This window comes from Pan troglodytes, chromosome 8 (genome assembly GCF_028858775.2).
Source record: "Pan troglodytes isolate AG18354 chromosome 8, NHGRI_mPanTro3-v2.0_pri, whole genome shotgun sequence".
NCBI classification, from domain to species: Eukaryota; Metazoa; Chordata; class Mammalia; order Primates; family Hominidae; genus Pan; species Pan troglodytes.
Genome location: NC_072406.2, coordinates 51,368,080 through 51,440,168, shown reverse-complemented (window position 1 = coordinate 51,440,168; position 72,089 = coordinate 51,368,080). Strand labels below are relative to the sequence as shown.

The following is a 72,089-nucleotide window of genomic DNA, read 5'->3' as shown; positions in this document are numbered from 1 at the left end:
CCGTTAAAAATTTTTTTTGACCCAGCACTTTGGGAGGCTGAAATGGGAAGATTGCTTGAACCCAGGAGTTTGAAGCTGCAGTAAGCTATGATCTACCATGCACTCCAGCCTGGGCAACAGAGTGAGACCCTGACTAAAAAAACAAATCTTTTTTCCTTTGGTTCTCATGATTTCACACTGATGAATCTGATTGTTTTCTCTGAGTCATTTTGCCTCTCTCATGTTATTAGGGTAACCTGATAATAGACATGTTATCTTAGTTATGTGGTATGTAACAGTGATCTTCTAAATGATGTGCATCCATCACTGATACTGAGAATGATCAGAAACTATTACAACTCTTATTTATTGATGTTTATTTTTAATCTACAGATAAATGATAATACATATTAATACTTAATATTCAGATTGCCAATAGTATATATTTGGTGGGTAAATATCTTTTGGATCTGCAAAATTTTCACTGATAGTTTGTATCAGGATCAAAGCAGTTTGAAGAATATTAATCTAAAAGATAAGACTTTGGCATCTCATTTCTCTAAAAGATAAGTCATGCATGTCCACATCTCAGGCAATTTTTTTCAGTTTTATAAGTTTTATTCTTGATAATAAAATTCTTTTAACAGAAAACTCTTGATTGCTATAGACCTCTGCTGTGTATTCAGTCGTCACTAGCCACATGTGGCTATTTAAGTTAATTCAAATTAAATAAAATTAAATATCAGTTCCTTATTTGCACTAGTCAGATTTTAAGGAGTAAGTAGCCACATGGGCAAGTGGCTACCATATTGGACAGTGTGGATACACAACAATTCCATCATCTCAGAAAGTGTTATTGGATAGTGTGGCTACAGACTTTTCTTGCTCAGCAATCTTAGTCTCCGCATGTTAGTCTCTTCATGCATTAGGTAGCATCTATAAAACATGCCAAAAGGAAATAGGCTATCTCTAAAAGTGTCCCAAACTTTTTGTCTTGTAAATTAGCTTATCAGCATACTTGGAGCCTCTTGCCTTAAAAAGGACTTGATATAAATGTGTATCAGGAGAAAGCCTATCTTATGAAGGAATTATTCCCTTTTTATTTGAATCCGTGTTTGCTTTATCTTGGGCTCCTGAAAACTGATACTTTGCATTTAACAGCAGCATATGCCCAGGATGAATGATAATACATCTCCTGATACAGAGCTTGAGGTTACAGAATATCTTAAATTGTTCCAGGAACTGTTGTTATCATTGAAGTCCAATAATCAGTAAGATTTCACCCTACCAGAATACACTTTTTTTTATTAACTGTCTGAACCTTTGCTGATTACATTGTCCGGAATGTGGAGTATCGCATTTGAGAAGAGGATTGGATCCTAGCCATAACATAAATATAAGGGTAATTACATCCATGCTGAGAAAGATTTAGGAATGATAGTAAGTTCATTTGAGTGAGTGGTTTGGGCCAAACTTGATAGAGAATAGTCCAGGAAGACATTTACTATAAACGGTAGATTAAATGTTCTTGCCTGGTTAATTACATTTGAACTCTGTGAATGACTGAATCACTCAAACTGCTTAATTGTATTATTAGATGCACATTTAAGTTATGTATTACATGTCTTTAGTGGTGATCAGAATTTTATCAGTTCCTCTGTCTTTCTTTATACCAAGTATGACTCATAAACCCAGTATTAATTTGCCAAGAGATTGGCATACTATTTGTATATATGCTTTTCTTTCAAATAATCTGGATTCCCAATGCCCACAATCATTGATCCTAAAGAAAATGTGGGAGTAGGTAGATAAACTCAAACATCCCTACCATCACCCCTGGTAGGAAATCACTGGTGTAATGTATGATATTAACATCTACACCAATTACTCTTATAGGTGGAACAATCCAAAGTTTTAATCAAAGAAGGTGGTGTTCAGTTGCTGCTTACAATAGTTGATACCCCAGGATTTGGAGATGCAGTGGATAATAGTAATTGGTAAAAAGGATTTGTCCTCACAACTTTCCAGTGTATTTGGGGTACTGGGGTGGTTAAACTTTCTCTTCTTAAGATTTTAAAACTCTTCTTAGCAAAGGTCACCAAACTTCAAGTAACATGACAGGTTTGTATACCAACTTTGCCACTTATTTGACAAAGTTTAACTTCAAAGTTAAAGAAGTTTAACTTCTTTGAACCCATTTACTTTTTGATAAAATGGAGATAATACCTATCATAAAATTGTTTTTAAGACATATTCCAAAATAACGTAGCTAGATAGAAGAATTCTCATTATTGTAAGAAATTTAAAACGGTTTGCTTTAATTTTATCCATTTGTATAAATTCTATCTCAATCCTAATTTAAACCTGATATTTAGACCTTCAGTTTTTCCATAAGTCCTAAGTGAAGAAAACAACTATGAAATTTTAGTCTGAAGTAATTATCTTAGTATTTTATAAATAACTTTAATTTTGTTTGAATTTACATTGTTTTTGAGGTATTTTTCTGTCAACTCTTAAAACTCCTAAGTTCATCATGAAGTTTTTATATTATTTAAGTAATCTCTCCTTTGAAATTTGAAACTGAATATAATTGTTTTCATATTATGAAGTGTGTTATTAATACACTTACTAGTGCCAATAGTATGCTAATAATTTAGCTGTGTTTCAACAATAAATATTTTCTTTCATTTGGAAAGTTTTGAAATAATAAAGATTTATTCAACACAATTTATATTTTTGAATCTTTATATAGAATAACTTGACATATCTTCCATTGGTTAATTCATTTTGCCTATTTGAAAATATTGATTATTGTCCTTTAACAGTCATCAGTTAATTCATATGTAGTATTGCAACTTAATTGTTTTGTTTATTTGCATTCTATAGCTGGCAGCCTGCTATCAATTATATTGATAGTAAATTTGAGGACTACCTAAATGCAGAATCGCGAGTGAACAGATGTCAGATGCCTGGTAACAGGGTGCAGTGTTGTTAATACTTCATTGCTCCTTCAGGACATGGGTCAGTAACCTGATACTTCTGATTCCTTTTTGTTGTTGTTGTTTACTGTTACCTTTATGTGCATATTTGAGTAATCTTTAAGTTTGTGAAGTACATACAACTATACCCATTATTAAGTACCAAATTTCATGTAGAAATGTCTTAGTTGAAAAGCCTTTTTAAGTCCTGTGTAAGCTAACAGTGATTTTACTCCTTAGTTCTTATTCGTAAGGATTTTCCCTGCTTCATGGAAATAAACAGTGTTGCCACCATGGTTTGAGGTCTCAATGTGGCAAATTTAGCTTTCATATTGAACTACCAAATAAAGAGAAGCAGCCAAACCAGTTAGACATATTCAAAATAAATCCAGAGATACTATTTATTATGTCTCATAAGAGATGGTTATCAAAAGCACTTGCATGCCAATGTTTTCTTGTGCCATTTCTTTCTGCAAGAAATCTGTTTGGCTTCTGTTTCACCTTAGCTGTCATAGACATGTCGTTTAAGTATCATGTTGTCAGTACTAACCTTTTGTTTATTAGGACATAAGACCTAAGAATCTAGACATTAATCTGATGTGATTGTTCTTTCTGTTTGTTATAGTCAGCCTGTACTCCCTTTTTTTGTTCTTTGTACTTCCCCTTTCATTTTGAGTACATATATGTGTCATTTGTAACTGCAGATTTTTCCAATTATTCTTCCTCAGTCTTTTCCTTTGGGTAAGTAACTCAGCATACATAATTCAGCCACCTGGTGATTGTAACTCCACCATCTCTCCACCAAAAGAACTGTAGTAGCATCAGGCTACATAGCATTAAGTTATCTAACACTCAAACGTTACAGTAGAGTAAACCAATTCCTTCAGGTATACCTTTCTCTTCCATTTTTGGCTTCTCGCTCTCTTTTTTTTGTTTGTTTTTATAGATGGGTCAATGCCCATTATCACTCTAGATGGATAAGGGAGCCTTAATTATATACTTATATTTTTGCACTGTCAGATTGGAGTGGGGTAAAAATGTTTCTTCTTTTATGTCTAATACTCTTGTTTTTTTTTTTTTTTTTTTTTTTTTTGCTGTGCCCTAAACCATTACATAACTGAAGACTCCCACCTTCAGGCAGGATTGGGTAGTACATGTTTGTAACTACCTGGCATTGCCTTTTGTTGAGGTAATTTCAGTTTTTAGTAGTAGTAGTAGTAGTAGTATACTTTAAGTTCTACGGTATATGTTCACAATGTGCAGGTTTGTTACATATGTATACATGTGCCATGTTTGTTTGCTGCACCCATTAACTGGTCATTTACATTAGGTATTTCTCCTAATACTATCCCTCCCCCATCCCCCACGCCACGACAGGCCCTAGTGTATGATATTTCCCGCCCTGTGTCCAAGTGTTCTCATTGTTCAATTCCCACCTATGAGTGAGAAACACCTATGCGGTGTTTGGGTTTCTGTCCTTGCGATAGTTTGCTCAGAATGATGGTTTCCAGCTTCATCCATGTCCCTGCAAAGGACATGAACTCATCCTTTTTTATGGCTGCATAATATTCCATGGTGTATATGTGCCACATTTTCTTAATCCAGTCCATCATTTTATGGTGTTCTCAGTTTACATATTTAAATCACTAAACTGACTCTTTGACTTAACAGGCTCAAAAAAAGTCATCTCAAAAATACAACACACTGTATAACCTTTCATAAGTATTTGTGTAGCTTTTTGAACTTATATTTTTAAATCATTCTCATTTAACTTGTCAGGGCCTTTTCCTGAAAGCCAGCAGAGTGAAATCTTAACCTGCAGTTAAGTCAATAAAATTTGTCAGCTTATAACCAATTTTATTATTTTAGATTTTCTGGACTCTCTCCAACTATAGTAATTCTCATGAAATCACATTCCTGCCATCCCCTTGGGGAAAATTTTATTTCTTAAAATTGCATGGGAAATGAGAGCTGTTTTAAAAGAAAAAAAGTTTTATATTCAAATGATATGTAGTGGCTTTGTGCCATTTCTTATTCATCACAAGGGGTAAGATGTTTATAATTGCTATATCTTATATATAAAAATGTACCTTTGAATAATTTCTCAGTTTAACTATTTTTAGGAATGGAGCAAAGTTTTGCCCATTGGTACATGATATTGTGGATTAAGTGAAAGAATACGAGGCTGGGCACGGTGGCTCACGCCTGTAATCCCAGCACTTTGAGAGGCTGAGGCAGGCGGATCACCTGAGGTCGAGAGTTCGAGACCAGCCTGACCAACATGGAGCAACCCCGTGTCTACTAAAAATACAAAATTAGCTGGCCGTGGTGGCGCATGCCTGTAATCCCAGCGACTAGGGAGGCTGAGTCAGGACAGTTGCTTGAACCTGGGAGATGGAGGTTGCGGTGAGCCGAGATCACACCATTGCACTCCAGCCTGGGCAACAAGAGTGAAACTCCATCTCAAAAAAAAAAAAGAATATGACACAGAATTTTATGTATAGAGTTCCAGGTACCCTGCTCACTACAGACTGAAATTCTATGCAGTCTAATAAATGAATCAGAGCCTTTCCATCTTGTCTGGGTAGTCCCTAGGTTCCCTTTTTAGAGGGTTTTGTTTTTAGAGTGATTATAAATTCGTCCAACAGTGCACTTTCAGTGCCTCCTACCTCCCTCTACCAAGTATGAACTGCATATATGATTTCGGCTATTATCGCTTCATGTGCGTTGTTCACTATTTTGTAACTGTTATTAAAGTAAAATACTGACTTGGAACATGAATTTTAAAATGGTGTTTTATCCTTCTAGTATTGATTCCCACTTTTAGAAAAATTGGTGTCATCCAGTGAGTTTTATACAGAAGGATTTTTTCCCTTAGAAATACATACATACATACATACAAAAAAAAATTTGTCATTTTCCCTGTAGTTGTTTATTATGCTGTAGAATTTGAGGCTAAATAGTCTTTTCTCTCTGCTGTGGGTTTATCTTCTAGAAATGATAAAGGATTTTCTATTGCTTAAAAACAAGATTTAAAAACTAAATTTGTTGACGAAAAGACTAGCCAATATAAATCTAAAGGGACAGAGGGAAAAAATTCAACCAGAATGTAATACACATGTGAACTAAATGTTTTCTGTTGCTGACGTTTTGTTATCTTTTGTTTCTCATGGTTATATGGTTATTATGCAGTTATTTTATATTTTGTTATATAGTTACTTTGCACTGAAGAAAGCAAAGTTCTTTTATCTGAGGAAGGCAAGTCCTTTTAAATTATCAGGCTGGGGAGGGCATGAAAACGAGACAGCAATCATGTTGTAACTCCCCACTTTAAGCTATGTATTCATCTCTTGAAACCGCTTACTATTGCCATAAACAGCTGTACATTAACCTAATAATGTCAAACTGGACACTATAACCCACATCCTATAGCTTAAAAACATACAGCCAATCATGTGTATATCTATGTAACAAACCTGCATGTTCTGCACATGTATCCCAGAATTTAAAGTAGATTTTTAAAAAAAGAAAATGACATTTAAAATACCACACCAAAAAAAAATAGCCAATCACTGATCAATGTTATTTCTGCAAACCAAAGAGAATTCCTGACAAACAACTTTGTATCAGCCTACTCTGTCACCCTTTTTGCCTTTAAAAGCCTGTTTGTAACAAAGGCTGAAGGGAGCTCATATCCAAGGTTAGTTAAGTCTTCTGGGCAGCTGCCCTCACTTTGGCTCAAGTAAACTCTTCAAATTATATTTTGTGCATCAGCCTCTTCCTTTTAGGTTGGTAGCATGTACTCTTTCCTCAAGAGGAACCATAATTTATCAGTTTCCTTAATAAGCCTACAAAATTGTGTATCTCCACACTCCCTCTGCTATAGTTTGAAGATGTTCCCTCCAAAATTCAGGTGTTAAAACTAAATGGCCAGCCGCGCTTGGTGGGTCATGACTGTAATCCCAGTACTTTAGGAGGCCAAGGCAGGCGGATCACCTAAGGTCAGGAGTTTGAGACCAGCCTGGCCAACATGGTGAAACCTCACCTCTAATAAAAATACAAAAATTAGCCGGGTGTGGTAGTGCAGGCCTGTAATCCCAGCTACTCGGGAGGCAGAGGTTGCAATGAGCCAAGATGGCACCACTGCACCCCAGCTTGGGCAACAGAGTGAGACTCTGTCTCAAAACAAAACTAAACATAACTAAATGGCCAATGTGATAGTATTGTTGGCCCCACTGTTGGTGGGGCCTTTAAGAGGTATTTAAACCATTGGGCTCCTCCCTTTTGAATTGTATTAAATGGCCTTATAAAGGGACTTCACAGACAGGACTGGTCCTCTTTTGCCCTTCCACCTTCTGCCATGAAATGGTACAGCAAGAAGGTCCTCACCAGATGCCAGCACATTGATCTTGTACATCCTAGCCTTCACAATTGTGAGAAATAAATTTCTGTTCTTTATAAATTATCCAGTCTCAAATAAGTTTCTGTTCTTTATAAACTACCCAGTCTCAGATACTCTGTTATAGCAACACAAAATGGATGAAAACACCTTCAAATCATCTTTCAAAGAAAGTTAAAAGGGAGGGAGCAAAAAACAACCAGGGGGTAGTGAAAAATTAATACCCTTGACTTTTTCTTGAGAAGGAAATCACTTAATACCTCTGCCCAAGTTTGGGTTAATTAGCCATATGGATGAGTGAAGAACTTAGAACACTTCAGCAAACTGCACATATTCTCCTAAGTATGATCCATACTCCATCATCTAACTGGGCAAATGACCAGAAAAAATAATGTAGAAAAAAACATTCAAAATGTTCTTATTTCTGATCTCCATTGGAGCTTATTAAAGGAACAGAAACATTAACCAAAGTAGTCTGAATTATATCAACCCTTCAAATGCCATTTTCAATGTCACTTTCAAGTGCTATTTTCTATTAGGAGACAGATACTATCTAAATTTCCATGAAAATTACAGGAAAAAAATGCTGCAATGAATTGTTCTTGTACAGATCTGAAATCCTTTACCCACTATTCTAAAGTCCAAACAGCTAAGAAAATTCAGTCTTTTCAAATTTTTGGCACACTCATTTGGCAGCTGAACTATAGCTGTACTGATGTGAGGCTATTTATCATCTTTACTTCTACTACTTAATGTGAATTCATGTATCTTTTCTGCTAACATATAGCTAGGTTTGATTGCAGGTTGTTATCCCAGGTCCCAGTAGAATTATTGCAAAACATACTGTATTGTATGCACCAACTTATCTTTCTAAACTCTAAGCAATTTTAAATTCTAAAGCACGGTTAGTACACATTTTGCATAAGTGATGGAAGTCCTGTATAAATATCTTTAGGTATATTAATGAGTTGTATCTTTAGGATAAATTTTAAAATGTAGAATTATTAAAGGTATGTGCATTTAAAATTTTGGTATTGTCAAATTGCTTTTCAAAGGAATTAACAATTTACATCACAAACAATATGAAATGAAAGTGCCTGTTCTTTCACACCCTGAACAAAACTTTTTGGTGTTTGATAATATGATAAGCAAAAAGGTGATAACTCATGTGCTTTTAATTTGATTTCATTTTACTACGGGTGAGAATAAATTTTACTATTGATTTGTGCACATTATTTAAATAGTAGGTTAATTATCCAATTGGCTTCTATGTTACAAATATTTTCCCAGCTTGTTATTTGAATTTTGATTTTTATTTGTGATAATTTATTGTACAGGAAATTTTAATTATTTTGTAACCATATTTATTCATCATTGATACATATGGAATTTATTTGGGTGTAAAGAATTGTATTAGTCTTCTATTGCTGCTGTAACAAATTGTCACAAATTTAGCAGCTTAAAACAATACACATTTATTATCTGAGTTCTGTAGGTCAGAAGCCTGGCATAGCCTGACTGATTTCTGTGCTCAGGGTCCCACTAGGCTAAATAAAAGCCAGGCAGGCTCTGGGTCAAATCAGCTTCCAAGTTCACTTAGACCCTTTGCAGAAACCAGTTCCTTGCTTGGTAGGTCCACAGTCCTACTTTCTTTCAGTTTATAAACTTTGCGGGGATGGAAGACAGAGGGAGGGATCCTCAGCTTTTAGAGGTCACCCACTATCCCGTCAGGTAGCCCTTTCTGCAGAAGGTAGTTTGCTCTTTCAGGGTCCACAGGAGAGCACTACTATAGCTGCAGATCTGACTTAACTTCTGCTCCTTCTCTACAGCTTTTAAGGCCTCATGTGGCCCACCTGAATAATCCAGGATAATCTCCCTATTTTAATAACAACTGCGCCACATAACAATGCAATCATGAGAGTAACTGGGCAAAGGTCATGGGGGATATTTTAAATTCTGCCTACTACAGCAATGATAGAAGGCTCCAACTTTTTTTTTCCCGGTTACTAGCCACTTGTCCCAAAATTATTTGGAATAAATCACTGATACTACCAATTTGTTTGGTTGTTTGACATTTAGATTTTTGGATAATTCAGAAATGTTCATGATTTGAGAGGAACTCAGTCCCTACCCTTCTCCCACTCCAACTCCTTTCAAGACAAGAGATCAGTATTTGACAACTCTAACTCTGAAAATAAGAATAGTCTTATTCCAGGGCCAGACCCAAAGGCTCAATGTGAAAGTTCCTGGACTCAGAGGTGTCACGTAAGAAAGAAAGTGAGTGGAAACTTGGGAGTGTGGCTGTCCCATGAAGAGCTCACCCTCTGGAAAACAGAAAAGGGTCCTAATCTCGCAGGTTTGACACTCATCATAATGTGGGAATGACAGCTAGAAAAAAACCGTGAACTCCAGGAAGGCTTGAAGGCATTGGAGCAAGGCCAGCAGCCTCTCCCTCCCACCATCACTTCCATGAGAACCACGTAAGAAAGACCTAGTTTCTTGTTATCTCTAGAGACCTGGCACCTTTCACTGAAGAATTTGCTTTCAAACTGCTGCAAACTTTGAACAATTGTCTGACCTACTAAAAGTAACAGAGAAAGACGGAACTCTAGATGACTGAAGAAATCATGTATTTAAGTTATTAAAATGTATTATGTATAGGACAGTTATCATGATACTATCATTTTGTTGATGTCTCTTTGTGTATTTTTGATACCAGCCAGGTTCACTCTACCTGCACAGTAAATAAATTACTGGGACAATGGGTTTTTGCAAAAGAAAAGATTAATTAGGCATCCCAGCAAGGAGGTAGACAACAGCTCTCAAATCTGCCTCCCCAAAGATAGGAAATATTTATGGATTAGAGAAGCAGGTGGTCTAAGGCATAGGGAAAGGTGATTGGCAGTGGGTTAAAATGAGGTAATCAGTGATATATGCCAGCATTATCAGGGTTCATGGCATTTCACAGGATATATGTCTCAGATCAGCATTAGCATGATCTGAGAATGGAGTTTTTGCCTCTGACATCAAAAGTTTCCCTCTCAGGTATCTGCACATGCCTAGTTGAAGGGTACGTGGTCTCAACTGGTTTCAACTGGACAGGAGCTGCCCTAAGTTCCTAAAAAACAACTGAAGTGACCACTACCATGTGACTTATGTTATCTGTAAAGTAGCCAGTGAAGGTTAAGTTACAGCATTCGGTGGTGCAGACTTCAGCTACCATGCCTTCAGCTTCAGGGAAAAACAAAAACAAAAGCAACAAGCAAACAACCCAAAGCAAGCAGGGCAGGATAAGTTTGGTGGATCTAATCAAATTAAGCCCTTGGTTTTACTTCCAATAACTCATACATTTTCTTCTTGATTTTTGTTGTGTTGATGTAGAAATTTTAGTTTCTGGACATGGAGAAGCATCACCTGGTCATGATAACCCTATTCCTGGACAACCATTCATCCATTCTCTCAATAAGAATCTGGCAGCTCTATCTGTGGTTGATTATTTGCTATTTTTTTTTCATCCACTTCTACCCTGAACTTTAAAATCTAGCTCTAATTCCTATCATGTGCTGGAACTAAGTCCTTGATGGCCAAGAATAAAATGATTTATTTTTAGCCCCTTATAACAGAGAACTTGTACTTCTCTGTAGATCTCTCTGGAATGAAGTTGCCTCCAGTTTCAAGCAGGGGGAAACTACTGCCTTAACTCAAACACTCTCCCTTCATTTCCTTTCCCTCCTATCATCCATATCTCTTTTCAAATCCCCATACCTCCGGCCTGGCTCATAACTAATGTGTGGGATAGGATTTTTTACATTGTTATAAATGATAAGTAATTAATTCTTACTCATATGGCATATATAATAAATCATTTTTTTCCTGGGTGCTTGTGAATATATTTCTTTAAAATGTAGAATATAAATGATAGTTATAAATAGAGATCACTTTGCAATCAAAGATATAGAGAATATAGAATCATTTTGACTGTTAAATACAGCAGGGTGGGATAGTTACTTCCTAGCCTAAGAAAGAAAATAAATCCATGCATAGCCTATATCTAAAGCATCATCTATGTCAACTACCCACATTTAAACCTATTTATGAGTCACTAACAAAAAATGTGTTTCTTGAACATCCAGAGTCTCTGAAATTTCTCTTTTCCACTATAAACTGCTATAAAACCTCCCATAATTCCCTTCTTTGAAACAGGAGTCAAATGAGACAGGAATAACCTCCAGCAATGGTGAGATGAGCTCTCTTTAACCCAGTGGATTACTATCCATTTTCAACCGTCCCTTATGTATATTGTCATAGTTATTAAAAATAATAAGCAAATGAGACTTGTTGGATAATGAAATTTGTTCACATTTTCAGGTGGCAGACAAGAAACATGGATTATTGCGTGGAGTTCCATTAGTAGGAATAAGACTCATTCTACATTCTTGTTGTTCTTAGTGTTTTTTGTTTTTCATGAGAAGGAATTGTATCAGCACAAGGCAATATTCTAACATGACAATGACAGCAGACAGAACCTCAATAAACTCTGACTTGGTACTGCAAACACCATTTCATGATACCTTAATTCAAATAAACCTTTGTTTAATCAATTGTTCATATATTTATTTATACAACAAGCAGTAATCGAGTGCCTACTATGTGCCTTGCATTAATAGTGGCGAAACAATTTTTTTAAAAGTCCCAATCATCTTGGAGCTTATACTTCGGTAGGTTGAAAGGCAATAGACAAGATACGTAAAATACATATGTTAAACAGTAATAAGCAGCAAAAAGGAAAAAAAAGGTAGATAAGAAAGATTAGAAGATATGAGGGGCATGATGAAATTTTAGACTGGGTGACCAGAAGACTTTGCTGAGAAGTGAAGCAAACAAAATGAGGGAGAAAAAGTTTGAGCTGACAACCACAATAACCACCATCTCCCATGCCCAAGAAAACAACTACAAGGGAGAAGAAAATACTAACCCAATGAAACAGAATTAAATATCCTTAAACAAGCATTTGGAGATATTAAAAAATACTATGGATCAAAAATTTTAAAAACAGAAATGGACAAAGAGCAGGAAGAAATAAAACAAAAACTGATTATACTCAGGAAAGAAACCGAAGAAAGTAAAATCATACAGAAATAAAGATGGAACTAAAAAGTGCGGAGAAGTCTTGCTTTTAATTATAGCAATGTACCCCACCTACAGACCATCCTTCCTGAAGAACAACTATTAACTGTGGAAAAAAGGCAAAAAAAAAAAAAAAAAAAAAAAAAAAACAATTACCTTAGAATTCCGAAGAAGAAACAACAGCAGGTACAGTGTGGAGGACAGCCCATGAGACATTCACCAAAGCAGGCCTTATCCTAGGCCATAAAACAAACCTCAACAAATTTAACGGTATAGAAATCAGACAGAATGTGATCTCTGACTGTAATAGAATAAAACTGGAAATCAAAACAAAAAAAGTCAGAAATCAATAACAAGTTTTTTAAAATCTCTAAAAATATGTACATTAAACAATATTTCTAAATAATCCATGAGTAAAAAGAAAGTATCAAAGGAAGTTAATAAAAGTATATACAACTTAATAAAAAAGAATGTGTCAAAAAATCTGGCATGCAGCTAGAATAGTGCTAAGAAGAAAATTTATAGTTCTAAATGCTTATGATAAGAGGAAAAATTTCAAGTTAATAATTTTTTTACAGCAAGAAAGTAGAGAAAGAAGAACAAAATAAATCCAAGCAAGCAGAAGGAAGGAAATAGAAAAGATCTGAGCCGAAATCAGTGAAATTGGTAATAGGAAAACAATTGGGAAAATTTACCAAACAAAAAGTTGGTTCTTAGGAAAATACCATTAAAATTGAGAAACTCCTAGCAAGACCGACAAAAACTAAAAAAGAGAAGACATTAACATCAAGAACGAAATACAGAACATCATTACAGATCTCGTAGCCATTAAAAAGAAAATACTACTACAAGCAACTTTTATGCTAATAAATTTGAAAACTTAGAAATAATTGACCAATTCCTTAAAAAGTACAAATGACAAAAACACAAGATAAAACAGAAAATCTGAACAGTTTTATCATCATTAACAATTACATGCATAATTTTAAAGATTCATAAAATAAATCTCCAGGCCCAGATGGTTTCACTGGTGAATTCTACCAAATATTTAAAGAAGAATTAACACCAATGTTATATAATATTCCAGAATATAGAAGGTGAGAGAACACTTCAACTCATTTTATGAGGTTGCTATTGCCAAATAACCAAACCAGTCAAAACCAAAAAAAAGTACAGGCCAATATCTTTCATGAACTTAGACACATAAATTCTCCATAAAATATTAGCAAAGCAAATCCAACAATATTAAAAAGAAATGATTTATTTTTGGTAAAGACAGCATCTCGTTATGTTGCCCAGGCTGGTCTCTAACTCCTGGCCTTAAGCTATCCTTCCACTTTGGCCAGTGCTGGGATTATAGGCATTAGCTAATCCACCCAGTGATTTTTGTCAATAATCTATTGTCTCCAATTGTTTTTGCAAGTTAGTTTCTTTGGTTCTCTGCAGTTTCACTATGTCTAGGTTTTTCTTTATCTGTGTCTATCTTGTGTGGAACTTGCCATTTTTCCTGAATCTGATGATCATGGCTTCCATCAATTCTAAAAAAAAAAAAAAAAAAAAACTCAGCCTTCATCTCCTCAAAGTTGCCTTTCCCATGTTCTCAATTCTTTCTAGAATGCCTAGAAGCATTTGAGATGTCTCACTCTATCATTCATATGTTAACTTCTATATCCTCAAAACCCAACAGTGCCTGGCATGTGGTCGGTGCTCATCTGTGGAACGAATGAATTATACTGAACCCATTGGAAATCAAAATAAATGTACCAGATCAAGGCAGAAAGCAGGCCTGAAATCCAACTTCCTAGCAGTTGAATCTTTAACTTACTACTCCAGTCAGATACAAAAACAGTGAAACCTAGGATTGTTTAATGAAAGGAACCAATTATACAGGTACATCATTTGGGAGTGTGGGAAGGGAGTGTTCCCTATTTTGAGGAAACTGGATAAAATGGCTCAGAAAATACGCACAGCACCAACCTAGTGACACATCATCAATGACGTGAAATCAAGATTGGTTCATGTTTAAAGCTTCCTTTTGGGTACTTAACGTAGAACAGAATTCAGTACCAATTTGCATTGACTGTGCACCTACTAGGATATTATCACAATTCTGCAAGGTAGGCACTGGCATCAATACTTTATGTAATTAAACTGAGGTACAAATTTGGAAGTAACTTGCCCAAAGTTATACAACTGGTCTCGAACTCCATACAGATAGTTAACTGGCTAAATCCAAATCTGATCCAAGGTCTTCCCAGCCCTAAAGCCCATACTCCTCCCACCATGCCCTCCCACTTGATCAGATGCTGCTTCCGGGTCAAACTTGGAAAATTAACCAACTCTACCAGATAGGAAGTGATCACTCAGTGCCTTACACCGTAGCATTTGAACCATGATACTCTGGCATATTCAATCTCCAGTAAAAATTATTACAATGTGCCCAAAAAAGCTCTTTATTCATTCACATATATTATTGCATTAAATCTTCACTCCATACCCATGAGTAGAAGCAGCAAAAAGATAACCACTCCACTTTACATATGAGGAACCTGAGATTCACAACAGATAATGTGCTTCTTCCAAATTTACAATGTGAGTGAATGGAAGAGTGAAAAACAGCTCTGATTTCAGGTCAACTTCACCCTTCTCTCCCAAAGACAGTGGACACAGTGGTGTGCAGCTCTCATTTTCACTTACAGAATGTTTATAGAAAACCTTTAACAACAAAATTAGAGAAACTAGAACCAAAAGCTTCATACTTTAAACTGTGAGGAAATTATATATCATTTTTTACTTTTGTCAAGTCATTCCAAATTTTACTGACTTTAGATTTCAGGCATTACATTGGTTATATTTAAAGTAAAAATATACAGCATTTTATCATTTTTCTTCATATCAAATGAGGCCTGGGGTGTGGTTCTTTGAAAATTTATAAAGTTTGCATGATTATCTGATACATGTAAACTAAATCCTCACTATAGTGTACCTTACACCAGCAGTTACCCAGTTAGAAAATTTTATTGAAACTTAATGTGAGTGAATAATTTCTTGCTGCAAGTTTACAATCATGAAAATGGATTGGTCACTAATAAATATGCAAATAGTGTTAAGGGTCAGGCCCAATATTAGCATGAACTCCCTCAGAATCAATAAAAGATATTTTTTAAACAAGAAATAATTCAAGTGACCCAAACATCTATCTATTTGGTTTTTGTTATTAACCACATGGGCACCCACATGAGGATTGTTAGGATTCTAACAATCTTAAGATTGTCAGAAGCAACATATGAAGGAAGAAATAAGGCAAAAGAGCTAAAAAAATTGCTCATAAAGCAACGAAGTTCCGACTGCCACTCAGATAGTGGGCAGTACTTCCTTTTGCTGGGGGGCAGGCCAAAGAAAGGAGCAGTGTGTGCCTGTGTCACAATTATTCAAGTCCACCTCTTGTCCCATGGAGCACAGCTTAGGCCCCAGTTGGCAGAATAATATAAACAGATACTCTGTTGGGTGACTCGAATAATTTTTATTTTTACATAAAATCTTTCAGAAAAGAACTCTAATAATTTTGATGTGATACCACTCTAGAGAATAACTAATTAATATTTTTACTTAATCAATTTTTTATTTTTGAGATGGAGTCTTGCTCTGTCACCCAGGCTGCAGTACAGTGCCGCGATCTCGGCCCACTGCAACCTCTGCTTCCTGAGTTCAAGTGATTCTCCTGTCTCAGCCTCCCAAGTAGCTGAGATTACAGGTGCACGCCACCACACCTGGCTAAGTTTTGTATTTTTAGTAGAGATGGGTTTTTGCCATGTTGGCCAGGCTGGTCTCAAACTCCTGACCTCATGATCCGCCCACCTCAGGCTCCCAAAGTGCTGGGATTACAGGTTTGAGCCACCGTGCCCAGCCCAATCTTTTTCTCATATGCATACACATACACAGTCTTGGAGATAATTCCAAAAGGAAGGAAAAGAGAGTCATAGTTCATAGTTTATTACAAATGCATATTATCCAACTCAGTAGAAATCCATGTACCCCAGAATGTACAGAAGGTATGCAATGTTCCAGAGTGTCATTGTCAGCTCTGGCTTTATATATATATTAAATATATATATATATGTTTTGAGACAGGGTCTCGCTGTCACCCAGGCTGGAGTGCAGTGGCACAATCTCAGCTCACTGCAACCTCCGCCTCCCAGCCTCAAGAGATCCCCCCACCTCATCCTCCTGAGTAGTTGGGACTACATGCGCATGCCACCACACCCAGCTATTATTTTTATTTCTTTTTGTAGAGACAAGGGCTCACTATGTTTCTCAGGCTGGTCTCGAACTCCTGGTCTCAAGTGATCCTTCTGCCTTGGCCTCCCAAAGTGCTGGAATTATAGGCATGAGCCACTGAGCCTGGCCTGATTATCTGTTTTTTGAATAGTGACCCTAATGTGCTTTTCCAGTTCCAGTAACTTTTGATAAAATTTTTCAGCAGTGTCTTCATCTAGGTCCATCTGGAAAAGAAGCAAACATAGAGATGTCTAGAAAGGAAAAATAAGATGAATAGTATTTGTATTAAAAAAAAGGCATTCAATATATGAAATAAAAAGAAAGGAGGCAGCAAGAAAGGGCCATGGTGGCAGACACGTGGAAGAAGCTGAGAGCCTGAAGACATACTAAATCTCAGTATGTCTTAACAGTCTTAAACAGCAAGACTGAAAGATCTGAGTTTTGCTATCTCCCCCAACTTTTATATGCCCAGTAACAGAAGACACCAACCAACTGTGTTATCAAAGGACAAAACAGAAAAATCAAGAGTTTTGTGAATTGTTAACGACTACTCACTTCCTAATATCAATCTGGCTTAGTAAAAGAGCCCTGGTTTTAGCTGGGCTCACTGCCCTCTGGATATAAGACGAAACTTCAGCCCACATTGAAACAATGGGTGCCAGAGCCATGAGACTATGTTCTGGCTAGTGAGATGTAAATAATACCTGGAGTCTCTTCAAGAGAAATAAAGCATCCCTTTTTTCTTCCCTTCTTCCATACCACTCTCGAGCCACAAGCCTGAGGGCCACGCCCTAAAGATGGCCAGGTGGTGACTGCAAGGAACTTGAGTACCTGACAATTTGTGGACTTACCATGGCAGCCTGAGACTGCCTCTCTCCTAAATGCTTTTACATGCAAGAAATTTAAGATTCTATCTAGTTTAATCTATAGTTATTTTACATTCTTGTGTTTCATGCAGAAAATCTCGACAGTATGTACAGGCAAACTTTCAGCCCTTTTAAAATAGTGATATCCTTTTATCAAGCCAACACAGAGCCTAAACTTCAAGAACAGCCTCTTTGTTCACAAAATTGAAAGGCTAAAAATTAAATAAACTTTTGAACATTTTGAAAATAACATTTTTAAGGGCAGCCAGAGAGAAAGGTCGGGTTACCCACAAAGGGAAGCCCATCAGACTTAACAGCGGATCTCTTGGCAGAAACTCTACAAGCCAGAAGACAGTGGGGGCCGATATTCAACATTCTTAAAGAAAAGAATTTTCAATCCAGATTTTCATATCCAGCCAAACTTAGCTTCATAAGTGAAGGAGAAATAAAATACTTTACAGACAAGCAAATGCTGAGAGATTTTGTCACCACCAGGCCTGCCCTACAAGAACTCCTGAAGGAAGCACTAAACATGGAAAGGAACAACCGGTACCAGCCACTGCAAAACCATGCCAAATTGTAAAGACCAGCGATGCTAGGAAGAAACTGCATCAACTAACAAACAAAATAACCAGCTAACATCATAATGACAGGATCAAATTCACACATAACAATATTAACCTTAAATGTAAATGGGCTAAATGATCCAATTAAAAGACACAGACTGGCAAATTGGATAAAGAGTCAAGACCCATCAGTGTGCTATATTCAGGAGACCCATTTCATGTGCAGAGACACACATAGGCTCAAAATAAAGGGATGGAGGGAGATCCACCAAGCAAATGGAAAACAAAAAAAGGCAGGGGTTGCAACACTAGTCTCTGATAAAACAGACTTTAAACCAACAAAGATCAAAGACACAAAGAAGGCCATTACATAATGGTAAAGGGATCAATTCAACAAGAAGAACTAACTATCCTAAATATATATGCACCCAGTACAGGAGCACCCAGATTCATAAAGCAAGTCCTTAGAGACCTACAAAGAGGCTTAGACTCCCATACAATAATAATGGGAGACTTTAACACCCCACTGTCAATATTAGACAGATCAACGAGACAGAAAGTTAACAAGGATATCCAGGAATTGAACTCAGCTCTGCACCAAGCAGACCTAATAGACATCTACAGAACTCTCCACCCCAAATCAACAGAATATACATTCTTCTCAGCACCACACAGCACTTATTCCAAAATTGACCACATAGTTGGAAGTAAAGCATTCCTCAGCAAATGTGGAAGAACAGAAATTATAACAAACTGTCTCTCAGACCACAGTGCAATCAAACTAGAACTCAGGATTAAGAAACTCACTCAAAACCACTCAACTACATGGAAACTGAACAACCTGCTCCTGAATGACTACTGGGTACATAACGAAATGAAGGCAGACATAAAGATGTTCTTTGAAACCAATGAGAACAAAGACACAACACACCAGAATCTCTGGGACACATTTAAAGCAGTGTGTAGAGCGAAATTTATAGCACTAAAAGCCCACAAGAGAAAGCAGGAAAGATCTAAAATTGACACTCTAACATCACAATTAAAAGAACTAGAGAAGCAAAAGCAAACACATTCAAAAGCTAGCAGAAGGCAAGAAATAACTAAGATCAGAGCAGAACTGAAGGAGATAGAGACACAAAAAAACCCTTCAAAAAATCAATGAATCCAGGAGCTGGTTTTTTGAAAAGATCAACAAAATTGATAGACTGCTAGCCAGACTAATAAAGAAGAAGAGAGAGAAGAATCAAATAGACGCAATAAAAAATGATAAAAGGGATATCACCACCGATCCCATCTGAGAATACTATAAACACCTCTATGCAAATAAACTAGAAAATCTAGAAGAAATGGATAAATTCCTGTACACTTACACCCTCCCAAGACTAAACCAGGAAGGGGTCAAATCCCTGAATAGACCAATAACAGGATCTGAAATTGAGGCAATAATTAATAGCCTACCAACCAAAAAAAGCCCAGGACCAGACGGATTCACAGCCGAATTCTACCAGAGGTACAAGGAGGAGCTGGTACCATTCCTTCTGAAACTATTCCAATCAATAGAAAAAGAGGGAATCCTCCCTAACTCATTTTATGAGACCAGCATCATCCTGATACCAAAGCCTGACACAGACACAACAAAAAAAGAGAATTTTAGACCAATATCCCTGACGAACACTGATGCAAAAATCCTCAATAAAATACTGGCAAACCGAATCCAGCAGCACATCAAAAAGCTTATCCACCATGATCAAGTGAGCTTCATCCCTGGGATGCAAGGCTGATTCAACATACGCAAATCAATAAACGTAATCCAGCATATAAACAGAACCAAAGACAAAAACCACAAGATTATCTCAATAGATGCAGAAAAGACCTTTGACAAAATTCAACAGCGCTTCGTGTTAAAAATTCTCAATAAATTACGTATTGATCGGACATATCTCAAAATAATAAGAGCTATTTATGACAAACTCACAGCCAATATCATATTGAATGGGCAAAAACTAGAAGCATTCCCTTTGAAAACTGGCACAAGACAGGGACACCCTCTCTCTCCACTTCTATTCAACATAGTGTTGGAAGTTCTGGCCAGGGCAATCAGGCAGGAGAAAGAAAGAAAGGGTATTCAATTAGGAAAAGGGGAGGTCAAATTGTCCCTGTTTGCAAATTACATGATTGTATATTTAGAAAACCCCATTGTCTCAGCCCAAAATCTCCTTAAGCTGATAAGCAACTTCAGCAAAGTCTCAGGATACAAAATCAATGTGCAAAAATCACAAGCATTCTTATACACCAATAGGAGACAAACAGAGAGCCAAATCATTAGTGAACTCCCATTCACAATTGCTTCAAAGAGAATAAAATATCTAGGAATTCAACTTACAAGAGATGTGAAGGACCTCGTCAAGGAGAACTACAAACCACTGCTCAATGAAATAAAAGAGGACACAAACAAATGGAAGAACATTCTATGCTCATGGATAGGAAGAATCAATATCATGAAAATGGCCATACTGGCCAAGGTAATGTATAGATTCAATGCCATCCCCATCAAGCTGCCAATGACTTTCTTCACAGAATTGGAAAAAACTACTTTCAAGTTCATATGGAGCCAAAAAAGGGCCCGCATTGCCAAGACATTCCTAAGCCAAAAGAACAAAGCTGGAGGCATCACGCTACCTGACTTCAAACTATACTACAAGGCTACAGTAACCAAAACAGCATGGTACTGGTACCAAAACAGAGATATAGACCAATGGAACAGAACACAGCCCTCAGAAATAATGCCACATATCTACAACCATCTGATCTTTGACAAACCTGACAAAAACAAGAAATGGGGAAAGGATTCCCTATTTCATAAATGGTGCTGGGAAAACTGGCTAGCCATATGTAGAAAGCTGAAACTCGATCCCTTCCTTACACCTTATACAAAAATTAATTTGAGATGGATTAAATACTTAAATGTTAGACCTAAAACCATAAAAACCCTAGAAGAAAACCTAGGCAATACCATTCAGGACACAGGCATGGGCAAGGACTTCATGTCTAAAACACCAAAAGCAATGGCAACAAAAGCCAAAATTGACAAATGGGATCTAATTAAACTAAAGAGCTTCTGCAAAGCAAAAGAAACTACCATCAGAGGAAGGCAATCTACAGAATGGGAGAAAATTTTCACAATCTACCCATCTGACAAAGGGCTAATATCCAGAATCTACAATGAACTCAAATTTACAAGAAAAAAACAAACAACCCCATCAACAAGTGGGCAAAGGATATGAACAGACACTTCTCAGAAGAAGACATTTATGCAAGCAAAAGACACAAGAAAAAATGCTCATCATCACTGGCCATCAGAGAAATGCAAATCAAAACCACAGTGAGATACCATCTCACACCAGTTAGAATGGTGATCATTAAAAAGTCAGGAAACAACAGGTGCTGGAGAGGATGTGGAGAAATAGGAACACTTTTACACTGTTGGTGGGACTGTAAACTAGTTCAACCATTGTGAAAGACAGTGTGGCGATTCCTCAAGGATCTAGAACTAGAAATACCATTTGACCCAGCCATCCCATTATTGGGTATATACCCAAAGGATTATAAATCATGCTGCTATAAAGACAGATGCACATGTATGTTTACTGCGGCACTATTCACAATAGCAAAGACTTGGAATCAACCCAAATGTCCATCAATGATAGACTGGATTAAGAAAATGTGGCACATATACCGCATAGAATACTATGCAGCCATAAAAAAGGATGAGTTCATATCCTTTGTAGGGACATGGATGAAGCTGGAAACCATCATTCTCAGCAAACTATCACAAGGACAAAAAACCAAACACCGCATGTTCTCACTCATAGGTGGGAACTGAACAATGAGAACACATGGACACAGGAAGGGGAACCTCACACACTGGGGCCTGTTGTGGGGTGGGTGTAATGGGGAGGGATAGCATTAGGAGATATACCTAATGTAAATTATGAGTTATTGGGTGCAGCACACCAACATGGCACATGTATACATATGTAACAAACCTGCACGTTGTGCACATGTACTCTAGAACTTGAAGTATAATAATAATTTAAAAAAAAAGAAAGAAAATAACATTTATCTTCAATCAAGTTAGAGTTTTTCCATAATGGAACTGGAAGAAGCATTACAGAACTCTTCTAGTTCAACCCCATCTTTTAACAGAAGAGAAAGCTGACTTCCCCAAATTAATCAAAGGTTAAAATACTTTCTTCAATGCATTTCCATAAAATGCTAATGAGTATGTCAGTTTGTAGAACTAAACATTTTCCCCTTGATAAACAAATCATTCCTTCTAAGTTAATAGATAGTAAGTTCAAATACACCCTGCTAGCCTAAAGTAAGCTATTAGTTTACAATAGAATTCCCCAAAGGGATGTTACAGGTTATGTAAAATTTGCTTTAAAAAAAATTCATGGTGAAGTACTGAAAACAGCAGGATAAAATATTTCACACACATTTCTTAACTGTTTCAACTTCTCACAGCCTTTACTTTGCTGATGTATGCTGTACAAGTCTCTGAAAGAGGGGAATGTAATATGAAGCATGGTTCAATTTTACTTGCTAGAGGAACTACTTCTTGCAAATCTTCTCAGGAAACTAGTATCCCACAGAACATATTTTGAAAAACCTGGAAGGTTCACTTTTAGTGAACAGATAGCACAGGAAGCCAAGTGCATGGCTCCCCTTTTAACTCATGCTACTAACAGAGGCCAAGATCAATGCCAGTTACTTGACTTACCTGCGATAACAGTCACCTCAATCTCATTTTATCTTATGCTAATGCTTCCTCACAACAGGCTGGACAGTGGAAAATCAGGGGCTGAAATAAACCTTACGCATGACAAAAGTACAACAAAGTAGTTCTCTTAGTTTAAAATAAATTTTCTTATTCCCCAGTATGTAACTCTATGTTTGATTTCATTTTAGATTATACCAAGTCTAAAAAACACAGTACTGACTTTTTTTTCTGCACATTATTCTGTTCCTCTTCAAAACACCATCTATTAAAGCTGACAATTGTCACAAGCAGAATTGAATACTCAAAGGGAAGTTAACTTCACACAGAAAAACACTTCATATTTCATTCAACCTGCAACGTATTTACTGAGCGTCTACCATGTGTAAGGCAGCCTGCTAGGAAATGGGGTACGACCCTCCTCCTCACAGAGCTTACATTCTGACAGGGGAACCCGAAGGTGAACAAGCATGATCTGCAACAGGTACGAGATGTCAAGAAAGCCTATTACAGAGGCACCCAGGGCCGGTCTACAGGGTCACTAAAGGCTATGGCATAAACTGATCTGAAGGATGAGCACAAATCAATCATCGAGAGGCTGAGAGCAGCTCAAGTCGGGGGAATAAGATGTGCGAGAAGCAGGAGAGAGCAGGATGAAATAAAATCAGGCCCGTGTGATGCTGGTGAACAGTGAGTACCCAGAGAAGCGAAGCTGGGGGGCTGAGGGGCTGGTCAGGAACACGGGCTTAATTCATCAACCCAACAGCAAACATCAGTGCAACAATGTAAGCACATTTACCTTCTGGGTCATAATGTAATTTCTTCCAAAGCCAGTAGTGGCACTCAGATATTTGATCAGAGGTTTGAGAGATTCAGGCTTTTGGTGGAAAAGCCATACCTGGAAAGGGAGGATGTGTCAATGATTTGTTTCTTCTGCCCAAGGTAAGTGAGGCTGGTGGAGAGTCACTATCTGCACTTTATAGAGCTCCCCAGACAAATTATAAACATCCTCTCAAATATCATCAGTGAATGGTTTGGCAAATACATTGAGAACCAATTAAAATATAGTTTAAAAGCACTTGCTTCTACAACCAATTTGTATTCCCACAATAAATGCATTTATTTCTGTAACACTTACCAAAACAAGAGCATCAAAGCCAATTCCATTTATGTTTTCCTTAGCTAATCTCAATTAAGATTTAAGAATCTACTAAGTACTACAATGCTAGGTCCTCAGGTTTCCAAAGTGAATAGCAAAAATCCTGAAGGAGTTCAATGGGATGAGGGAGACAAATGTAAAGAACTGACTCAGATACAATGGACTTTTTATGTATGACAATTCTGAACCGTTAGTAGAGGCTGCCTCTGGAGCTCTGGGTTGAAGAATATTCAGAGACATCACGTGTGTATAGCAGAAAGGAGTATTATAGCCCATTAGTAATGTCTGCCATTGATGAGGAAACACATGCAACCCATTTGCCATGTGTGATTTAACTCCACTGGCTTCCTAATAAAATAACAACTTGATCTTCTAAGAGAGGGAAGAAAATCTTTATAGAGGGGAATGGTGTTGAACCTTGTTGTCCTGGCTCTTGACCCACAAAATGCTCTTTCTCCACGGGAAATCACAGACTGATTGTGCAGTCACCGTCCTGCTCTGCCTGTCCCTCCAGCTTCCCATTGCTCTGTCTCTCCTCTAGCTGCTGGTGTATCTTGCCTCTAAAGAAGTGCTTTCCCTACAGTCATGGTGCCCAGTGCCATAGTAGATGTTAAACTTGCAAACTTCACTCCTAATGTTCTGTGCTTAGCCTTATAGTCCACTTTAGTTCCAAACGGGACCTCAATTATTCACAGAGCTTATTCTCTGATTATCTTTTCTGTTGAAATTATTTCTACTACGAGTGAACCTATAATTCACATCTGCTAAGTCATCATACAAGTTATAAAAACTTCAGTAACATACCAGAGCTTCTGTTCCATTATATGGTGTCAAAGTGAATGCATTTGCAAAAAAGCGAAGCTGCAGAAAAGAAAACAACAGTTATTTTTTGGTGGTTTAGAATAGAGTCATGAAAGAATTATTCATTTAAATATTTTTAAAAACTCTGCCTTTCTGATTATAGAACACTTTTTAAGTAACAAAAAATATAGAAGTCAAAAAAGAAACATCATTTAATCTCCATTATTCCAAATCAACTACTTTTAACATGAAGGCCTATTTACTTCTGATCTTTACTTTATGCCTGCCCTAAGGAAGAGACACTTCTTCCTGAGCCCTAAAGAGAGAATCATTCCTAAAAGTAGCATTTTTCAAGATGTGCCACAGAAACAATGGTCCTGCAAGACGTTCAAATCACAAAACAAAAATATGGTTGTATAGTTACATAGTACACAATTATCCCCTTCTTGGGAACTTTTGATGCACAGGATCAGTTTGAAAACTTAGAGAAGTCCAGTTTAACAATGTTCAACATGGGTTTTCTAAAATTATATGATTACAGAACTCTTGGGATCTGTGGTGCATGAGCAATGAAACATTCCTTTAAAGAGAAGTGGACACTCAAATGGTGGTGTGGCAGTAACATTTAGAAATATTAAGCAGAGGTTTCACATTAAGTAAGTTCAAAAACCTCAAGTTAAATGGCATTCAGGTTCAATTCCTTAAATCATTTCCCAACCTTTAAACATATCTTCTAGGTCCCAAAAAGAGATTTTTATGAGTTAAGAAAAGAAGTATTCATCACTTACTAGCAATATTGCCGGCATCAACAGCGTCCATATAAACGGAGGCAGAATTCCATATGTCAAATTGGTCAATGCTGTACCTGGACAGGCCACATTGGAATAGAGATCCTAGGAACAGAGAGGTGTAGCAATGAGACTTTAACTCAGTGTATATTGACTCAGTCCAGCTACATGCTAGTTAATAAAAGAGGTATGTACATGAGCCAGAAGTCAGGTAATAAAGAATTTATGTTCTGAGTTGTCTCTGAAGTTGGGTAAAACGTTTATGTCGAAGAATCATGTATTAAGAGAACCCACTGTGAGAGGCACCCAGGATGCAAAAATTAGTGGGACAAAGTCTCTATTCTCATGAACCTTGCAGTATAAAAAATAACCAATCTTAAAGTTGGGGGAGAAAAGCAGGGCCTGGTTATCTGAGTTTTCCCTATTATTGGCTTAACTGAAGATCAGCTTTTTAATCATAATGAGCATTTAAGATTAAAAGATGTACGGAGTACAGTCCTTGCCTTCAAGAAGTTTCTGGCCTAATAAATAGACAGCTAAACCTAAAGTATGTGTCTGTTTCCCTGCAAGTACATAAGACCCATACCTCTAGCTTGAGGTGGGTGCTCCCGGCATTAGGCTGCATGTGCTATCACAAAACTTTCTCCAACTGAAGATCTCTAAATCAGGTCCTTAGCCTAGAACTCATTTTAGAAAGTTCCACCCTACAAAGAGAGCCCCAATTAACACAGAGCTTAGGTTAATACAAAGGGTCCTATGTGATCTATAGCTAAGTCCTGGAGCCCTGGGATCATGCCTCTTATTGGGATTTGTTTTACTATTTTATTTAGTTTAATTTATACTATACATTTTACTTTATTTTGATATTGACTATTTTAACTCATTTTTATCATTTTTAAACTCATTTTTTCTTTTAAATAAAAAAATAGGAAGTTCCAGTTTAACAGACAGTTCAACGGACAGACAGCACCCTAAGCAACAGAACCTGGAGGCTTTTCATCCTTTATTTGGTACTGCAGAGGCTTGGCACTGCCTGACATGGATCAACCATCCCTGAGAATCCCCTTGATTTACCAACAATCCTCTAGAAAAAAGTCAAGAGCTAAGACTTATCCTCATGATAGTCCAAAAGTTTTTCCTAAGCAAACAATGTACTCTGCCGCTAAAACAGCTAAGGAAAACTTCTTATTCTAGGAGCTTCCTAGGATCACTTGGGGACTATTCTGTCCTAAACGAAGAAATCTTCAAACTAAAATCCAGCGTTTCCAACATATATAATTCTCTGATGTTGAGAGAAAAACAAAAAAGAAAGAAGAAGACAATCTTAACCAAGACTGTATCCTTCCATTTGTTTAATTATAGGGATTAATTGTGATGATCCTGAGTATTTCTATACAGCTTGAGTGGGGGAGCATGCATGGATAATTAAAGTCTATCAGGCAGTCTATATAGAACCTGACAACATTTCCAGTAACACAGGGCTTCAAAAGGAATCCTGTAATGTTATTCTTTCTCAGCTGCTTCTTTCCTCATAAAGGCCAAGAAGAAAAAGTCATTGGCTGAGAACCAATCTCAACAGATTTTACAAGCAATAGCTAAATCTCCCTCCTTCGTAAAAGATAAAATCCCAAAGCTTACTTGATAATTGAGACTTAAATAGAATCCCAGACCTTTTTATGAAAGGAAAAGCTAATCCCTCTAAAACGGAGTTCTCAGAGTATCAGGAAGCAGTTGTGACAAGTTTTTAAACATCTCAAGAAACTTCAGAAGGAGGTGCACAATTGGGCCAACATGCTGAGTCCAACCTGCAATATTAACAGCCAATACAAGAACATGTACATGCATGTGCAGACCACATGCACTGACACCTACACACATGCACACACCCAAAAAATACATTCACAAACACATGTGCACACACCCACAAAACCTGTACATGTACATATGAACCCGCTACACATGGGTAGGCACACAAATACATACCCACACTCATGTATATCCACATGTACATATTTGTACAGACACATGTACATACAAACTCACATTCTGAATACAAAACACTGCTGTGAGTGCTTCATACAGATCCCCCTCAGTCAATCTTCCCAATAAATCTGTGAGGCAGGCACTATTACTATCCCTATTTTTCAGATGAGGAAACTGAGGCATAGGGAGATTAAATAATATGCCTAGGGTTACAAAGAGTCAGGATTCAAATTCAGTTCTAGAAAGTATGCTCTTAGCTTCAACTTTATAAGAGGCATGATTCAGGCTGGATGCAAGCACTGTAATCCCAGCATTTTGGGAGGCTGAGGCAGGCAGATACCTGAGGTCAGGAGTTCGAGACCAGCTTGGCCAACATAGTAAAACCCTGTCTCTACTAAAAACACAAAAATTGGGTGTGGTGGCACATCCCTGTAATTCCAGCTACTCGAGAAGCTGAGGCACAAGAATCACTTGAATTCAGAAGATAGAGGTTGCAGTGAGCCAAGATTGTGCCACTGCACTCCAGCCTGGGCAACAGAATGAGACTCTGTCTCAAAAAAAAAGGGCGGCATCATTCTAAGAGCCAGAACACAGAATACCACCTGATAAAGGTAGCAATTCCGGAATAAGCCAGGTCTAGACCATCACATAAGAGTTATATTTCTATGTCTAATTCATGATCCAAGAAGCTCCGTTGAAGTAAAACATAATTCTTGATCATCTTCTTATTTCACTTTCCTCCTCAACCCTAAACCTAGCCCAGTGCCCTAAACATGATAGGTCTTTTGTAAATGTTAGTGAAATTAAACTTCTCCATATCCCCATACTCATACAACGCTGTTAATCAAAGCAAACAAAAGAAAATGTCCAAGGGGAAGACTGGAGATTTTCAGGTCAGAATTTAGACCTGGGCAACAGAGACATACAAAGAAGCAGTAAGCTGCAGACCATAGTGGCAACAAGGACTCAGTATGACCAACAAGGGTCGCCATCCCCTGAAAAACATCCCATAAACTGAGATCCTCATAGAGACAGAGCTCTGGAGTCTTACCTAAAACCACCACTATCCAGAAGGTTTTATAACTACTTGACTGTCCTATAAACGTCTGCTATGACAAACACTAGGAGGCAGCATGGTACAGTGGGAAAAGTCCAAGCTATAAAGTCAGACAGCCTCGGGCTCAATTCTGAGCTCTACCATTTACAAGTTGTGTGACCATCAGGTAAATGACTTAAGTTCTCCGAGATTTAGTGTCCTCATCTGAAAATGGTAATACTTAGACCCACCTCCATGTAATGAGGCAGGTATTTAATGACATACACAGACGAATACAGCACCTGAAACACAGCAAGTACCAAAACAGTAGCTATTATCACTTTTAGTAGTGTCACTCTGTTAACATAAGTTAGAATTCCTGAAGAACCACAGAATGATGAATGAACTACCTATAACTATAATGTCAGGAGCCAATTATCTCTGCCCTAACACTTTCATATACACCAAATATCAATCTAAACTACAAGAGTTAGTGGAAAGCCAGCTACCTTATTAGGAAATCAACAGCAGGTAATTAAGAGAACCCTCCTCTGCCATTTCCGTCACTGAGACAGGCCTTACCTGCTGGTTGAAGTTCCTGTTCAAAGCCACACTCAAAAGGTCAGTGGCATATTTGGAAGAGCTGTAGGGTTCCTTGCCTTTGCTGTGCTGGAAGTCCTCGAGGCTGAAATTAGATTTCCTTGCATTGCGAGATGATGTCCAGATGAGCTGAGATGGATTGTCACTGTGACAGAGGAGAGGCTCCAGTTCCCGAATCTGGGTGAAAGAAAAAAAAAAAAGTATTAAAATATACTGACAGAATACAGATAAAAATTTTGAAACCACTGTACTGTATGGTAAGAGATTAGGGTCAGAGACATCAGTATTAACTAGTTATCTAAAAGAGACATGAATTAGTTACACAGAAAAATATTTATAGATATGTATACATACATGAGTTAGTATGTACATATATATATCTTAGTCTATCAGCAGAGAGGATTTAGAAGACACTGATATCTGAGTAGCAATAAGCACCCAGATCTTGGTTTCTAATAACCATTCTCTGATAAAAGAAAACATATGTCTTTAGAAAAGTAGCTGATTCTAGGACTGAACAAGAAAAACACAAGATGAGTCTGAAGCATCTTGTAGTGCCAGATAGTAAGAAACTGCTCAAAATGAAAGCTAAAACAAAAAGAGAAAACCATAACAATGGGGGTGTGCCAAAGAGATACAGGAGCCAACTGAAAGTGTTCCCAGTGGCCAAAACTGAAAAAATTTGAGCAGGAAAATAAAATAGTATTTATAATTTCAAAGCAGCAAATACATAAACATGAGTCCATATGGATACAATGAATGATTGAATAAAGACATAAATAAAGGAGAACTGACAATCTCCCTTGTGGAAAAAATCCAAATAATTTCTGTAGATAACCCACTCTCTTAAGAAGGTAGAGCACTAGCCAGTATGCATTGGCTGCACATAGTAACTTTCTTTCTTTTTCTCTTTTTTTTTTTTGAGATTGAGTTTCACTCTTGTTGCCCAGGCTGGAGTGCAATGGCATGACCTCAGCTCACCGCAACCTCCGCCTCCCGGGTTCAAGCGATTCTTCTGCCTCAGCCTCCCAAGCAGCTGGGATTACAGGCATGCGTCACCACACCCGGCTAATTTTGTTTTTTGATAGAGATGGGGTTTCTCCATGTTGGTCAGGCTGATCTCAAACTCCCGACCTCAGGTAATCCGCCTGCCTTGGCCTCCCAAAGTGCTAGGATTACAGGCAGGAGCCACCGTGCCCGGCCCAACTTTCTTTCAAAAAGTAGAGTATGAAAAGGGAGAAAGAAAAAGTAACTTAACAATGGAGAAACCTGACAGACATGACCTCAAGCCAGGTGATCAAGGTTAATATCAACACTGAGAAGTCATACTGAAAGAATACACCCTTGATATGATGTCATGAGAATGTCACTTTACCTCTGTGGCCTTCCTCCCAAAAACCACATTCTTCAGTCTCACCATGAGAAAAACATCAGACAAATCCCGATTGAGAGAGTCTACATAACACCTAAGCAGTACTCCTCAAAACTGTCAAGGTCATCAAAAACAAGGAAAGTCTGAGAAGCTGTCACAACCAAGAAGAGCCTAAGGAGACATGACTGCTAAATGTAATGTAGTATCTTGAATGGGATCCTAGAACTGAAAAAAGACATTAGGCAAAAACAGAACCTGAATAAAGTGTGTACTTTAGTTAATAATAATGTAGCAGAATTGATTCATCTATTTCGACAAATGCATCATACCAATGCGAAATGTTAATAATAGGGGAAACTGGGTGTAGGGCATACAGAAAGTCTCTGTACCATCTTTGCAGTAATTCTGTAAATCAAAAACTATTAGTACATTTATTAAAGAAAAATCTACTAGGAAATCTTCCAGAAGTATTCCATGCTCACAATAAACAAGGCAAATGCAATCAAGAAAACTCAAACATGAGATTAAATCAGTTAACTGGCTGCTCAACTATAATAATGCCCTGTGCCCAGAGCTTTACAGAAACTATCACACCAAATATTAGCTTATTAAGCCCACAGCTTCTTTACCAGGATAAAATGGCCAAAGACATTGGTCTCAAACACCTCCTGAAGTCCATCAGCAGTGATCTTATCACCCTGGGTCAGCAGGCCTTCTGCTGTGGAGAACATATGAATCACTTTTCTGAAACAGCAGAAGATAATTGCATGACTTTTTAAAGCTTCTTTAACTAGAAATACTGAAAACACTTTCCAACCCATCCCCCCGACTCATAAACTACACCTCCCTTGATTCTGTAATGACAGGAATAAAAATACCTATTTCTCAGACTGGGTTATTGTATTAAATGAAATGCCAAAGACCCTCCTTCCCCCCACTAATTCACAGAAATACTTACATACTTATAGCTCACACTACCAATAGGAACCTGAGTCTCTCAAAAACCTGCTGCTAAAATTCTCTTCACCTCTTTCCCAATCAGGTTACAGGTAAACTGTTCTAAAGGAATAATAAGCTATGCCAAAGGGAAAAAAGTTTTCCTGTGCATGAAGTATGTTTAACTGTCAAAAAAAGAGTTAAACAGATTGTTTGTTTAACTGGGAATTCTTCAAACATATTAATATAGTGTTCTGCTGGGAGGTCAATTTAGTAGGTCAAGATCAATGTGGGGAGAGAGAGACAGAGAGAGTGTGTGAGTGTGTGTGTGTGTGTGTCTGTCTGTCTGTCTTTTAATGGAAAAGAAGTAAAGCAAAAGCATTGGTATAGTAAGCAGCACATAGTAAGAATGCCTATTTATGAATAAGTGTATTGGGTCACAAAGTAAGATTTATTCCTATAAATAAGAATTCTCCTGGTTGTGTTTCAACATTTTTGAAAGCCACTACACTAATGAGTAACAAGAATCTCCCAGGAAACATTAGTTGTCTGCATTTCCCCAACCTACTGGTCAGAGCACCTGACATACATCTGGGAAATAGTTCAAGGTAACTTTCCTGGAAATTGGAGTCTCTCTGAGAACTCTGCCTAATTTCAAAATGTTCTTGCTAATAGGCATATCCAGGCAGACCAAAAAATGACCTTCTAAACCATTTAGAATGTCCTGGAGACTTAGAATACCATAAAAAATGGGACTTTCGGCACTCCCCACAAAAGAGGATTGCTTTTCTTTCATGATAATGGTTGCAACATCTCCTTTTTCTGTCTTCAACCTTTTCAACAACCCCTTACCTTTCATCCCCCCAACTTAACACGCCATCAAAACTAGGCAGAAAAATGAACACATTCCTTCCAATCAGTTCATCCATAAAATGAAAATTACCTTGAAAAGAGGCCAAAGAGAAGTGCTTTGATATTTAGTTGTGGATTAGGCATGATCCCAGCATTTAGATATATACGGTCTAATCTCTGAAACCTGCAAGTAAACCACCAAACAAGATTGTGAGTTGCAAGTAAAAACATCAGGACAAGATTGTGTATTCTATCTCTAGAGTGACTAGATTCAAGGAGGCCTAAGAAAGACAAAAAATACTTTTTAAATTAATAAATTAGCCACAGCAAGCTCAGAAGAATTTATAGCACATTAGAGTTACAGCATTTCTTTCTCAACAGTTTTTCTTTAGCTACAGTAAACATTTGAGAATTCTTTCTTTGGTAGTGGCTTCAAACAGAATCTGTGGAGTCATCGTGGACTTTAAGTAAAACCTCTGATCAATAATTCCTTCCAGCTCTGTCCTCTCAATAAGGAATTGCAGCAACCCTCTAACTCTTAAACCCACTCTCCTCATCTTACAAAGTGTCTTGCTTTTAAAAAAAAAAAATCCACATCTCCTCTGGTTGACAAGTAAAATTTATATACTATTGATATTCACCTGACCTGATCTATTAATGCTGAAATCTGAATGCCAAAATATATAATAAAACAGAAGATCCATGTGGAAACCTTTCAGTGTTCATGGACAAGTCCTATGCATCCTAAAATGATGAAAGTTCGTAAGAATACAATGAGATTATAAAAGATGAATGGGGGTAAGGTAATCTTGTTGGGCTCCCCCCTGAATACTTGTCATGGAAGGGATATGAAATGCTGAGTTGAAAAAGCATTTTCAGTTTTAAACCTATGTAAGTCTTCATCTAAGACTCTTCATCTAAGACTTATATAGGTTTAAATGTACTCATTTTGAACTAGGTTCAAGGCAGGTAAAGCCTGCTCTCATGATACTCACAGACACCATAAATATTCAGAATATCTCCTAGAGTTCTATGTACCAAACTGTCTCTGAATAACCCAAGATATTAAGAGTCATAGCTTCTAAAGTTAGGACCCTGAAATACATACATGGTCTTCAGCACAGATCACATACAACCATTTCTTGATCATCCTATAAATAATTGACAAATGACTCAAATTATTAAATTGACCATTTAAAATACTGATATTATTACCATCAGTTCATCATGTAAGTGCCACAAAGATAGTGTGAGTTCATCCATTGTTGCTTGTTCTATTACCTTATTTGCCAACTTTTATCTACGAATATTAACATATTTGGCTAGGAACGGAGAGGAAATATTTAGTAAAGACATCAAATTAAGCTCTGGCTTCAGTAAAATGACATACCGCTCATCAATAAAATAATTGATACATTGCTCTAATATGGATAAAACAGCATCACTATTTCTTACTAGTTTTCATCTGCACTATCTAATAGAAGAGAATGCTACAGATGGAAAGACCAGGTGTCAGGGATGGTGCTACTTGAGCCATTAGAAGGGATTCTCGAGCTCTCTTTAGCTCTAGTTTATTTCAGACTTAGAACTGAAGAGATCCATTTGAGCCACTGGGTGCAGTTTCTTGACATAAGTAAGAATCTATCTGGACACTTTCATATATTCCAAACTTGTGAATATCACTACAACCATCATTTCCTAAACTTGAATAACACCAACCATCTCAAAAAAAAGGCTGTTTTGTGGACTAAATAAATACCTCAAAACTTCATTAAAACGCTGATGACAGGTACCTGGGACAACTCACTTATCACCTGAAGTGCTCCCTTCTGCCCCACAGCCTCACTGCCTTGAATCTGTGCTAAGTTGCTAAATATCTTACGAAATACTAAATTACTAAACTTGCGATAAAGTACCGAATATCTTGAACCTTTGAAGGCATTTGGGAATAGTCAGTACTATAAATGTTAAAACTTTGGGTCTCAAAAGTAAACTGCATCGGAATGGGATATTATTATTTTTTTTTCCTCTTAATTTTTTATTATACCTTAAGTTTTAGGGTACATGTGCACACTGTGCAGGTTAGTTACATATGTATACATGTGCCATGCTGGTGCGCTGCACCCACTAACTCATCATCTAGCATTAGGTATATCTCCCAATGCTATCCCTCCCCCCTCCCCCCTCCCCACCACAGTCCCCAGAGTGTGATATTCCCCTTCCTGTGTCCATGTGATCTCATTGTTCAATTCCCACCTATGAGTGAGAATATGCGGTGTTTGGTTTTTTGTTCTTGCGATAGTTTACTGAGAATGATGGTTTCCAGTTTCATCCATGTCCCTACAAAGGACATGAACTCATCATTTTTTATGGCTGTATAGTATTCCATGGTGTATATGTGCCACATTTTCTTAATCCAGTCTATCATTGTTGGACATTTGGGTTGGTTCCAAGTCTTTGCTATTGTGAATAATGCCGCAATAAACATACGTGTGCATGTGTCTTTATAGCAGCATGATTTATAGTCCTTTGGGTATATACCCAGTAATGGGATGGCTGGGTCAAATGGTATTTCTAGTTCTAGATCCCTGAGGAATCGCCACACTGACTTCCACAATGGTTGAACTAGTTTACAGTCGGAATGGGATATTATTAACTGGGAAATGAAGGTTCTTTTCTTCCAAATAAGAAAATATAACAAAATCTAAACAAAGCAGGTAAGAAGCCAGCTGGCTAAGAAAGTTTGGGAAAAGAATGCCTGTAAACATGATTTAAAACTCATAACTTCTCTCAACTTCATGGTTTTTATCTCCATAAGGACATTCAGTATACAGTTTCACAGCCCTGGAGATGCTTAAGTTATGGAGGAGTCGGGGATATGGAATATATCAAAATTTATGTGAAAACAGAACCTAGAAAATCTCCTCAGGTTTTTGTTTTTTTTTTGTTTTTTTTTTTTTTTTTCTTTAAGATGCGGTAGAAAACTCTAATAGCTCAGCAGTACTGGAGAGAGAAACCACATTTACAAAGGACTAAGGCCACACTGAGAAGAGCTGGAGTGAAGAAAACTAGCTTTCACTTTGTAACTTGTGCATCTGGAACAGGCAAATGCAAATGATTATCAATTCACATAAAATACGAAGTATTTTTATTCAGCAAACGTCTTCATCAAGAAGGCCTTCCTTGTTTCTACCCATTTCATTTTACTGTCCAAGGAAACAAGGTAGTTCTTTGTCTCTTAAGTGCCTCAATATTTGAAAATTAATTATTCCAGATAGCCCTAGGGCAGCATAGACTAGTGCAGGCTTCTTGGACTTTTTTCATCATAAACTCCTCTTACAATTTAAAAACAAATAAATAAATAAAAAGCCCTCTCTGCCCAAAAAATGCATTGTGCACCTACATGCAATTTTGTGTTCACTTTCAGGGGAGTTATACATCTGAGGACTCTATTCCTTCATATACCAACTATTGATCAAATGTCTATTACATGCCAATTACTGTGAAGGTGTGAACAAATCTTTACTGGCCTAGGGAAAAAAAATACTCCTTAGGAAGCAGGGAGAAGCCCTGGGGTCTTGGACCCACCCAACTAATATAAGATTGGATGACCTTCCCAGGCATATTACCCTTATTTCTGTGTCTCAGTTTCTTCACTTGTTAAATGTCACTCACTACTTGCCTTATCTACTTAATGAATTCATTATGTGAAGAAAGATGTAAAAAATGAATTCAAATGTCAAAGGAGTTACCTTAACGTAAGGCAGTGCAACTGATCACACATCAGGATGTACTTACAAATTAGTCTCCATGAAATAATTACGATCATGGTTGAGATTGAAAATGTGGTACTGGCCAAGTGCAATGGCTCACACCTGTAATCCCAGCACCAACTGATCGATCACATATCAGGATGTACTCATAACTTAGTCTCCATGAAATAATTATGATCATGATTGAGACTGAAAATGTGGTACTGGCTGGGTGCAATGGCTCACGCCTGTAATCCCAGCACCAACTGATCACACATCAGGATGTACTCATAAATTAGTCTCCATAAAATAATTATGATCATGATTGAGATTGAAAATGTGGTACTGGCCAGGCGCAATGGCTGACGCCTGTAATCCCAGCACTTTGGGAGGCCGAGGCGGGTGGATCACGAGGTCAGGGGTTCGAAACCAGCCTGACCAACATGGTAAAACCCCATCTCTACTAAAAATACAAAAATTAACCAGGCATGGTGGCGCATGTCTGTAATCCCAGCTACTCAGGAGGTGGAGGCAAGAGAATCACTTGAACCCAGGAGGCAGAGGTTGAAGTGAGCCGAGATCACGCCATTGCACTCCAGCCTGGGTAACAGAGCAAGACTCTATCTCTTTAAAAAAAAAAAAGAAAGAAAGAAAGAAAGAAAACATGGTACTGAGACACAATGGGTCACCCTATACAGACTTCCTCAACATAACTGCTTACACCGCACCTGTTTCTTTTTAGGTTTTTCTTTCCTCTCTTATTTTATTAAGTGTTATGCTGCACAATCACACGAGAAAAAAAAATCCATCAGCAAGAGATATACCTTTGCTTAAGTTCCCTGGAGGCCCGGAAGAACGACTGCAGGTTGCTGACATCCACCTGGACAATGGTGACCTCAGCAGTGGGGTGAGAGGCCAGCAGAGCAGCACAGACAGCTTCTGCCTTGCTCATATTCCTGCACGCCAAACACAGATGAAGCTCATCATCTTCCGCCAGCAGCCGCTTGCAGAGGGCCAGGCCAATGCCACTGGGAGGACAATTCAGACACAAGATGTGGGTTATCTGGGATGGCATCAGGTAGAGGCATTTCTCTCTGGTTCAGAAAACTCTGTCAACTTGACCTCCAATGAGAAGCCCAGATAGAAAGAAAAGACTCAACAATTATTTAAGAAGGGAGGAATCCTACACTCCAATAGTCACTTGCTTGAGACACAGCCTAGTTTGTGTTTTTCTCGTTTTGAAAAACTTCAGTGACAAAATAACTGGACTGAAAACAAGAATTGTTCTTTAGTTTTTCTACTACTGGGCTTTATCCTGCCAGTGGTTTTCATTTTGTACTTATTATGCCACTCATGAAAATGATTTAATATATCAACAGTAAGGGCTCAAAAGAGCATCTTATTAGCTGTTTCCTATGTGCATTTTGACTTTGCTCTCTAGGCTCCTCAGGGGCAAGGGCTCTACCACCTATTGGTATCATAAACACCATAAGGAGCACCAGAAATCTCTGATAAAGGAAGAGATGAATCTTTCAGGATGAGGCATCAGTAACATGGCAGGATGTACAAATCCCTCTCAACAACTATGATTAAATAATAGAAAAAGAAAGAACTCAACATGATTAAGTAGAAGGTAGGAATACACTAAATATTAGATGAGTACACCACTTGGAAACAAAGAACTTCAAAACCAGCATTGTAAAACCGCATAGGAGTGGTGACGGCAGTCAGACCAGCCTGGCTGATAGCAATGAAAAGCTGGGTAATAAGTTCTCTTTCAAGACTTAAGCTGATTCCAGGCAAATATGTTAATAGTTAAAACCCAAAAAGAGCCTGGAACCATCAGTAATCTATTAGCACCAACAACAAAGCATCAAAAATATTTATTTGTCCTCACATGAGAACAGTAGGCATTTAATATACAATTGCACATATCACAATGTATGTAAAAGGAACAGACAAAATCAATTCTGACTTACTCAGTACCTTCCACATAAGAAGCACCAATCAACGGTTAAGGTCACTTGAGAGGGTATGCTAAAAAGTTGCCAAATGCAGATACCTACCAAGCTGGCTTAGTTAATATGCATGTGGTTAAATAATTGAAAGTGGATCAATCTTAAATGTTTAACATGTCCTCTGTCTTAATCATTTTAAAATGTCAAATGCAACTAGTAGAAAAATGGTTTGATTGGCTTCATCCTCCACACATTTTTCACAGAAGTGCAAATGACAGGTAAAACAAGCAACAGAAGAGGCTGAGAGACTAAACGAGCAACCCTGGAATTATTATGAGCTGGTTATTCTGCACCCCAACCATGCCTTCATAGGAAAAGATTAATTTTCTCTGGGTTTCTGAAGAGTATGTTAGCTCTCTAGCACTGAGCTAAATGAAACGGGATTGTTTTCTCTCCACCGTCCTAATGTTCATAGGTGTTCAAATTTGTAGGCAAAAGGCTTGTACAGACAAAACACCTGGAGTATAAGACATGATCACGTGGTCAGGAGCAAAATATTGGGCACTGACGATAAATACGAACAGTAGGCAAAGATGGAAAAGGGGCGGAGCCCGCCTGAGTACCCCATTGCCTTGATAACCTCAGGATCATCACTGTGACACTCATCACTTACTGATGCTCTAGTTTTCCTTTTCACTGTCATGTTTAATACAAAGCACCAGTTACTGAGCACCTCAAGAGGCCGACATGCCCCACACCTGCGGCAGACTCCGGGGAACCTAGGCAAAGCCAGGGGCGGGCGCTTCCGGGGTCCGTTCGTGGAGGGTCGCAGACCCCTGCTCTCTCGGACCCCTGATCCGCTGCCGCCTCTGCCAACACAAAGGAGCCTCACCTGCTAGCCCCGGTGATCAAAACCACCTTTCGCATCTTCGCGCACTCACACTTCCAAGCAGTGAAGCAAACGCCGCCGCTGCTTTCGGAAGTCCTACGATTTCGGGCCGCCTCACCCGTCACCAATCAGAGTACGGCCACGCCCCGCCTCCCGTTGCGTCATCGAGTCTGAGCTGATCCCTCCAATCTCAGTCCGCCAACCGTTCCCTGCCCTCGGAGAGGGCGACGGGTGAGATAGGCCGAGGGGCGGAGCTGCGTGACGCAAAGCCCGGAGCCATTCCAGGCTCTTCTCGCTCCGCCTCGGCGCAGGTGTCTGTCACTGCTTCCTAGGGCTCAGCGGGCCCCTGATCTTTAATCCTGGTGGGGGCGTCACCTGGCCTAGCACTCAGGACAGGATCTGTGACACGCACTGGGTCTGTGCCCTGGCGCCTGAGATTGGCACTTCATTGCAGGAAGGCCTCACGGTATTTGCACCAGTGCCCATTCTAGAGAAAAGGTTTGGGTCTAGGAGCCAAAGTTGGGCGATTATTATCTAATTTTCCACTCCTTTTTGGATGTACAGATCCAGGCATTGTGCCACTTCACAGCCCAACTTTTGATCCCAGACCTCCTCCTCTAAAGAAACTTATTTGAGAAAATGAGCACTGATTTTATTAAGAACTTCATGTAGAATCAGACCTAAATTACCAGTATTCAAAACTTGGAATGTGGCGTGGAATCAGAATCTCAGAACTTCATTCGCCGAAGTACTGAGAATGTGCTGTAACCTTCTGTATCAGTGCATCTCAAACTGTGCTAAAGGACCTGTTTTTGTCTCCAAGCCATTCCAGATGGGTGCTTTTAGAAAATACAAAAAAAAAAAAGTGCTAGAAAAAGAAAAGCAAAAGGCATACAAAACACAAGCCCCGATATTTTATTATTAGATCCAAGACATATAAAAGTACTCTGCCAAAATGAGGCAGAATAGGGTTTGGAGGCAGGGTACTTAAGGCCACTTCGTGCTGACTTCCTAAAGCTCAATCAAGGAAAAACAGCAAGGGCTGGAAGTAGGGAATCTGAGACCAGTTGGTGCTGGCTTCCCAAAGCTGGATCAAAAGGAAAACACCTGGGTCTGGGGGCCGAGAGCCTAGGGCCAATTAACACCAACTTCCTAAAGCTAAACCAGAAGGAAAAACCCCATCTCCCCACTCCCCAGTAGCAAAGGATCAAAGGCTACTCTCCCTACAACCTTCTGTTCCCAGACCAAACTGAGGGTTGGGCTGCTATTTTTCAAGGCCCAATAACGAGATGCAGATGAGCTGGGGAGGAAGAGAGTTTTTATTTCTGTAACCGGTTGCAGGGAGAAGGCCTGGAAATTATCGCCAGACCAACTCAAAATTACAGTTTTTCAGAGCTTATATACCTTCTAAGTGAACAGTCTACATGTAAGTGTGCATTTATCTAAAGACATAAGTGATTAACTTCTTTTAATCTGTAACTAAGGTCTGAGTCCTGAAAACCTTCCTCTGGAGCCTCAGTAAATTTACTTAACCTAAATGGGTCCAGGTGCTGGGGTGATTACCCTTGTATTCTCTCCTGCTAAGTGGTGGAGGTTTGAGGAGTTCTCTTAGACCCCCCAATAAACTTGTTTGTGGAGGCCTGGGGAGTTTCTTCAGACCACAATAAAACTTGTTTAATCCTAAAGGGGTCCTGTTAAGAATTCTTTCTTTATTTTGTATGCTTTAAGAGGCCCAGGAAAGGCCTAGGCAAAATTCTTGATGGGCTTTTGTTACATCCCAGCCTTTGTATAAGGGCACTGGCTTTTAATATTTAACCACTTAGTCATTACTGAAACAGTTGTTAGTGAGACCTGGCCTGCCACACTTCCACCATGTCTCAGATGGAAAGGGAAAGTGCCTTGGATTGGCTGTGGGCCAAGCACTAAGCATGGGCCATGCCATCATCTGCATAGGGCACAAATTCACCTCAGCCTTTACTTAGCCATAAACCAAATCCTTCATCCAGATAAGGGGTAGCGCATAGGGACCTCAAAAGAACTATTTAAAACCCAGAAAACTTTGTAACTGGGCCCTTGAGCCACTTGCTCAGGCCCACTCCCACCCTGTGGAGTGCTTTCTCAGTTTAACAAATCCCTGCTTTTGCTTTCGCAGCTTCGCCTTTGTTGCTTTGTGCATTTTGTCCAAGTTTTCGTTCCAAATGGCCAAAAACCTGGACGACTCACACTCAAGGCCCTCCTTCCAGTGACAAAACTGCTATAAAGGTTTCTAATGCTTACTCTAGGTTTCTGTATTTGTAGTAGACTGGTAATGGGACCATCACTAGCCCCAGCTCATGCAGAATAAAACTGTGTATCATACATCAAACGCTACTGAACATACTTTATTTAATGGCCTCTTTCAGTGTTTTAATTATTTATGAACAGCAATGATCCATAAAACACTGAGATAATTTATATTGGCTTTTGATTCTAGAGGTTTTGATTAATGATACCAACTTACTTAGTAATCATTTATCCTATATCAAGAAAATTAGATTGAAAGAACAAATCTGGTTATTAGAACATTAGATTCCTAAATAAAACTTTTTTTTTTTTTTGACAGAGTCTTACTCTGTCAGCAGGCTGCAGTGCAGTGGCGCAATCTCGGCTCACTGTAACCTCCGCTTCCCGGGTTCAAGCAATTCTCCTGCCTCAGCCTCCCGAGTAGCTGGGACTAAAGGCACACACCACCACACTCAGCTAATTTTTGTGTGTGTATATATGTGTATATATATATATATATATATGTATTTTTTTTTAGTAGAGGTGGGGTTTCATCGTGTTGGCCAGGCTGGTCTTGAACTCCTGACCTCAAGTGATCTGCCTGCCTCAGCCTCCCAAAGTGTTGGGATTACAGGCGTGAGCCACCGCGCCCGGCCAATAAAATTTCTTTATCATGGGGGTCGAACTCAGCTCCTATGCTTATCCCACTTTCAACTGTTCTAAAGAGACCACAATTTAACAACATTTTCTGAAAGTCATGGAGTAAAATTAAGCCTAATTGTGAGAGTCTAGACCCAAAGACTCATTTTAAAATATCCTAGAGCTCAGAGGTGATGAGGAATAAGAAGAAGACCAGGTTGTGTGGCTGTCCCATAAAAAAAATCATTTCTATAAAGAAGGGAGAGGGCCTGGGCTATGGAGGCTCAGCATTACTGCAGTCTCAGGATGACCGCCAGCCTAAGACAGACTGAATTAAGTGAAGTCCAGACAGCTTCAGAGCAAGACCGTCTGTCTCTCCTTTCCCCAAGATTTTCATTCAAGCCAAGTGATGAAACTGCTCTCTTCTTCCTTTTTCTCCACTAAAGTTGCTGCTTTCAAGGTGTTATGACTTTTGAAAGATGGGCTGAACTGCTAGAGGTGCTCAGAGAGACTAGAATAGAGTTCACAATAGATGCCATTTAATTTTATATTTTACAAATATTTTATCACTCATAGGACACAGCTTGATAACCATCATAATATGTTTTTATTGATGAGTGAATGGATAGGTGTGTTTTTTTTAATCATCGTAAGTTTATGTTTTGCATGGGCTCATTCTGTTCTCCTGGAAATCAGAAGAACAATAGGGTACACAATGATCCCATCTATCCCTGCCAAACCTTGGCCCTGTGATTTATCTACCATGCCCCATGCTGAAAAATGTGCTCAGAAAACTCACATATTCTGAGAAATATTCTCAGAAAACTAAAAGTATAAACTTATTCTCAGAGACCAGGTAAGAAATGGGTTGTTTGGGGTCGTTTCATTCTAATCTCTAGTGTAATGACTGAGTCTAAATTCTGGTTTTCATAGTTTTTTTTTGGTTTGTGCATGTGCGGGTAGTCTGAGACAGACTATATTTGGATTTAAAAAGGATTTCTGTGTATCAAACAAGACAAGTCGGTAACCATAACGATAAGGGATCACCAGTTAATTCTAGAGTGGATTCCCCAGAACTGGACTAATTAATGTGAGGACGTAAAATCCCAGTGTCTCGTATGTTTGGATATATCAGAGACCAAGATGCTTTCTTCCCAATAAACAGTCAACTCATATGTTAGAGGTCTATTTAAATAATCCTTTGTTGGAAAGCCCCACAAACAGGTGTCCACACCACATACACCCCAGCTCTGGGCCCATGCCCCATCACTTCCCCAGGAATGATGTAAGACTATAAAGAGCAAAGGTTACAAAGCCCAGAACTGGCACTGTTTATACAGAAAGGGAGATCCATCAGTAGCATGACTCTTTAATCATTGTTATTTACAATTTATCATCTGACAGACTTACAGAGAATAAATAAAGAAAAGGAAATATACAATTGGTATCACATTTCTTTTTCTAATACAGAGAAATTTTACATATTCTATTTGGAACGTCTATGATAGTTTTAAGCAGAAATTAAATCCATTTGCCCTTTACCCCTTGACAAGACACATCATCTTCCAAAGCCTGCAGAAGGGGGCCCAGATGTTTCTTCATCACAGGAAGAGTGCACCACATCGCTGCAGAAACTCAGTCCTCAGAAAAAGTTACCAGGCAACAAGGTAGAAGAATAGGATATCATGAATAATAAAGGACATAAAATGGATAGGCTAGATTACAGACTCTTGGCGTGTTTGCAGGAAGCCAGCTTTCAATTGTGTCCAAGCCTGTTTTCAAGAAAACAGTTTTTCACTGAAAGTGATTACCTTATCCCATTGTGCTTCCCTTGAGTCTCTGCAAATTCTTCCTTGACATGTTCATTGTGATTGTGGATGAGCACAGGCTAGCTTGGGACTCAGATTATTTTCCTGCAAGGCACCTGACACTGTTGCATGTTGTTGACAAGGTGTCTGCAGGAGAAACTAGATAGCTTGTTTCAAATAGGCTGGGTATGAGGCCAGAGTCTGGTCTCTGCTTTTGATTCGGTGTCCTGTGGAGAACTACCTTTCATTGCTGTCTAAATGCCTCAAAAAATTAAGCAGCTCTATAGATCAATTTCTCCATCAAAAAGTATACAAACAGAGAATGCACTTCACCAGGAACAAGTCTGAGTAATTTTTTTCTCTTTCCTCATTTGAAAATAAACTCTCCATGTTACAGCAAAACAATTCTCCCTACATTCACTCTAGTTAACTGGATGAGAAGTTTTTGTTCTATCTTATGTTCATTCAAAAAAACAACATTCAGCAAATATTTATCAAGTGCTCACAATGACCTGGAAACTTAATAAGACACACATTGTTATAATCTTGACCCCTTAAATAGGGGACTTAAAAATGTCAATCATAAAACTCAAAACTGTAATCCACAAAACTGGAGTTTCAACTTCTCCCCAGGTTGCCGCTGTGTTTGCAATTAATTTGGTCTAATGTGGTTGTTATTCCATTTAATAACAGCTATTTAGGCAAATAAAACCTCTCTCACGCTGAAAATAGTATTTTATCAAACATTAGGGGTCTATATCATTGTATTCTATTCTCTCCACAAGCTATTTCCAGTGCCATAACTAAGTGCCAACTAACTCTTGACTGAAATACTGGTTTACTCTAAACTCCTTATTTTGTCCCCAGTGCTAATCCTACTCACGTAGAAGCAGCAGGAAGCATCTAGAATATCCTGCTACCTGGTTTTCTAGGCAACAAGCTATGAACAGGTCTTACTGTCTTTTGTGTTGCCTAATCTTTCTAAGTTTGTCTTGGATTGTTTCAGATGCCAAACAGCCAAACAAATCAGAAAGTTTAGAAGCAGTGTAGTCAGGGTATTGCTCATGACAAAGGAACACATTAATGTGTTAATAGTCTCTCTAAAACTGTAGAATTTTATCCAGATAGTATCTTTCCTGTTGTTTCCAAGCAAGGCCATATTACAAATCAGCAAGAATTAAAAGTATCCAGCAACTAAATGAATATGTGTGGAAAACTGGCGACATTGAAAAAAGGTCTGTAGTTTAGTTAATAGCATTATGCCAATGTTAATTTTCTGGTTCCGAAAATGGACTAAGTGAAATGTTGTAAATGGGGAAAACTGGATCTAGGGTAAGGCCACTCTACTATTTTTGTAACATCTTGTGAGCCTTAAGTTCTTTCAAAATAACAAGTTTTTTGGTTTTTTTTTTAAAGGATACAGCAACTCAACAATTCCCCACTGATCTTTGGCACCAAGTAATGTAGCTAATTGTAGCAGAAAACTCAAAATGCCAGAAATCAAATCACCATTAACCACTCCAGTCTCTTTCCTTCTCAATTCAGCTCTTGAAAACATTTACTAAGTGAAAAACACATTAATCTGTTTTTATAAAAATGTTACATTTCTATTTAGAAGGATTTCCCAGCAAAAATAAGGATCTGCATCTTCCTGGAGATGCAGAAACATTAGAGACCTACCATATGCACTGCCAGAGGACAGAAGTCTTACTAAAAAGGAAAGACTAGGATGGCAAATTCCAGGTCTATAAATTCGACTTACCATCAAAGACTTAGTAGCCATGTATTGCAATTTTCTTTTTTTCTTTTTTTTTTTTTTTTTTGAGTTTTGGGCAAAACATTCACTGTTCTGTTTCAGCATACTTCCTTGGAACATCTTCATCTCTTTCCATTTTGCGGACACTCCCCTTCTTCTATTCTCCTTTACTCAAAACATATGGTTTAGATCCACATCATGGCTTTCTTGTGGGAAGCCTGGATGGGACTAGAAAAACACGTTTCCAACATGGTGCATATCTGTTTGTGAAGATATCAGACAAGATTTAATCTTGTCTAACTTATGCGTATTGTTTTGATGTTTGCCTGTGGTTACTCTGGGCACAGCAATGGTGGGCATTATTAAAAATGAACTTTATTGGCAGATGAAAGATAATAGAACATGAAGATTTATGAACTACCATAAACTCTGCATCTCTGGGTCTTCATTTCCAAAGCAGCACTTGGAAAACCAAGCCCAGTTCAGGCAAAGAGTTCCTTTCTTCTCACCAGCACTTGAAATGGTCCAGAATATACCTGATGCTCACACCACCTTCCTCACCCACTTCTTCTGAAATGAAAAGGTCATTCCCTGATGGTTGCTATATCTTTTCCAAGAGGAACTTCCCCTTTCTTAAAATTCTGAAAAATTCCTTTCCATTTCATACACTGAACCTGACTTCATTTCTTAATAAATATTTTTATCATCTCTATCATCCAAAATTTCTTCTTTCTCCATCCATATTTATCTTTTACTTCAAGACACTTACTTTCCTATTCCCTTTCAAAACTCCTTCTTGTTTCAAAATGGATTCCCAATGGCTCTAGCTACTCCTGTTTCTACCTTGCTCGACTTGACCTTCCTGTGTCTTTCCTGTGCACTCTCCATTGCCCCTTTTTATGTAGCCTCCTTTCTAGCCCTGACCTTCCTCCCTATTCAGTCATATGCACATTCGCGTATCCTTTTTTTTCACCCCACTTGCATACAGTCCTCTTCTTTATACAGTCTTATATACTTGCAAGTGATCTTTCCACAACATTAAAACCACATTTTGCTCCTCAGGCACCTCTTTGCACTCTAGATCTTTTCTGATCATATGTGTCTGGATAGCACATCAAGTTTCAGACCTAGCTATCAGCACATTAGCCAGCAAGAATATAAGTTTAGATCTGACAATCCCAAAACACAATCTGCACATAAAATAATTCACATATCTCATGAAGAAGATAACTTACTACAAAGGTAATAAGGCCCCACAGTTTCTGATCTTTTTTTTTCCTATCTCCTTTTCCAAATAAGTCCTAGCTTCATTCTTCTAATTCAAATTTGAACTACTTTCAAATTCTACATACTAGGCCCCCACCATGTATTCTGTTGGGTTGCATGGATTTGTGCTACTAAACTCTAAAGGCATGACTAAGCTAGAAACTAAACCTGTGTCTGTAATAGTTAGCATTGATATAGCATTCTATGCTTTCAAAATGCTCGTACCATCAATTACTAATTAGCATAACATTTCAGAACCATGCTAAGCTTTAATTATAAAGAAATTCCTTTCTAGCATGGTTCCCTTCATAGGAAGAAAGTTATTTCTTTGCCACCTTCTAGGTCCCAACCATGTCAGAACAAAGTTGTTAAACCCTTCTAAATCTCCTGATTTTAAATTCAGTCACTTGCCACATTACTTAGTCTCTCCCAGAGAAAAACAGTATACTCAGTGTTATAAAAATCAAGGCTCAACCCGAAATCTGGGAAATTTGAAGTGTACTCTATGTAGTGCTTTATACACCCAAAGCTTGCACTGTTTATTCAACTAACATTTATTTATTGCCTACACACATGTCAGGCATCAAGTCTCCATCTTGCCCTCATTGAGGTTAAAGTCTAGAGGTAGAAACACGCATTACAGTGCAGTGATGCTCAGAGAGAGGGAAGCCCTGGAAGGTGAAGGGGAATGGGGAAGGGCAGACGGCTCAGCTTGGAGGGAGGTGGGAGAGGCCTCCTGGGGAAACCTTGATGAGAACTTTGGAATGTCTCTGCTGCCATTTGAGTTCCATATTATTTTTTTTTAACCAATCCTATTTCTAGACCAGTGCTATTATTTACTTAATTACACTTAAATCAAATTTAAATCGATACATTCTTAGCTTTGCTCCAAGTATTACTAATCATAAAATAATGTGTTTGATGTACTAGTTATGTACTACTTTATCCTAATACATAATAAAATAATACATTCAAATAAAACATTCAGCAAGCTGCCAAAAAAATGGTAAAGCAAGGAAGGGACAGGAAGAATTTACTGACTTTTAGGAGCCTCATTCAGTGTGGAGAATAGAACATAGTTAACATTGGAGTCAGGAAAAACTGTTAGGATGTCATTTGCAGTCATTCCAGAGAAATGATAAAGGCCTAAGTTAGAGCAGTAGAGGGAGGGAGGGAAAAGGAGAACTATTTCCAGAAATGTTAAGACTGCACATGTAGAAGTGCAGACTGATTTGATTTTGAAGGTTGGAGGAGAAGGAAATCAAGGTTAGCTCTAGGTTTCTTTGGGGGGCAAACATAAGGATAGTCAGGTCATTTCCTGAGATAAAACTTAATGGAAGAAGAACATGGAGGGCCAGGTGGGGGTGGTGCATCCATTTCATTTTTGATACATTGATTTTGAGGTATTCCGTGAATATCCAAGAGGAAATGTGAAGTTTGCAGTTGAATATTTGTGCCTGGAACTCAGGAAAAACAATGTGTGGGCCATCTGCATATCGGTGATGAATGAAGCCACAGAAGCAGAAGCAATCAATGCAGCAAGAGTAAAGAAAGTGAAGAGAAGGGAAGAGGAAGAGAAAGAAGAGAAGAAGCCAATGTTTAAGAGAATGATAGTGTATTCAAAATCGGCAAAAGGGACTGAGAAAGCGTGGCCAGAGACAGAAGGGAAATACAGAGTGAAACCAAGGGACTAGACAGTTCCAAGGAAAAGAAAAAAGCAGTACACAGTGTTCAAAGCTGAAGAAAGGTCATGTGATACAAGGTCTAAGATATTCCCACCGAGTTCCATACCTGGAAGTCCTCCGGGACTTTGACAAGGTAGTTTCAGTGGAGTCAGGGCAGAGCCAGTCTGCCGCAGTTGGAGGACTGCACAGGGGTAGTAACAGTGGTGCATAAACCCGAACATGGAGAAAAGGGCAGGCATTGGGTGGGGAACACCTGCCAGAGGGGATCTAGGATGGATAGTGCCAAGTTCTTTTTCCTTTCCCCTCATTGACTTGAGTGTGTTTATACATTAAGGGGAGAGAGCCATTTAAAAGGCAAAGGGTAAATGTAAAGGTAAGAGAGAAAAAAACTTGACTGAAATTCCGGAGAAGGTGGGACCAGATGTCTCAGGTGAAGAGTTAGCCTTGGAAGAGAATCAGAGATACCCTCCTTCTGAGGTTGAAGGAAAGGAGATGGAGATGCATGTAGATACGGAAAATGTACTGGGATGGAGCACTGTGATGGGAGAGTCCCAGGCTGATAGCCTCTAGTTTTGTTTGTTTGTTATGTTCAGTAAGTAAGAGACATGATCTTATGGAGAGGAAAGATGTTGGTTAGGAGACATAGACTGTGAGTATAGCTGTGAGTATTTGGAATACCTTTTCCTGTGTATGACATAGGAGGAAGTTAGTAGAATTACCAAGCATGAGAAAGGGATGGAAGGAAATGAGCTAAAAAAATAGATAAAATATAGTATGGGAAGAAGGTGGGCACAGAAATAATAGGTCATGGCCAAGATTCATGCTGAACAGCCTGCTAGAAAGAACAGCAATAGAGCTTTGCATCTTAACTCACACCAGTTCTCGTGACATTGATTTAAAAAGCAGGTGCAATTGGGATGTCCACGGAGTCACAGAAGTAAGGGATGTTACTCACTAATGAGGATAATGAACATTCTCCGTCTAGCTACTCCAGGCAAGGCAGGAACTGCTCTGTCAGAAGACAATATGTCTCTAGCCAGTCATGGTGGCCCACACCTGTAATCCCAGCACTTGGGGAGGCCAAGGTGGGAGGATGGCTTGAGCCCAGGAGTTCGAGACCAACCTGGGCAACATAACAAGACTATCTCTACAACAAAGAAAAAAAAGAAAAGAAAAAGTCTCTAGTACCCTTCAGAACATACACGTGGATGTGTGAACATAGATGTGGAGACGAGGGCTTCTGAAAGCCCTTATGATTCTGGGGATCCCATGATCAGTATTTTTAGCAACTAGCTTTTCTATTTGGGACTGAAAAAAATAGAAAAGCTACTGGCTAAAAATGCTGACCATGGGATCCCTCGGAATTATAAGGGCTTTCTGAAAGATTGCCATTTATTCATTTATTTATATCTTTATTCCTCTTCAGTCCCCCTTTTTTTTTTTTTTGAGATGGACTCTCACTCTGTCACTCAGGCTGGAGTGCAGTGGTGTGATCTCAGCTCACTGCAACTTCCGCCTCCTGAGTTCAAACAGTTCTCCTGCCTCAGCCTCCCGAGTAGCTGGGATTACAGGTGCACACCACCAAGCCCAGCCAATTTTTGTATTTTTAGCAGAGACGCAGTTTTACCATGTTGCTCAGGCTGGTCTCAAACTCCTGACCTCATGATCTGCTTGCCTTGGCCTCCCAAAGTGCTGGGATTACAGGTGTGGGCCACCGTGTATGGCCCTTTTTTTTTTTTTTTTTTTTTGAGGCAGGGTCTCACTCTATCGCCTGGCTGGAGTACAGTGGTGGATCATAGCTCACCGATCACAGCTCACTGCAGGGTGGAACTTCTGAGCTCAAATGATCCTCCCACCTCAGCCTCCCAAAGTGTTGGCATTACAAGTGTGAATCACCACACCCAGCCTCTCTTCACTTTTTTTTTTTTTTAAGACGGAGTCTCGCTCTGTCGCCTAGACTGGAGTGCAGTGGCGCGATCTTGGCTCACTGCAAGCTCTGCCCCCCGGGGTTCACGCCATTCTCCTGCCTCAGCCTCCTGAGTAGCTGAGACTACAGGTGCCTGCCACCAGGCCCGGCTAATTTTTTGTATTTTTAGTAGAGACAGGGTTTCACCGTGTTAGCCAGGATGGTCTCGATCTCCTGACCTCGTGATCTGCCCGCCTCGGTCTCCCAAAGTGCTGGGATTACAGGCGTGAGCCACCACGCCTGGCCTCTTCACCTCTTAAAGAACATCCTCCCCAAATTCTAGCATCCCTAGAATAGAAATACATAAAGCCACAACCAGATGAAATAGATAAAATTCTGCTTTTCTCCTGTCACAAGGTTGAATATGCATATAATTTCCTTGAAAATGTTATTCCTGCCGAGGTTCTTATGTATTAGGGATAAAAATAAAACCTGTAGCACAAGATTCTATGTTTTAGAGCAAATGTTTAGATTTTATGTGTTTAGATGGGTACGACTATATTATATGTATCAGATGAACCCTTGTGAAAGTTTAAACACATTGAATTGCAGACTTAACTTGGGCCGCTCTTAGAACAGAGACCAAAAACACAGACGGGGAGTCACTGGTGTCACCAGCTGAACAATTCCAATACAAACTGAAGCCAGCAAGAGTTAGTGCACAACCATACAGGCAAACGAACCAGCTGCATTCCCAAAGACGATCTGTAATGTATGATTAAAACCGGGGCTTTTCTTTCATCAGAAAATCACAGATCTAGGTTTGTAATTTAGAAGCAAAAATAAGTCCAGTCTGGTCTAGTGGCACTGACAGGTCAAACACAAATAGTACACACTTGGGTAAATTAAGGCAACAGATATAGTGGATGTCATTTACTAACAGTTTATTATGAGGTAGGCACCTGCACCAGACACTTTTTATATATTATCTAATTTAATTCTCATAGCTCTCAGGGAGGTTATTATTATCCTCATTTAACTGAAAAAAAAAAGAAAGAAAAAAAGGAAAGGCTGGGCATGGTGGCTCACGCCTGTAATCTCAGCACTTTGGGAGGCTGAGGCAGGCGGATCACCTGAGATCAGGAGTTCAACACCAGCCTGGCCAACATGGCGAAGCCCCATCTCTACTAAAAATACAAAAATTAGCCAGGCATGGTGGTGGGCACCTGTAATCCCAGCCACTCAGGAGGCTGAGGCAGAAGAATCGCTTGAAACTGGGAGGTGGATGTTGCAGTGAGCCAATATCACACCATTGCACTCCAGCCTGGGCAACAAGAGTGAAATTCATCTCAAACAACAATCACCACCACCACCACTGAGGCTCAGAGAAAGTGCCGGCCTATGGTTACATCACACAGTAATGAGAAGTTTAGAATTTCACCGCAAGGTCGGGGCCACAAAAGTACCTGTTCCTAGTTATTATGCTAATTACGCTGCTAATTATCACTAAAAAGCATAATGTGGCCAAACAAGCATAGGATGAAAAGTTTCTGCCTTGCTGCCAAATATTTTGGTGTGCTATAAAGAAAGGTGGAAGACAGAATCCCTTGCAATACATTTTGACGGCAGCGTATAGGACAAAGGCAGCAGCCTTCAGGCAATCAAACATGAGCCTCTCAAGTGGCATTCACTTTGAGAAGGTGTGAAATGAAAGCACATATTGGAAAAGCATGCCTGGGTGACCGTCGGGGCACCCTGACTTCCATCTGGGCCATTACCAGAGCAGACCCAATACAAAGCAGCTTCATAAGTCCCCTGTCCAGAGGATTCCACATTCATGATAACCATGAGGACTGTCCTTCACTTGAAATGTTCAGCCTCCTTAACGATGGCAACCTTTCAGACAGTGAAAATGAAAGGTAGAATAATATAAAGTTTACTCTAGGGAAACTACCAAATTATACTTATAAGGCTTACATTAAATTAGCACACACAGGCATACATACTTGTAGAGTTAGGTTTTGGAATAATTATAAAGCAGTAAAACCTAAGTAAAAAAAGACTCAATAAGCTATCCTCCACTGATTTGGAGTAAGCTGTTCAAAAATCACCTTGTAAAATGCAGAGTTGGAAACTAGGGCAGCTTGCATTAACTTAAAAAATTAGGCATGCTCTAAATGACGAGTTAATGGGTGCAGCACACCAACATGGCACATGTATACATATGTAAATAACCTGCACGTTGTGCACATGTACCCTAAAACTTAAAGTATAATAAAAAAAAATTACGCATGCTTCTATGCTCAGATTTAGGAATGTATTTTCCCTTTCAAAGATTTTGTTAAGCCTAATCCATGAATGTGAAAATAAAAATATGGATTATCAATGATGAATGAGTACAGCTTTCTTAAATTTAAATAAGCAATGGCAAAGACCACATTTAGAATTCAACAGAAAGAATTCAGCAGCTCCCTGTCCTTTTTAAAATAATGTAGCTAAAAGAACACCAGAACTCAACGATTTAAAAATACAGTGTTATTAACAAGAGTGACAGAGATTTAGTCTTATTTCAATTAAGATTTTGACTATAATGAATAAAATTTAGTCACGAGTAAAGGCCAATTAAATGTCTACCATTTGTTCAATGTTTTGTGGGATTGTAACCCAAATGACCTAAAGATGCCCAGCCGCGGCTCATTAGGTCCCTGTGGCTATTGGTTATTCACTAATATGGGTAAGGCTCTGTCTAATTGGCTCACTTACTTGCTATACAGTGCTAATGAGGGAAAGTTGGGGTCACTTTTAAACTGGGTGTCTGAGACAGTCACTCAGCAAATGTATGACTTGAGTCACAAGGGGAGCAGATGAGTGGATGCAGAGGGCTGAGCACTGTCACTATGACCAAGAGTTCACCCCAAGAGCATGCTTTGTATTGCCTTTATAAACAAAAAGTAACAGAAAGGAAACAATATGGATAAAAAGATAGGGAAATCTAGAAATTTAATTTTAAAATCTCATGGGGAGAAAATCTGAAGATCTATTTCTCTATCTGATTTGAATGTCCCTCAAGAATCGTTCGTTTAAACGTAATCCCCACTGTGGCAGTATTAAGTGGTGGGGTCTTTGGGAAGTGACTGAGTCACGAATGTATTGGTGTCTTGTAGTGGGGGTTGAAAGGAACAAACTTAGATTCTTTTGTGCCCTTCTGTCTTATCCGCCACGTGAGGACACAGCGTTTGTTCCCTCTGGGGGATGCAGTAACAAGGCGCCATCTTGGAAGCACAGAGCAGCTCTCAGCAGACACTGAACCTGCTGGTGCCTTGATCTTAAACTTCCAGACCCCAGAACTGTGAAAAAATAAGTGCCTGTTCTTTATAAATTGCCCAGTCTCAGTTATTACAGCAGCACAAATGAACTAAGACTATCATCTATCTATATATCTATTAATATCTATCTTTCTATGTATCTGTCATCTATTTCTTTCTTTCTGTGTATCTGCCATCTATCTTCCTATCTTCTTTCTTTTCTCTCCCTCTTCTTTCTCTTTCTTTTTTTCTATCTATCTATCTATCTATCATCTATCTATCTATCTATCTATCTCTACCTACTATCTTCTATCTATATCTACCTACCTACCTTCTTTCTATCATCTATCTATATCTACCTACCTACCTTCTATCTATCTATCTATCTATCTATCTATCTATCTATCTATCTATCTATCTATCATTTATCTATATCTTTCTATGTATCTGACATCTAACTATCTACCTACCTATCTACCTACCTTCTATCTATGTATCTACTATCTATATGAAGAATCCCAAAAAGGAAAGAAAATTCTTGACACATGAATGCTCTGGCAAAACAAAACAAAACCTTGTAAAAAAAAGTTTTGTTATCAGCTCCTTAAAGTTATCACAAAACATATATAGGTGGCACAGACTAAGCTCTATGTTTAATCACTTATAGGTCTGTGTGCAGGAGAGAAGGGAGGGGGAAGAAAATACATGTTTGATTCTAACAGACTGAAAGCTTGCAACACCAGCTGAGCAGGACTGTGTTAACACCCCAAGCCCACAGTGTGCTGGACCATCAGGAGAAAGAGGCACAGCCTGGAGGTCCCCAAGCTCTAGGATGAATTTATTTCTGTGGTTGTGTAATTGGGCTGATCACTGGCAATACGGAGCAATCTACCGTACAACATGGTGATAATAGTTAATAACAACGTACAAGATTATATTCTTGAAAATTGCTAAGGAAGTAGATTTCAAGTGCTCTCACCACAAAAAAATAAGTATATGAAATAATGCATTTGTTAATTAGCTCAATGTACCCATCCCACAATGTATACAGATTTCAAAACATGTTGCACATGATAAATATATGTGACTTACTTTTCAGATAAAATCAATTTAAAAGATTTAATTTTTTTTTAAAGACCAAACAGCACCTAGTGACAGAGTTTAGCCCATAAGTGAAACTGGTTATTTGTATGGTCACTCTCTCTTAGCAGATAATGTCAGTAGGAACAATCGCCTGAGCCTTTTCATGCCTGTGACGTTTACCACTGCATGTTTGCTATCCCTCTTCTTTTTAGAACCAAGCTCTCATGATTAGCCCCTCTTTTTTCATTTGGGTTGCGATTCATCACGCTGCATAGCTAGGAATATGATTTCTGATATCTTTCTTGTCTACCCCAGGAGACTGTCTCTTCTCCAGTGTATTTCAGGTTTCTGGTTTCATTGTATTGTTTTCCTATAGAAATTGCATGTAAAACCCAATTTGAATAACTTCCTTCCTGTTTCAGGTTATAGAGCAGTTTTTGCTTATTTATATTTTTGGATAGGCACACTTCCTATCACTGAATGCTCTGGCCATCAAGGGGGTCTATAAAGACCCCCACATTTCTTAAAAACCAGCACAGCCTGAATTCTCCGAATGTCCATCCACTGAGTATGGTCACTGCACTACAAAGAAGCCCTGTTGCAAGAGGTTTAGTTTAGAATCTACCTCTCTCAGTGTGGTATGAGGAATGGTCATTTTAACTTAATTAACTTATTAAAGTTTAAAGTTTCTAAGTTGAATTTTCTAGTTTATTACTAAATATTTTAAAATAACACTTATTACTCTAAGTCATTGATTCTGAAACATTTAGTCTTCACATTTTAACATCTCTGACATTGCAATGCATCTTACGATTGCTACAGACCAAGTGACAAGTTGTGACAAAGTTGTCACTGCATTATTCCTGGTGGCATGACAGTGTTCTTAAAGTTTCCAAATATTCAGTCAACAAACCATTTAAGGACCCTTTGAGGAAAGAATACAAGATCTAGTTATTGTCTGAATATCTTGCTTTGACATATTCTGGTAAGCTTCAAAAACAAGCTTCTGATTAGAGACAACAGTAATGCATTCTGTTTCTTAAAGCTACATGGCACCGTCGACACTCTTGGTGGTACAGAGACAATGCTGGGTGGAAAGCATGGGCATCAACCACTGTCGCAAAAAGTGATTCAGAAACATTGGACTCTGTGTAGATGTTTTAGGAATTTCTTGATCACTTTATTTCACTTATCGCTTGGTCTTCTCTACCAAACTCTGAACTCTTTGAAGTTAGGGGAAGGCTCATGTCTTAGTCACCTTCCTCTCTTTAAAGCCCAAGTTGTTGGCACATGACAGATAGTCAAGAAATAATTGTTGGATTAAATATTAATGAACAATGGAGAAAAAGTAGATGGTAAGATCAACCAGGGTAAAGAAATGAAGGTGAAAGGGAAAATACTATGTGTAAGGCTTTAAAATGGACTGGGTCAGGCATGGTGGCACATGCCTCTAGTCCCAGCTACTGGGGAGGCTGAGGTGGGAGCACCACTTGATCCCAGGAGTTCAAAGCTGCAGTGAGCTATTATAGTGCCAATGTACTACAGCCTGGGTGATGGAGCAAGACATCACCTCTCTCTCTCTCTCTCTCAAAAAAAAAATAATACATTAATTTTAAAAAGCATGAAAAAGAGCTTGTAAATTGACAAGGGAAATACATAAGGGTATTTCAGGCACAGGGAAAACAATATTTTGAGAAACACAGCCCTGAAAAAGTAGGTTGTATTTGGGAAATCACAATTAGCTTTCAGATACTTCAAAACTCAATTATAGTAAATAATAAGAATGAGATTGAAACGAGATATTTCAGATCCTAAATGGTTTCAAATGCCTTTTTATTATTTTATTTTATTTTTTAAAGAAAATGTGAACTTAACTTCTAGGTCACTGATTCTAAATCTTCTATGATACTTATTTCACTCATCATTTTATCATCCAACCATGAACAAATAAAAGCCTGCTTTTTTTTTCCAAAAGGAAATTGATATTTTCTGACTTTATTTTATTTTTAATTGTTGCTAGGCTACAGAGGCATTAAATATTGTAGTCATATTATAGAAAGTACAATGAATTGTTATGGTTTTGGTAGACAAATAATTCTTAATTTTCAATTTAATTGCAACAGTAACTATAACATACAAGAATTAAAAGTACAGTGATATCCTTGAGAGATATTTTGCTTAGGACTAAAATATACAACCAGAAATAAAAATTGTGTTGGTAATATAAAAATTCAATAATATGACTGGGTTATTACTAGGTTTGGTGAGAAGTAGGATATCAAAGGCATTTGCTGGGAGGCATGAGCAGAGAAAATGGGACTTAAGAGAATTGTTGGCCAGGCGGGGTGGCTCACGCCTGTACTCCCAACACTTTGGGAAGCCAAAGTGGGCAGATCATGAGGTCAGGAGTTCGAGACCAGCCTGGTCAATATGGTGAAACTCCATCTATACTAAAAATACAAAAATTAGCCAGGGCTGGTGGCATGCACCTATAATCCCAGCTACTTGGGAGGCTGAGGCAGAAGAATCACTTAAATCCGGGAGGCAGAGCTTGCAGTGAGCCGAGATGGCACCATTGCACTCCAGCCTGGGTGACAGAGTGAGTCTCCGTCTCAAAAAAAAAAAAAAAAAAAAAAAAGAATTGTCACGATTACTCCCTGTAAGCCAAGTGGTGGCAGCAAGTGGCACATCCCGCAGGAATACGGATTTGAAGAAAGCAGAGGATTTCAATGACAATCTCACATCTCATTTAGCTTGTTTCTGAAGTCTACCGATTAAGATCATGTATCAGACAATGAGAAGCTATTTCACTTACACTCCACTTTCAGCTTTTAGACTTATAAGGGTTGACAAAATGAAAAAACAAAAATGAAAAGCTGTATGAAAGCAATGGAAAGCCTTGATATTTATAAAACAAATTTATTTAAATAAATTTTTGTAAAGTAACTTTCTAAAAATACCAAATGACTGAAATCATACCAAGTATATTCTATGAATATATATAATGAAAATAACAAAGGATAAATAGAACAATCTCCAAATGTTTGAAAATTAAGGATTACATTTCTAAATAGGCCACAGTACAGAGTAGACTGCAGTAGAAATCAGAAAACTTTTTGGACAGAAAACTAATTTAGAAATTTATGTCATATTAAAAATAGATGCAGCTAAAGCAGTAGTAAGAGGAAATATTGTAGCTTTGCTATAGGCATGAAATAAAAGATTCAATATTGCCCATGTCAATTTTCACCAAGTTTATCTACAGAGTCAGTGTAATTCTAATACAATTTCAGTAGTTTTATGATAAGATGGTTCTAAAATTTATTTCAAAACCTGAAGGTCCAAGAATAACTAAGGCAGTTCTAAAAGTGAAAAACAAAGATGAAAGTTCCACCATCTGTAACACATATTATAAAGGCAAGGTAAACAGTGTGGCATTGGTCCTGGGATAAATAAGTAGACTAAGAAAATACGGTAAAGAATTCAAAGACAGAACTAAAATACAGTCACCTAATTTTTAACAATGATGCCTCGAACATGCAGTGAAGAAACTTTTTTAAATGAACAACCCTCCGTAAGTATAAAAATGAACCTTTACTGCTACTTCATACCATAAGCAGAAATAAAGTCCAAACTTAACACAGACTTAAATCTGAACAGCAAAATAATATAGTATCTAGAACACAACAAACAAGAAAATCTCCATGACCTTGTGATGATAAATAGTTTTTATACAGGATGCAGTAAGCATCAACAATAAGGGCGTAATTAATAAATCAGATTTCATTAAAACTAAGAATTTCCATTTATGTAAACACATCCTTGGAAGAGTGAAAAGACAAGCCTCAAATGGATGAAGATAAATGAAATACATATATCCAACAAAGGATTCAAATCTAGCCTAATAATCAATAGGAATGGGCCAATTAAAACAACAATAACACTGGACAAAATACTTGCAGAGGCACCTTCTCCAAGAGAATATGGAAATGGTCAATAAGCATATGAGAAGATGCTCAATATAATTTGCCATCAGAGAAATGAATATTAAAGATACAACATGATACGTATCCACCAGAATGGCTAAAATAAAACAAGATGCCAAATTTTGCAAGGATGTGGAGCAAACAGAACGTTAACATAGTGTTTGTGAGAGTGTAAATTGGTGCAACCACTTAGAAAACTGATTGGCCATATCTATCGAAATTGAACACATATATAGCCTATTATGTCAGCAATCCCAATCCTAAGTACATACTGAACAGAAATGTATATGTGTAGGCATCTGAAAGACATGTACAAGAATGCTCATAGCAGCATTATATATAATAACCCAAACTAGGAAAAACCCAAACATCTATCAGTAGAACAGATCCATTGTATTATATTCATAAAATGGAATACTATACAACAATGTAACATAAACCACTGCTGTATCCAACATGTATTGGTCTTATAAACATAAAACTGAGCCAAAGAATCCAGACATAGAATTCTGTGATTCTATTTATATAAAGCTCAAAGAAAGATAAAGGTAATATATGGTAGAGGTCGAAATAGTGGTTCCCTCTGCGGAGGGCACTGACTGCAAGGGGGACTGAGAAGGCTTTCTGAGATGTCTGCAATGTTCTACATCTTGATCCGTGATGGTTTTATGTGGATGCGTTTACTTTGTGAAATTCATTGAGCTATGTATTTAATATTTGTGCCTTTTATTGCATGCATGATATTCCTCAGGCATCCTCACACCTGCATGCAATTTGGGTGAACACGTAAGGTGATAATAACCATGTGGTGGAAGATCTCTCTGGTAGCTGTGTGGAAGATCAGATGGTGAAAGAGGAAAGGTGACAAAGGCTTAAGCAAAGTATTAAGAGACCTGAAATAAGGCAGGTATGTGAGGAGGAAATGTGGTATCTAGAAGAAAGATGGGGGGATAGAGTCTATAGACCATGGCTCATTAGATGTGGCGAATGAGAGCGTGGAGTTGAGTTTCTAACATGAGTGACTGAGCACATGGAAATTCAGGTATAGAGACAGATGCTGTGTTGGTGCAGGGAGGGAAAGAAAGCATGTGAGCTGAGTCAACATGTTGCATTTGAGATGTTTATATGAGGGATACAGGTGGAGATGGTTAGGAAGTGAAATTAAGAAAACTGATTAATAAAACCCATTTTGAATTTACAGGGACCCTTGTGTAAAATTAAATCCCTCCCTGGGTGCAAGGACTTCATGAGGGCTAGGTTTCAAAAGCACCTCACCTCCAAGCCACAGTTTGAGACCTTGGAGAGATGGTTTATCTTTCCGACTTCTGAGTCAAAGAGAGAGGCAAAGCATGGGGAGCAAAAGGAACAGGAATGAGCTGCACACCACCCGTCAGAAGGGCCTTGGTCAGCTGTCTCACTTCTCCAGCCTGCCTGGCCTTTTTCTGGGCCTCCTTACACCTGCACTAAATCTTTATCATTTACTGGGAAGCCCTACTTTTATTCTTTTTCACAATATATTTGATTAGTTTCTATATTCAGTAACTCTTGCAGCTGAAATTGCTCATGGCTTATTTTATATTTACCTATTTTTTTGGTGGGATATTTCTGGAAAAAACTTTCTAGAATTTTGCTAAAAGACTAGAATCCCTCCCCTGCAAGAAGATAACCCTTAAGCAAGATATTCAATCACAGATTTAAAATAGTCTCATAAAAATTATTTCTAAAATGCAGTTATCATTTAATACATGTCTACCAAAGGATGAGAGTAGAGAAATACAATAACTGTATTCTAAAGACTTATACGTGTTCTACATACAGTATACACATCATGTGCATCCCTAAGAGCCAGAGAGGCCTACCATCGCTACCTAGAAAATAGCTATGAGAAATTAGGGTCCTGTTCATTGCTTTACTCCTATGAAGGAAAATCATTTGTTTTCGTGTTTTGATAAGAAGTCTTATTATATTTCAACAGAACCTAAGTTGTAGTAGTATCTACATATGCTTGGAAATTCAAACACTTCTTTTTCTGTGAGATGCAATTACTATAATGAAATTTTAACATATAGTTCACAATAGAAATGTAAACCAGGCCTTTATTCGTGCATTTGTCAATCACTATTTGCTGTTTATAGTAGCAAATATTCAGCAACTCCATAGAAAATCTGTTAGGCTTCCTAATAGCCCCAAGCTTTAACTTTTGGTGGAGTTTACAAGCTTTAGCATGGGCTATGGCAAGAAAGAGAGCTGTGGATGTCTCGGGCTCCCTCCTTCTCTTCCTAACACATCAGCATTTTATCCTGCCGGGATAATCAAACCCAAAGAGACGCTAGTAAACTCCATAAGGAAAATCATCTGCAAATACAGGACCCTCGGTTAACCAAAAGTAATCAATTCCTCAGAAAAAAAAAGTGCTCTCTAACAAATTATCAGATAGTGAGAACCCAATTTTACATTTTTTAAAAATAGGAAAAGTAAGAATACATTTCTAAGCCACATTGATTGTATCTGTCAATCCACTGAACTGGGCACTTACAAGTTTTTCAAAGACATTCTGCTGCACCCAAGTAGCACAGCACAGCTTTTCAAACATACGATTATCTCATGTTTTATTTTCCTGTGCATAGAAAACACGTGCATGGTGATAGGTACATGTGCATGGCCAAGCTTACGTCTTTTATGTGGTAATGACTTTCAATATGCTTTATCCCTTCCAATTTTTCTTCTTCAGGAGGAAGGGCCACTGGGGCTCACTTATTTGATTTCTGTTCTGTTCCATTCTTAGAAGGAATTGCCACTTAAAAATGTGGGGAAGATGACAAGCAAAAAATGCACAGTATGTTTAAACAGCACAAACATGAGCTGTAACGCCATCAGGTGGAACATGAATGACTCACTGAGGTCAGTGCCCTGTCCTCTTCTAGGGACGTCCGGCAGCTTGAACATTTTCACTGGCTCAAACACGCCTTTTGGATAATAAATTCCAGCGAACAATTTTTACAAAACAGTAAAAACTATTTGGATGTGAGAGCTCAATTCGGTTGACATTACAGCAAAATAAAAAAAGTTATTTTGGAATTATTTTCAGTCTTCATGAGATTGTGAGAAAAACTGCAAAGTGGCTATATAAATGGTGTTCTCCTGTGGAATTGTCTTAAAACTCATGAATCAGGCAATGTTTCATAGACTCCAGGACCTGACTATATTATTTTTTAAATATATAGCGTGAAAAGGATTTTCATTTTGCAGGCAAGTGAAAAGTAGAGATCCAGTGTCTATTCTGACACGAAGTGGTTCTTCTCTGTAATCACACCGTTGAAGTGTTCAGAAAGGGAAAGATTCTTCTTTCTAGTTAATCATCATTTATTGACCAGTAGATTATTTTGCTTACACTAATATGCAACTGTTTTTTTAAATCCCAATATATTAATTAGTTCCTCCACTCAAAAACTTTGAGTTATTTTTCAAAGATGTAAATGTACTATGTACTAAGTGAAATGTACTAACTATAAAGAAATTATATATTATTTTAAGTGAAATTAAAGTTATCTTAATAGAACACCCAGTGGTAGAATAGCATATCAACCTTGGTCTTACCCTTTAATTTCAAGGCTTCTAATACCTTTGAATCAGCTGTTACATCACTCACTAGCTTGATTTCAATATTTTGCGAAGTCAGTTGGAGCAACTTTTCAAAAAGACGTTGACCCTGGAAAAAATATTCAGAGACAAAGAAAGTCAGAAAACCTAAATGCTTACCAATTTAGACAGGTAAAAATAAACTCATTAAAATTAATCTATTCATTCAAATGTTAAAAAGTCAAGCATTTTCACAACTGGTATTCAGATTTATGAAATTCTTTCGAAATAGTTTATATCAATAGAGTAGTAGCATGAACACAGATTGCACTTTTTGGGGGGTATTGTGCAATTGAACAATTATTGCAATAATAATTCCAATGCTACAATGCAAATCTACCCTTTTCTGCTTTTTGAATCTGTTATCTACACATGAAGAGGCAGCAAAGAAGATTAGGCAGTTGTGTTTTGGCCCAAAGAGACTTGGATTCCAGCTGGTTTTCCAATTTAAAAGCTGTTTCTTAATCTCACTAATCTCCAGTTTCTTCCTCTGCAAAATGCAGATAATATTTATATTTACTTCAAAAGGTTTTTGTGAGATTAAAGTTAATAGTAAGTAAGCATTCTTTAAGTATTAGCTGTTAAGAGAGAAATTATGGTTACTAATGAGTTATTTACCTGAATTCATGTTGTTTAAATGTATTTTAATGAATTCAACTAATGTTCTGCCTAAAAATAAGTGAAATAAAAAACAAAATCAAAAATTAAAGTTTTTCAGCCAGGCATGGTGGTTCTTGCCTCTAATCCCAGAACTTTGGGAGGCTGAGGCAGGTGGATCGCTTGAGGCCAAGAGTCTGAGACCAGTCCAGCCTGGCCAACCTGGTGAAACCCTGTCTCTACTAAAAATAGAAAAATTAGCTGGGCATGGTGGTGCGCACTTTTATTCCCAGCTTCTGAGGAGGCTGAGGCAGGAGAATTGCTTGAACCTGGGAGGCAGAGGTTACAGTGAACCAAGGTTGCACCAGAGCACTCCGGCCTGGGCGACAGAGCAAGAATCCATCTCAACAAACAAATAAATAAAAGTTTTATTTACAGGAGTTTCAAAAGCATATAATTTTTAGAGTAAGTTTTAATCTCAGGTAGACTGAATAACAGTAGGTCCACAGTCATTGCATTACCTCAGGTCATTGGATTGCACCATTATCCTATTTATCATCCTTTGTATGTTTTAATAGACTCCCGTCTGTCTCCTTATCATAAAAGGAAAATGGTCTTCTTGTATTGATTTTTTAGATTTTTTGCTCTTGGGTCGCAAACTCAAATGCCTTCAGGAGCTAAACAGAGAATAAGGCTTTGGTCTTAATGGCCCCACAGTGGCAAGGTCTTATCTTGCTCTGGTAAGAATGGACTGTGGATAATGATATGGAATGGGTTTGGTGACTTGGAAAGAGAGAATGGTAGAAATGTGGAGGCAGAGTGGTGATTCCTGCAATTCAGCCTTAGAAAAAAGAGAAGCTGGCTGGGTGCGTAGCCTCACACCTGTAATCCCAGCACTTTGGGAGACTGAGGCAGGCACAACACCTGAGGTCAGGAGTTTGAAACCAGCCTGGTCAACATGGGGAAACCCAGTCTCTACTAAAAATACAAAAATTAGCTGGGCATGGTGGTGGGTGCCTGTAATCCCAGCTACCCTGGAGGCTGAGGCAGGAGAATCACCGGAACCTGGGAGGTGGAGGTTACAGTGAGCTGAGATCACGCCACTGAACTCCAGCCTGGGCGACAGTGAGACTCCATCAAAAAATAAATAAATAAAAAACAAAAAGAAAAGAGAGAAAGGAAAGGAAATGGAAAGGGAAAAGGAAAAGGAAAGGGAAAAGGAAAGGGAAAGGGAGAAACTGAAGATCAAGACTGAAGCTTTAGGGTGTTAGGAGAAAGAAGCTGCCAGTGCTGAGGTCACAGCTGAAAGCAGCAGGAGCATCTGGCACATCCAGCTGTGCTCTAGCCTGGAGCTGGCTGGCATAGCCATTGCTCCATAACCCCTGGGTGTTGGACAACAGAGTGGAAGTTGCACCATTGCACCTGTGCCATGCATGGAGGCTTCCTTTTAGTTTAAACAAGTGTAGAAATAAAAGTTGCTCAAAGTGGAGCTCATCGAAAGTGATTAAATTTCTCTATACTCCAAAAGCCTGGAAGAAGCCTCACCACAAACCAGGTATTCTGGTATGGTATGTTGAGTGCATCAGACAGTTATTAACTCCTTATTTAAAAAAGAGGCAGAGGCCGAGCTTATCCTTGTAATCCCAGTGCTTTGGGAGGCCAAGGTGGAAGAATCACTTGAGCCCAGGAGTTCGAGACCAGCCTGGGCAATATCAGGAGACCCTGTCTCTACAAAAAGTTAAAAAAAAAATAGCCAGGCATGATAGTGCACGCCTGTAGTCCCTGCTACTCAGGAGGATGAGGTTGTGCTTGAGCCTGGGAGTTTGAGGATGCAGTGAGCCATGATTGTGCCACTGCACACCAGCCTGGGCAACACAGCTAGACCCCATCTCCAAAAATTAAAAAAAAAAAAAGAGGCGGGAGGGGAGAGGGAGGGTGAGAGAAAGAGACAGAGGCAACCAGAGAGACAGAGAAGGACAGGAAAGAAAAAAATGTGCTGACTTGCAGATTTTAGTGCCTATGTAAATTTTAAATTTACTGTGTAGAGGTAGGAGCTTGGATGGTGACAGGCTCAGGTACAGGATGTGAGGGAGAATCCACGTCAAGGGGCTTTGTGGTTCTTCCACAGACAGAATTGACACCAATAATACCTCCTTTTCAGCTTTGGAACTCCTCCAAGTAGTCCATTCTACTCTTACTCCATTGAAGGTTTGGTGATGTGTGCATGGCCCAGATTTCCCGAACCTAAACTCGTGGTCATCACATGTTCACGGAAGTTGTTTGTATTTTTCCCTTTCACACAAACAAACACTTTGTGTGTTCCGTAAGGCCCCACAGTCAGTGGGCCAGTATTTTTTGGCAAATTCATTTTTTTTTTTTTTTAGTTAACAGAATATATTTGGCACCGATGAAACATTCAAGAGACCATCTAACTTATCTGTATTTCTGGCTCTGTGACTTAAATTGATTTCCACTGTGTTATTTTTGTGGGACTTAAAGACAACCAGAACTCTCACACATGAATGAAAACAGAAATTCCAAAATCTACAGATACTGGCAGACTGTCATTAAATAAAGCTTATTTTTACTTTTAGTATGTGCTGATTACTTACACCAAGGAATCCCACAATTTTTATAGTGCTCACTGTAATGATCTTAGGCTTGGGTAGAGTTTCCATACTTAGGCTTGAGGTAGAATTTCTATTAACTCGTCTTCAGTGTGTTATCTCCCCATATGATAATTTTCGTTAAGACATTCAAAATGTAATCATTTCCAAAGGTATTAAACCCTACTCTATGCAGAGACCTGCAGTAAGGCCTCCTAATGCTTTCTGAGTTACATTTTCTCATTTTTTTTAATTTTAATTTTTGAGATGGAGTCTCTATCTGTCGCCCAGACTGGGGTGCAGTGATGTGATCTCGGCTCACTGCAACCTCCGCCTCCTGGGTTCAAGTGATTCTCCTGCTTCAGCTTCCCATGTAGCTGGCACTACAGGCACCTGCCACCACGATCGACTAATTTTTGTATTTTTGGTAGAGATAGGATTTCACCATGTTGGCCAGGCTGGTCTTGAACTCCTGATTTGAGGTGATCCACCTCCCTCGGCCTCCCAAAGTTCTGGGATTATAGGCATGAGCCACTGTGCCCGGCCTCACTCATCATTTTTTAAATAAGAAATAACAAAAACCCCTTGGCTTTTAAACATCACCAATATAAAATCTTGCCCTTTCTAGTAAAGAACATTAGCCAACATTTCAGACTTAGATAAATTATCTCAAAGACTATCAGCGTCTCAGGAACGCTGACCTACTTTAGACCAATTTGTAAATGAAGTCTGTAAAAACCTCATGATGTACAGTAGAGTCGTATGCAGGAAGCTGTACCCCCAAAATAGAGATCCAGCTCAGCCCCTTTGTGACTTTGAAGAGGATGCTTAATGTAGGAGACCCTTCAATCCTGTAGGGGAGGAAATAAACCTGTTTCTCTACCCTCCTAGGTTCAATGGCTGGGCCCAGGAATCAAACTGATGAAAAACTATCAAGAGAGAACCAACAACATTTTAATTATGTACACACAAAGTTTTAATTACATGCATACAAGGGAATCCAGCAAAGAAACAAGACTCAAGGAGGTTGCCGGATGATTAAGGTTTATATACTATCTTTGGCTAAGCAAAGGAAAATGAGTTTGGGGCTTCCAGGTGGGGAAGGCAAGTTATAAGGTGAGGAGAAGTATGGTAAGTAAGGTTTGTCCTGTTATACAGGTAAGAGCCTTTCAGGTGATGACAGCAGTCTCCAGGAGTCGCTCTCTTCCTGGTACGGAGCCATCATTTTTATGCAGTTAGAGAAAGGTTAAAAAAAAAAAAAAACTCTTCCTGCACTGCCGGTTCTCAATTCCCCATAGGTCAAAATAATCCATATGCCAAAGGGGTCTATTTTGAGGTGGCATCTTCTGGTACCTTTCAATCCCAAAAGACTGGTGGGTCATAAATACTGCTTGCTTCTGTTGACCCAAAACAACTGGGAGACAGGATGAAATGCCCAAACACAATGTGAAGGAAATAAGCAAAAACACCAAACAGAAACCCAAAGTCATGTTAGAGAAACTTAATTCTGAGGCTTATGTAGACTCTGGTGCTGGCTTTCAAGCTTGTTTTAGCAGTTGAACTCTTAGTGCAAATAAAAAGGTAAGCGAAACCTCTCCAATCCCTTCCTTTCCTCCTGTACAGAATCCGCAGGGCTCCACAGAACACAGATGGAAAAACCACTGAATTTTACTCCACATCATAAAGAGAACCTTCAGGATACTGAGATTTCCTACAAACTTAGAAGGCCGTAGCTGGAAGACCACTTAGATCAATAATCAGCCAATCTCTTCATCTTACAAACGAGGACACAGAGGTACAAGAAACTGAGTGACACGCTGATGACCACATGGCTTGCTAGTGGCAGTCAGGCCTAGAACATACATCTCTCTTCCTGATGCAACACAGTTCTCCCTGAATGATCATTTTGTTATGTTAAAGTCGGAAAAGGAAGGGGTATTCTTTAAGAAAGTTACTCCCCAGTCTCTCCCACTCTTTCCATTCCCAGCTGCGGTCTAATAGACTCTCCCAAGCCAAGCAGTGCTGGGGCTGAGGGACACTCAATTACCAGCAGACTCAGTTTCTGGGGAGTCCAGAGGCCTGCAGAACAATTCTTAGCCCTACATGAGTGTTCCAGAGTTGCCTGTTCTTCAAAAGGCGGTGCAGGAGCCAAGGCCACCTCCCTAAACCCAAGGCTGGGTATATGAGGGGAGAGGCCTCCTTTGGTTGCCCCAGTGGGGAACTAGTAAACCATTCAATGCTATATCTCCAGTCTTTACCTTCCTTCACCTGAAGGATGGAAGCCACTAATAATCTGATAAAGTTAAATATCAACACATTTAAAGAGAACCAATTACAAGAAGGAAGATGCTTAACACAATGGGGACCTGGTGATACAGGCGATACAGGCTCCTGGAGAAGATGGAAGTTAGAACTAAAACACAATATGTGCACTGAAGTATGGCCAAGTGTGTCCGGTACTAATACTCGATGATTTTAGAACTAACTTAGAAGATTAATTAAAGAACCATATGGCCATTGTTGAAGCCTGGATTAGTGGCCTGAAGATCAAATGCAAGAAATATCTCAAAGTACACATGTGCATGTATACACACACACACACACACACAGAGAGAGAGAGAGAGAGAGAAATAAGGGGAATCAGGGGGAAAGGCTGATATATAAATAGAGGAGATACAGCATGTGGCTCATAGGCATACAAAAAAGATTAGGTTTGCAAATAATACCAAAATAAAAAAAAATGATCCAAGTTGAGGGAAGAACTAAATCTATAAGGTGAAAAGGTACCTGAAGGTGAAGGCAAATTTGAAAAAACTTAGAGCTATATTCTGTAAAATTACTTAATATCGAGGAGAAAGAACAACCTCTCGCCAAAAAAATAGTTACCGATCAAGGAAAATGAATTAGATAGACTGGCAGAGATCTAACCAGCTGCAAGTACATGGTTGTATAGCCTATGGAAGACAAAGACTGAGGCCCAAGAATCCTTTACACACTCAAGAATGTTACCTGCCAGGGTGAAAGAAATATTTGCAGATATAAACAGACTTAGAGACTATCTTGCCTACTTAACCCATATGGGGAACATATTCATGTTTAAAGGAAAACTGTAACCAAACAGTAAATAACACTGAACACCATCAAAGAAGATGAGGGGAGAAGAAATAAGTGAGGAACAATACGATATGTACATGTGTTTCATGCATTCAATGTGGGTTTTTGAAATGGAAGTCACACATTACAGGGGAAGGTCTACTGAGAATCAATTACACGCATTCTCAATGGGAGCGATACTAACACACAGATATACATAGAACACATATGCAGTATATCTGTGATATTATAATATCATAGGAGGCAGTATTAAGAAAAAATATATTAGAAGGCTCCTCAGGAAGATAATAATAAAAAACAGGTGGAGAAATGCTGATCTATGATCAACAGGATAAACAATCTCAGTAAAAGTTATACTAAAAATGGAGGTAGGCTTTAAGGTATTAGATGGGAAAAAGTGGGTCATTTTTATGAAATGACACAATTTATGGTGCTTTGAGAGCTGTAAACTGAGATGTACCAAAGAGCATGGCAACTAAATATATAAAGCAAAAATTAATAGAAATGCAATTAAGACACTATCACAATGTAATACTTCAAAATATATTTCTCAAAATTGGGCAGATCTAATAGAAAACAAATGAGACTATAAAAATTATATATTATCAATAAACTTGATTATATGTATACTTTTATATACTTCTCACTCTATATATCAAATCCCCTCAAAACAATTTTCGTTTGTGGAACATTTACAAAAATCTGTCTTGTAACTGCCATTAAGAAGCCTGAACAAAAGTTATAATGAGATATTCTATAGGCTTCATTCTCAGCTCACAATCTAAAAAAGTTAGCAACAAATCATTTACATGTTTTGTTGAGTATAAAACAAATCTTACCTATTTGGAAATTTAAAACTCACTCTTAGATTATCCTTATACCAAAGAAGAAAAGTAAATGTATGCCTTCTCTAGAAAGCTATGAATAGGTGGGTATCTCATAGCAAAACCATGAAAGGAGGCAATATCTGGTGTGGAAGAGAAATTTATAACCATAAATACCTTCAGTATTATTTTTAAAATACTATAAAATCATATTCATCATATTAACATGGTAGAGGCATAAGAATGTATAAATATAGAAAGGAACTTAATAGATAATCCAGAAATGGTATGCACAAGATTTTTTGTTTGTTTTGTTTTCTTTTTTAATTTTTAAGTTCTGGGATACATGTGCAGAACATGCAGGTTTTTTACATAGGTATACATTTGCCATGGTGGTTTGCTGCACCTATCAACCCATCATCTGGGTTTTAAGGCCCGCATGCATTAGGTATTTGTCCTAATGCTCTCCCTCCCCTTGCCCCCCATCCCCCAGCAGGCCCTGGCATGTGATGTTCCCCTCCCTGTGTCCATGTGTTCTCATTGTTCGAATCCCACTTATGAATGAGAACATGTGGTGTTTTGTTTTCTGTTCCTGTGTTAGTTTGCTGAGAATGATGGCTTCTAGCTTCATCCATGTCCCTGCAAAGGACATGAACTCATTCTTTTTTATGGCTGCATAGTATTCCATGGTGTATATGTGCCATGTTTTCTTTATCCAGTCTATCATTGATGGGCATTTGGGTTGGTTCCAAGCCTTTGCTATTGTAAATAGAGGCACAATATTTTTATCAATAAAAAGATGCTATTTTAATTCAGTTCGAAACAGTTAAAAAGGTTTATTCCAGCACATATGAAGGGACCTCTATATTATATTACAAATAAAAATGTGTTTCCAGTCAGAATTAGTACACACTAATACTTTCAAAAAGATCCAGGCAATGATGTGTACTGTCTTGGAATGGGGGAACCTTAATCAGGCTGTTAGCAGGCTAAAAAATGGCTCCCCAAAGATAGTGCATCTGAATCTCTGGAGCCTGTCAATATTACCTTATTTGGAAATAGGGTCTTTGCAGACATTATTAAATTAAGGATCTTATGATGAGGGATTATCCTGGATTATCTGAGGATAATCCTAAATACAATCACAAGTGTACTTATAAGAGATGGGCAAAAGGGGATTTGACACAACTAGAGGAGAAGACACTGTGAAGATGGAGCAGGAAGAGATTGGAAGATGCTGGCCTTGAAGGCTGGAAGGTGCAGCAGCAAGCCAAGGAATGCCAGAAGCCACAAGAAGCTGGGAGAGACGAGGAATGCTGTCAGGCTCTGGAGCCACTGGAGGGAGCATCACCCTCTGACACCTTGGTTTTGATCCGGGGAAACTGATTTCAGGCTTCTTACCTCCAGGTCTGTAAGAAAATAAATTTCTGCTTCTTAAACCAAAAAGTCTATGGCAATTTGTTACAGTAGCCACAGGAAATGAATATACAAGCCAGCTATATAAAAGTAATAATTATAACATATTTAAATAAATTATACTGCAAAAGATACTACAAAGTTAATAAGAAAATCTGGAATAAATATTTGCTACACAAATGAGGGATGAAGGGATAATAGCTGTACTCTACAAAATGTGTTAAAAATTGGCTAGGTGCAGTGCTTACGCCTATAATCCCAGTGCTTTGGAAGGCCATGTGGGAGGATCACTTGAGGCCAAGAGTTTGAGACCAGCCTGGACAACATAGTGAGGGTCTGTTTCTATCAAACAAAAATAATAAAAGTCCTAAAACCCAGTAAAATGCAGGTAAAGTATGAGAACAGTCAATGACTAAGAAAAGCAAGCCTTGGCCAGGCGTGGTGGCTCACGCCTGTAATCCCAGCATTTTGGGAGGCCGAGGCGGGTGGATCACAAGGTCAGGAGATCGAGACCATCCTGGCTAACACAGTGAAACCCAGTCTCTACTAAAAATACAAAAAATTAGCCAGGTGTGGTGGCGGGCGCCTGTAGTCCCAGCTACCCAGGAGGCTGAGGTAGGAGAATGGCGTGAACCCGGGAAGCGGAGGTTGCAGTGAGCTGAGATCCCGCCACTGCACTCCAGCCTGGGGGACAGAGCAAGACTCAGTCTCCAAAAAAAAAAAGCAAAGAAAAGCAAGCCTCTATGGCCAACAGACATAGGGAGATGCTTTACGTAATCAAGGAAGCTCAAAGCAGCACAATAAAGAGACCTTTCTTTGTACTCAAAGAGACTAAAAAACATTTAAGAGTCTCAACACTTCCTCTCGTCAGAGATTTGGAGATTTGGGGAAATGATACTCTGACATATCGGCTTTCTTCCACCCAGGAATCCTACACCTAGAAATCTATCCCAAAGAAACATAAGCGCCCAATTGCAGAAGAGTTTATCTTGGATATACCATTATCCTACTTACGCATACATATATATGTGTGTGTATACGTGCATATAAAGTTTAAATGAAAATTAAAAAGGAAATATAACTGATTGAACATATTAA

The 72,089-nt window shown here is 38.5% G+C and overlaps 1 protein-coding gene across 7 annotated transcripts; it reads right to left on the bottom strand.

The window, feature by feature from the left end:
* Window positions 1-11,932: 11,932 nt before the first annotated feature.
* On the bottom strand, window positions 11,933-39,265 carry LOC466046 (3-keto-steroid reductase/17-beta-hydroxysteroid dehydrogenase 7-like). 7 transcript variants are annotated; one of them, XM_054661005.2, is made up of 9 exons: window positions 39,103-39,265; window positions 37,077-37,280; window positions 32,592-32,684; window positions 31,342-31,456; window positions 29,323-29,517; window positions 25,722-25,826; window positions 24,937-24,993; window positions 23,773-23,871; window positions 11,933-14,021 (listed from the first exon to the last, which is right to left on the bottom strand). In XM_054661005.2, exons 1-9 carry the CDS (start codon window positions 39,135-39,137, stop codon window positions 14,016-14,018), a joined length of 909 nt encoding a protein of 302 aa, XP_054516980.1. In that variant the 5' UTR covers window positions 39,138-39,265; the 3' UTR covers window positions 11,933-14,015. The 7 variants fall into 7 exon arrangements, 4 of the variants coding, with proteins under 4 accessions (XP_054516980.1, XP_024202089.1, XP_024202087.1 ...); XM_024346319.3 differs by lacking the exon at window positions 11,933-14,021 and adding an exon at window positions 16,461-16,985; XR_010146857.1 differs by lacking the exon at window positions 11,933-14,021 and adding an exon at window positions 16,757-16,985 and having other exon boundaries at window positions 31,342-31,430.
* Window positions 39,266-72,089: the final 32,824 nt, after the last annotated feature.

Excerpts from the sequence above, each read along its gene's own strand:
- LOC466046 (XM_024346319.3), bottom strand. The coding sequence starts at position 39,137 with ATGCGAAAGGTGGTTTTGATCACCGGGGCTAGCAG. Across the intron at positions 29,518-31,341 it reads TCTTTGGCCATTTTATCCTG|ATTCGGGAACTGGAGCCTCT; the intron begins GTAAAGAAGCTG and ends TCTTTCACCCAG. Across the intron at positions 16,986-23,772 it reads ATTACATTATGACCCAGAAG|ATGGACCTAGATGAAGACAC; the intron begins GTAAATGTGCTT and ends CTTCTTTTCCAG.